The sequence below is a fragment of the Triticum urartu genome, chromosome 4A (assembly GCF_056163025.1).
Source record: "Triticum urartu cultivar PI428250 chromosome 4A, HENAU_Tu73, whole genome shotgun sequence".
Classification (NCBI taxonomy): Eukaryota; Viridiplantae; Streptophyta; class Magnoliopsida; order Poales; family Poaceae; genus Triticum; species Triticum urartu.
In genome coordinates, this window is record NC_141876.1 from 202,797,326 (window position 1) to 202,869,414 (window position 72,089).

The 72,089-nt window shown below is 46.9% G+C and overlaps 1 protein-coding gene across 1 annotated transcript; it reads right to left on the bottom strand.

Moving 5' to 3' along the window:
* Positions 1 to 19,996: 19,996 nt before the first annotated feature.
* On the bottom strand, positions 19,997 to 60,198 carry LOC125551648 (transcription initiation factor TFIID subunit 4b). Its single transcript, XM_048714919.2, has 14 exons — positions 60,012 to 60,198; positions 59,774 to 59,906; positions 57,325 to 57,770; positions 57,105 to 57,200; positions 56,216 to 56,929; positions 45,561 to 45,679; positions 45,392 to 45,479; positions 45,143 to 45,278; positions 45,006 to 45,061; positions 44,880 to 44,936; positions 44,649 to 44,795; positions 38,366 to 38,437; positions 38,018 to 38,276; positions 19,997 to 20,478 (listed from the first exon to the last, which is right to left on the bottom strand). Exons 1-14 carry the CDS (start codon positions 60,048 to 60,050, stop codon positions 20,327 to 20,329), a joined length of 2,514 nt encoding a protein of 837 aa, XP_048570876.1. The 5' UTR covers positions 60,051 to 60,198; the 3' UTR covers positions 19,997 to 20,326.
* Between the last annotated feature and the right edge of the window lie 11,891 nt (positions 60,199 to 72,089).

The window sequence follows — 72,089 nt, forward strand, 5'->3', positions numbered from 1 at the left end:
CGTGGAGTTGGAGGCGTTGAGGACGACGGGGACGCGTGCGTGGATGTTGATGTCGCGGATTTCAGCAGGGTCGACGGCGAAGGGGTTGGAGTAGGTGGAGGCGTTGGACGACATGGCGGCGAAGCGGTGGTGAAGGGGGCGGCGCGGCGGGGTTGGGAAGGCGCGGCGGGGAGGAGAGGGGCGGCGCGGCAGGAGGGAGGCGCGGCGAGGGGGGCGTGGCGGGGTGGGGAGGGCGGCGCGGCGAGGAGATGGGTGGCAGCGGCGGCAGATTGCGGCGGCGGGCGGCGGCTAAGGCTAGGGTTAGCGGAAGCTGGAGGGTCGACTTGCGATAGATACCATGTAGAGAATGATTTGGTGCATCGATGATTGATTGATCGTGCACTAGGCACACACACACACACACACACATATATATATATATATATATATATATATATATATATATATACATACAAGGGGTACGACCGGTGTCTTGTCTCCCAAGATACAAGTAAATACAAAGGGAGAACAACACTACAGATGCGGCATACAAAACATAAACCTACGTATATGTACACATGTTCAACGGCATCCAATCTCCTGATGAATTGGTTCAGCCAGAGCTACGAAAATGGTTAGTTGAACGTTCCATGATGCAACCGGTGATTTTTCAACAGTTGTTGCCCGCTCAGCAGTGCATGAGTAAATTCGCCGTACATCACTGATCTGAGCATACCTTCGAGGTGGGTGAAAAAGTGTTCTTGCGACTGCAACCATTCATCAAGACATCGCTTGCTCAATGATCATCACAGAAGCCGTGTTTCCGTTTATTTGGACCATTTGAAGTGCTTTGGCGGGTCGGCGTTGTTGCATACAAGCTCAAACTGCCAGCGGGCAGCCAAGTCCACTTCTTCCATGTTTAACAAATGAAGAAAGCTCTTCCTCTAACGACCTAGGTGAGCACTTACTTATCTGCTTTTGCTCTTCTTGAGTGGACAGCCATACCAGACTGGTTGGTCACCACACGTCTAGTGCAACGAGGAAAGAAGATGGCACGCAAGTGTACGTCCAGTGGAGCAGGATGCCTGACAACTTCCGCACTTGGGAGGAGTTACATGCGATCCATCGACAGCACTTTTTTGCGGGGTCCATCGACAATGTCAGCGTGCAGGAGACACGCGAAGATGGTGTTCAAGCTACGGGCCGGCCCAAGCGGCAGCCTCGTCTACCCGCTCAGCTAGCTGGGCCGGAATGGGCCAAGTAGAGACGCAATACATATATGCGTAGAGTGTGTGGGTGGAGGACAGGAAGGGAGATACGGCTAGGTGTGGCGTGTGTTGCGTGTGTGTTCTTCTCCCTGAGGAAAGGCGACTCTCTCCTCCCTATGTAATCCTCTATTGTAGCTCGAGATTTGAATTCAATGGCAAATTCCAAACCCTAGCCCTCACAATCTAGTATCAGAGCCTCAAATCCTGGAGCTCCCCACCCACTCTCACCATACTCGCCTAGCCGTTTGTCGTCGAGCGGAAGCCATGGACAAAATTCCGGCCGAAACTCGCGTGATCTACGATCTCCTTCGCGCGGATTTTGACGCCGCCCTCGCCAAGTCCTTGTCAGATCGCAACGAGGAATTAGTCACTGCCTTCACCAAGTTGGACAGCAAGTTGGATCAGCTGTCGGGGCGCATCGACGACGTCAAGCTCGCCATCGGCGTCGATCTTGACGAGCTTCGGGGGGAGATTGGGGCCAATTCGTCTTCTCCATCGGCTCCGGTGTCCCCGAGAGAGCCGCAACCAGGGTTCCAATCAGCAGCGACCAGCGTGGGTCTGAATGGGGCGGATGGATTCCGGCCAGATTTGGAGCAGAGAAATTCGGGCCCGAGGTATGCCCCACCCCCAGCCAGAGGTACACCGTTAGAGGCAGTTCAATCGAGGCAATTGGTTCCGGCTCCTGAAAATTTTCGCTCCCTACTGCCTGATACTCTGAATTTTGGCCCCCGTATGGAGTTACCACATTTTGATGGCTCTAATCCCAAGCTGTGGCAATCACGCTGTGAAGATTATTTCAAATTGTGGGGTATTCCATCGAGTCAGTGGATATCATTTGCTTCTGCTCAATTTGAGGGTCCTACAGCTCGCTGGCTTGAGTCTGTCCAACGCCGTGCTCCTAATGTCAATTGGTCTGACTTCTGTTCATTGCTTCAGTCTCGTTTTGGGCGAAACAAGCATCAGAACTTAGTTCATCAGATGTTTCACATTCGGCAAACTAGCTCTGTTGAGGATTATGTTGAGCGCTTCTCTGAATTATATGATCAGTTGACAGCCTATGAACCGAATCCTAGTGTTGTTCATTATGTTACACGGTTTATGGAAGGGTTGGTACCATCAGTTCGCTTATTGGTTGGGATTCAGCAACCCACTGACTTGGATTCAGCATATGCCCTTGCACTTTTATCTGAAGAATTGGGTGACTCTTCTCTGATTCAGCATTCTGTTCCTGCTAACACCAAACGTTTTGTGGCACCGATTCCCTCTCGTGTGCCTCATACTAGTTTTGGTTCTCAAACATCTGTTGACAAGAAAAGTACTGATGTGGTTCGATCAACTGCTCCTGTTGATGATCGTTGGGCAGCATTACGCGCTTACAGGAAATCCAAGGGGCTTTGTTTCATTTGTGGTGAACGTTGGGTTCGGGAACATAAGTGCAAATAGGAAGTGCAATTGCATGTCGTGCAAGAAATGATGGATTATGTTCAGACTATGCCATCTGAGTTCAGTGATACTGAAGAGGAAATCGATGGTGAAGCTAATGCTATCTGTTTGTCAGCTGCAGCAATGGGAGACACATCAGTTCCTGCAACTTGTACGATGAAATTGAAAGTTAAGATGCAGGGCCTGTCTTTGGTTTTCTTAGTTGACTCTGGAAGTACTCACTCTTTCGTTGACTGTACTGTTGCTTCCAAACTCCAAGGAATTTCTCAAATCCCAGTTCGTATGGTTAAGGTGGCTAATGGTGGTTTGATTCCTTGTACACAACAGTTACAACAAGGCTGCTGGAGCTATGCTGAACACACTTTCATGACCAATTTTAAGGTTTTTCCTTTGGGATCTTATGATGGCATTTTAGGACTTGATTGGTTAGCTGCTCACAGTTCTATGCAAGTTGATTGGGCAGAACATTGGATATCTTTCCAGTTGAATGATACTTTGGTCACCTTGTTGGGACAGGATGCTGCTTCTCCATATTGTGCTATCATAGAAGTCTCTGCATTATCAGTTTCTGAAAATCACAGAACAGCCTGACCTTCCTGTTGAGATTAAAGACTTATTGATTCAGTTTGCTCCTGTCTTTGAAGCTCCAAAAGGATTGCCCCCAAGAAGGAAATATGACCACACCATACCTCTCATTCCTGGTGCTCAACCAGTATCCATTCTTCCATACAGACTTGCACCAGCTTTGAAGGACGAAATGGAGAAACAAGTATCTGAAATGTTGCAGTCTGGTATTATAAGACACAGCAATAGTGCCTTTTCCTCGCCCATGCTTTTAGTTCAGAAGAAAGATAAAACATGGAGACCAGTATTTGATTACAGGCACTTGAATGCAATCACTGTTAAAAGAAAGTTCCCTATCCCAGTTATTGATGAACTTTTGGATGAACTTGCAGGTTCTGGGTGGTTTTCTAAACTTGATTTGAGATCAGGATATCATCAGATTAGGTTAGCCCCTGGAGAAGAACATAAAACTGCATTCCAGACTCATTTTGGGCACTTTGAGTTTCTGGTCCTTTCCCAAGGATTGACTGGTGGACGTAACACTTTCATGTTTGCTATGAATGATACCTTATCACCCTGTTTGAGGAAAAATGCAGTTGTTTTCTTTGATGACATCTTGGTCTTCAGTGCATCTTATGCTTTGCATCTGCAACACTTGGCAGAAGTGTTGAAACTATTAATGCAACACCAATGGCATGTCAAATTGTCTAAATGCTCTTTTGCTCAGACACAAATTTCTTACTTGGGACACGTCATTAGTAAGCAAGGGGTTTCTACTGAAACAGCAAAAATTTCTGCTATCCAGGATTGGCCTGTTCCTGAAACTGCTAAAGAAGTTAGAGGTTTTCTGGGTTTGGCTGGCTACTATAGGAAATTTATTCGTCACTATGGCATTGTGAGCAAACCTTTAACCAATCTGTTGAAAAAAGGGGTGCCATTTCATTGGACAACAAATGAACAACAGGCTTTTCTAGTGCTTAAGCAGGCTTTAGTGTCAGCTCCTGTTTTGGCCCTACCTGACTTTTCATCCACCTTTGTGATCGAGACAGATGCGCTTACGCGCACACATGCAGTTTTAATTAATTAAATGAGCAGGCAACAAAGGCAATTACAAATCTTGGGGCAGGAGGTAGTGAGAGCAACTCAAATATACACTACTAGAGGGATCGTCAAGATGTAGGGGATGGAGGTGTCTCACTTGGTTTCAAAATAAGATGCACACAAGACAACCACATAAATATAGCAGTGCATAGTACTGACGAAATAGGACATCTTTTTGCCAACATGTATAATTCAGAGCAGCAATAGCGAGCAAAGGAAGATGAGAGGGAGATGGAGAAGCTTAGTGATACGCTTCTCATACGGAGCAAACCCAGCGACCTCCCTGATCAAGTTCCTGATGAAATGCACCCTCTTGGTACCTTTCTACAAACCAAAATGGTAACCAGTCAGAACGATGAGAATGAAAAACTTAAACAGGAGTAAACATCACAATAATATGAATTCTTACTACCACAAAGGATCTATTGCACTTGAGAATGAAGGAATTGTCACATATTCAACAAATTCAGAATCTAAACTGAATTTCATCTACAAAATAAACTAGAATGCCTCAAATCCAGTCTGCTAAGAGTATTTATTTATCTACACTACATAGTCAAAGAAATTTCAAAAGAAAGCCCATGTTGTGAAATCCAGGCAGCTATATGAAATATGTTGTTGGCACACAAGATTGACAATATCTACTTCAGAGTTCTGCAGAAACTCTAAAGCCGACATACTCAAGTCGAAAATAGTCTGGAAGTGCAGACAGAGATGTCAAATGTGAATCAAATCAAATCAGCCTTCCATACAGTAAAACAAACAAACAGCTCTGTATTGTGATCTACTAGTATTAACAAATAGTGAAAATCTCACATCAATGATCTTAGAGGTGTATGTGATACAGTAAAACAAACAAACAAACAACTCTGTGTTGTGATGTACTACTAGAAATATACTTGAAGCAAATAAAACTGACTTGTAACTAAGGATATTCCATGGATAGGAGAGATGCACCGAGTTAACATGATGGGAATGTAGTGAAATTTTGGACAAGAATGACAGTAGGTCAAAAGTGATATAGCAGAAATGTTTGTGGATGGATATATTTTTCTCATATCCGTATTGAGCAAGTGTAGGAGGTAGGAATTAAGCCAATGTACATAAATTGACACAATTTGCCAACATCTAGCAGTATAAGAACATCAACATATTTTGGAGCATGACCATTATTCTTTTTGAGGATTACTGCAGCATTATAGAAACGGGATTACCTGGTGATAGATGGCATTGTTGCCAGAAGCAGAGCACATGCATAAATTATTGGAATTAAAGTCCTAGGTTTGTTCTTCCTCAGCCACATCAAGGATCCTAACGCAGCAAGGGAGAGGGTCATCACCTGCAGAAGTACAAAAGTAAGTCTTCTAAAATTAGGATAATATAAACAAGGAACCTGACATTATATTTTTCACACTATATAGTAGCATTACAAGATTGGCATTTGCTTCAAGTCCTTGGAATATGTACTCCCAAGTAAAGCCCTCGTGCCCCGATCGAGAGAGGTGTCAGCCGATGCAGGACTGAATCAGCAAAAGCCCAGCCTGAAACCCCAAACATGTCCAATAGATCAATGGTAGTCAATATAAGGTTAAATTGCAGCTGGAAATAAATCGAAGTATTGCATCCGTGACAAGAATAACAAACAGGCTAAGCTGACAATATCAGGATGACAAGCTTCAACTTGTACTGTGATTTTTGGACAAACAGAACTGCATAACAGGGAAGATAACTAGTACAAACCATGAAAATTTGAGATGCCATTTACAACCTTTCAATAACTCATGGAATTTCGAAGACAAAAAAATCCTGCTGAATGGCATACAACCCTCGGCAACCAGTTTGCTCTCAAAACTGGTACATGGATTTTAGATAAAGTAAAAAGACTAGTTGAGTGGTCACTCCAAAGAACATATGAATTGTATAAGTCAAGTAGTTGGCAAGAGCACATTGATCAAACAACTAAAAAGTTTCTCAAGCAATGACAGACCAATGAATGGTGGATTGTTTGGGCATGTCAATCATGGTGCTAATAATCCACGACTAGTTACTCACCTTTACAAGTGCTGCTCCCAGATGAACAACAGCTGCTTTTACACTAGTGCCAATCGTGTCATACTCTGACCTGCAAAAGGTAGTATGGGAAACTTATTACTGCTTGTACACCAGTGTTTAATGCAGCAGATCAATACCTCATTTATGGTTCTTATTTCGACGTGTCGCACACGATAGTATGTGAAAGTTATTAGTGGACTACACCCCTTAAACATTGGTACTTATCTTTTAACAATCACACACTAACAACTTTCAGTTCTCTAATCTTGTGTGTTGTGAAATTTTCTTCCAATGTGCATCAGTGATATCAATTTTGATAAGTCGTGAACCAAACAGTTCAGAATCCTTTGACGAACATGGACTACATTGTGAGATTTTGTTGCAATGTGCATCGGTTGAAGATCAAACCTGGACGTCTCCAAGGCTGGTGCCGACGGCGAGGTAGGAGCCCTCGCGTGTCCAGTGCACGGCACAGACGCTGTCCCTCGGCCCCAGATCGCACAGCTTGGTGACCTGGACGACGGTGCCATTAGCAATCTGACCTGAGCGTGATCCATGGATGCAACAAGAAGATGCAAGAAAGAAAGAAAGAAAGAAACGCACCTTGCTACTGGATGCGGACCAGAGGTAGACATAGGTGCCGAGGCCGGCGGCGAGCATGTTCTGCGAGGACCAGTCGACGAGGTTCAGGTAGAAGTCGTCCTGCAGGGACGGCGCGTCCAGCACCTGCACGCCGGCGATGACCACACACCAGTTAGTAGTAGATCAGAGATCGGAGAATTCGGTGCGCGCGAGGTGTTTGCGGGAATGGGCGGGCGGGCGGATCGAACCTTGTGGGGCATCTTGGGGACCTTGCAGGGCGCCTTCTTGGGGGTGGGGGAGCCGGCACCGCCGGCGCAGTCCAGCTTCTCGGCGAAGGGGGAGAAGGGCGCGGAGGAGCGATCCGTCTTGAAGCGGAAGAGGTTGTGGGAGCCTGCCTGTCGCCGCCGGGGGAGGCGTCGCCCCCGAAGAGCTCCGCGTGGAGGAGGCGTGAGTAGGCGCTGCCGTCGTCCCTGGAGCCAGAGCCAGGGGAGGGGCGGTCGCCGAGCGCGAAGTTCATGGAAGCTTCACGAAGGTAGGGTTTGGGGAAAGGGCGATGAGGATTGGTGCGACCGCGCTCTGGAAGGTAGGAGGTGGCAGCTGCGATCTGGAAGGGACGAGCGCGGATCCGACCGCGGCCGTGGGAAAGAAGGGGAGGGGACGGGTTGTCGGCGATCGGGGTTGGGGGAGAGGTCGGAGGACGGCGGCGGCTGGGTGGTTGGGGATCGAAAGATTGAGATGGAGGAGGAGCGAGGGTGGCGGCTGTGGGACGAGAGAGGGAGAGTGGATCAGGGAAGTTAGGGTTTGGTGAGAGGGTGACGGGGTGAGGGCTGCCATTGGATCAAGAAGCATCCGACGGTGGTTGATGCATGATCCGCGTGATATGCCTATGGACCAATCAGAGCGCACCAAATAATTTGAAGATTTTTTTTACCATATAAATTGGTCATGACTGATTACATACAAATTTTTCATTTCATTTTTCAATGCTCAAAATGTGTTCTTTTGTGAAAGACCTATCAAATATTTGTTCAAATGATGTCATATTTTGCACAATTTTACATCTTAGATTAGCAAACAACACTGACAAAGGGAGTTTTTATTTCTTTTGCATGAAAAAACAATTTTTCATTTTTTGAGTGCCCAAAATAAGTTTTTTTGTGAAGGACTTGCCATATATATGTTGCAAAATTGTACCAAATCAATTTTCTAAAATACTAGGCCATATATAATGCACAATTGACCAAATGGTTAGGTGTCAAAAGTTTCGATGCACCTCTCATGAAAAAGACAAATTTCCGCTGATTCAGCTAGAAGCGGGTCAAATTTGAACTGCAGCTGCCTCATAGTTTGCTATTTATTTTTTCCAAAAATCATTTCTAGGTACATAAGTATCTACTTAATCAGAGAAATACCAAAAAAATTCCAAGATTCAACCACTGGCTAGGAACGGCCATTCCCGTCGTTTTGACCGCATTTTGAAACGGGCATAAAAAATTCAAAAAATCAAAAAATTGGGAAACCTTCATTGTGTCATTATATGTGGCCAAGTTCCTAGGAAAAATAACAAACTTGTAATACGACAATTATTTTAAAAAAGTGTTCTCAGAAACGAGCTATCACGTGTGGAGATCAATGGCTTTAAAACCAAATGATCAATCTTATGGCCACATTCATGGCATAGTTTGTTCAAATGATCTCATACTGCGCACAAGGGTGCATATTGGAATGGCAAACAATGTTGCCTAAGGAAGTTTTCATTTTCTTTGGACGAAAAAACCATTTTCATTTTCCGAGTGCCCAAAAGGAGGTTTTTTTGTGAAGGACCTCCCAAATAATTGTTGCAAAATTGGACCAAATCAATTTTTTAAAATACTAGGACATATTTAATGCACAATTGACAAAATGGTTGGGTGTAAAAAGTTTTGATCCACCTCTCGTGAAAAAGACAAATTTCCACCGGTTCAGGTGGAAGCGGGTCAAATTTGAACTCAACTGCCTCATAGTTTGCTATTTATTTTTTCCAGAAATCATTTCCAGGTACATAAGTATCTATTTAATCAGAGAAACACCAAAAAATTCCAAGATTCAACCACTAGCTAAGAACGGTCATTCCCGCCGTTTTGACCGCATTTTGAAACGGGCATAAAAAATTCAAAAAAATCAAAAAAATTGGGAAACCTTCGCATTTGTGTCATTATATGTGGCCAAGTTCCCAGGAAAAATAACAAACTTGTAATATGACAATTATTTTAAAAAAGTGTTCTCAGAAACGAGCTATCACGTGTGGAGATCAATGGCTTTCAAGCCAAATGATCAATCTTATGGCCACATTCATGGCATAGTTTGTTCAAATGATCTCATATTGTGCACAAGGGTGCATATTGGAATGGCAAACAATGTTGCCTAAGGAAGTTTTCATTTTCTTTGGATGAAAAATCAATTTTCCATTTTCCGAGTGCCCAAAAGGAGGTTTTTTTGTGAAGGACCTCCCAAATAATTGTTGCAAAATTTGACCAAATCAATTTCCTAAAATACTAGGCCATATATAATGCACAATTGACAAAATGGTTGGGTGTAAAAAGTTTTTATCTACCTCTCGTGAAAAAGACAAATTTCCGCCGATTTAGTTGGAAGCGGGTCAAATTTGAACTGCAGCTGCCTCATAGTTTGCTATTTATTTTTTCCAAAAATCAGTTCTAGTTACATAAGTACCTATTTAATCATAAATACATGGTTTGGTGGCAGTACGTCGAGGTTTGGGCGGTGGCTGAGGGCCCCAACTCTAGAGCGCGTAAACTCGCATGCCCGCCGCGTGGTCACTGCGTGACCGTGGCGTTGCCATGTGTTCTGGGCGGCCTAGGCATGTCTAGTGGGTTGGGCACTCCCCAGGTAGGTGCTTGGAAGAAAATTACAACATAAGATTCTCACGAGGAGACCGATCGAAGCTCAAACATGAATTAGCAGCCAAGTGTTTGATTAGCGGTAAGGGAAATGTACATGGCTAATGGGCGTGAGTTTTGGCTGAGGATGATCAGTTACTAACAAGACCGTCTTCACAAATTTTCAGCTCAAAAGGAGGAGCCTAGGTGGTACTTACTTTGCAAAGTACCACACTGGACATAAATATGAATGTTGAAGCTGGGCTCAAAATAATGAATGGATTGAGTTGGCATTCGGTGGAGGATGGTTATTTGGGCATAGGAAAGCACTGTAGAAAATGGATACTATTTGGACATGCCAAAGTGGTACTTCCTTCACAAAGTGCTACTCTGAACAGAATAGGAAAATGAATATTGTTGAATTATTTTTGAACTAGGCAAGGAAGGTTTTTGACATATTTGATGAAGATATGATCCAAACAATTTATGAGAATTTGTTGGGAATTTTTGGAATAACAGAAATATAGGTTGCTTCACAACCTAGGGCAAAAATTGACACATGGACATGACACATAGGAAAAACTGATGAGATGGCGCCTAGTCATCGCAACCCACCACAATTTACAAGGCTATGACCATCTATAATGGTCGTTAACAACTGGAAATAAGGCAGCGCACTAGCGCTGTTTGCTTTATGACCATTTCGTGTAAGGAAATTACGACCTTTCTGACCAAAATGGTCGCAATGGTTTAGGGTTTGGAGCCCCCCAAACAGCTTTTGACCAATTGATCTCAAATGGTCATAGATCTATGACCAATTCTTCCAGGGTCACTGACAGAAGGTCACTAGTTGGCATATTTCTTGTAGTGTCATCCGGACCTCATGGAGGACTTCGTGGAAAACCAAAACCCCATCCAGAATAAATCGGCCTTGTATGAAGGCGGATTGGTTCGGGTGGGTAATCGCGTCAGCAAGCAGGGTCACCCTATTGGCGTACCCTTTGGCCAGGATCCGGAATATCACATTAATCACTGTGATTGGCCGAAACTGGCGGATGTCGGAGGCGCCCGAGACCTTGGGGATGAGGGTCACAATGCCATAGTTGAGACGCTGAAGATCCATAGCGCCCGAGTAGAATTCCTCAAACAGGGCCATGACCTCCGACTTGATGGTCGTCCAGAACATCTTAAAGAACGTTACGGGCAAACCATCCGGTCCCGGAGCCGAGGAGGGGTTCATCCCTTTAACAGTCGCGAGAAGCTCGTCCTCGGAAAAGGGGGCCACTAAAGCAGCATTGGCCGCATCAGAGACCAATTGAGCACCCGACCAAATGTCGGGGGCGAGACTAGCCCCACCCCGAGGGGTGGGGTAAATAGGGCTTTATAGAAGCCATCTACATGGGCACGGATGGCCGAGGGGCGAACGAGAGGCGTATCTCCATCCCAAAGGCAGTGGATGGAGTTTCGGCGCCGGCGGCCGTTCGCCACCGCCTGGAAATAGGCGGTGTTGGCATCACCCGAAGTACCCACCGCTGGGTACCACGCAAACGCCAGTAGGCCTCTTCATCAGTGTAGATGGTTGAGAGCTGGTCTTCAAGGTCATATCGCAACATCCACTCATCTGGGGAGATTCCGGACGTGTCAGCACAGGCGTCCAGAGCTTGGATAGCCAGCAGGAGGGCCTTTTTTCGCTCTCGGAGATCCCGGCCAAGGTTGGCACCCCAACCCTTCATGAATTGGCGGGCGATCTTGGCACAGAAGTGCCACGAGTCAACCGCAGACATGGCGCGATGAGGGGAAGAGCGGGCAGAGATCCAGCGAGCTGCGAACGCCACCCGGAAGCCGGCCTGGTTGAGCCAGAAGAGCTTGAACCGAAAACGCGGCGGGGTGGGGGGGCGCTCGTCGACGGTGGAGAGGAGGAGGGGGACATGGTCAGACCCGATCCGGGTAATCGCCCGAAGCGCGGCCAGGGGGCAACATAATTCCCATTCCGGGGAAACTAGGACGCGATCCAAGACGGGTCATGTCAGGTCAGCCTGACGGTTTGTCCAAGTGAACCTGGCACCCGTCCGATCCAGCTCACAGAGACCTAGCTCCGCGATCCAGTCATTGAATAACTGCATCCGAGGGAGGTTAATCCGGTCATTATTCTTCTCATCCGGGGATCGGATGAGGTTAAAGTCTCCGCCCACAACAACTGGGAGGAGGGAGTTGGAGATCTTCAGATGAAGCTCCTCCAGGAAGGCCGGGGAGCGGCGATGGTCCGCTGGACCGTAGACAATCACGACCTGCCATTTGAAGTTGAGAGCCCGCTCGAAGATCTCCATACTAACGAAGAATTCACCCCGGTCCATGCCACCAACCTCAAAGGTGGCATCCTTTACCCCTAACAGGATGCCGCCGGAGTGGCCTGTGGTCCCACTAGAAGGGAGCCAATGCCAAGTGAAAAGGTGAGAACTAAGACACTCGAGCTCGTGGAGGGAGAACTCAGTGCGCATGGTTTCCTGGATGGCAATGATGTCGATGTGTTCGTCTCGCATGTATTTGAAGAGTTGGCGGTGGCGGCCATCATGGCCGAAGCCGTGGATGTTCCAGAAAAGGGCCCGCATCTAAGCCCCCATAGGGGGGCTGCTTGACCCCTGGACACGGGAGGCGCTTTACGCGCGGAGAGCAGCAGTGCGAGAGCGGATGCGGCTCTGAATCACTCTATCGGCCACCGGAGGGACCAGACCCGCGGGGGTCGCGGTCGAATCCTCGGTAGGCCGGAGCAAGCGCGCCCGAGTCTCAGCCAGCTCGCCATCTAAGATATCGCGAGCCCTAATGGCCGCGATCTGTTCTAAGGGGGGACCAACCTCCCCTCTGAAAACGATGGCCGAGTCAGTGGCCACCTTGGCGAGGTGGCCAAGAGGGACGGCCTCAAGCGCGGAAAAGGAACAACTGGAAGAACTGGGGGGGGGGGACAGGATCCACACCTGACTCGAGGTTCCGGACCGCCGCCCGAAGCTCCGCACGCTCAGCGATGGACAGAGCCGGGAGTCAGCCGGACGGGTCGCATCGAGGCGGGCGCTGCAGCAGGACACCGTCACCGGCGTCGATGTGGAGCGGGGCCACCTGGCATACGCCACCGTCGGTGGAGGGTGGGCGGAGGTCGGAGTGGTCACGACCACGACCACTGTCGCGGTCGGGGAGGTAGGCGGAGCGATGTGAGCGTCGGGGGCCACCGGCGAGGGGAGCGGGGCGACGAGCTCCAGGATGTCGCCAGCCGCAACGCCCGTGGGTGGGAGGGACGGAGCCGGCGCGCCGACGGGGGCGCACCCGCCGCCACCCGTGGGGACCGGGGAGGTCGAACCAGGGGGGCGGGGGGTCTGGGACCGACGGCGAGGCGCGGAGGGCGGAGTCGGCGGAGGGGGAGCGCGGCGACGAAGGCGGCATGACGAGCAGGCCCACACTGGAGATGTCACTGGCCGACGCGGACGGAGGCGAAGGGGGCGCGACCGGCGTGGAGGCCAGGTGGAGCGCCACCGCGAGGTCAGCAGCCGACACGTGGGTGCGCCCCGCCCCTAAGCCGCCACGGCCTGAAGGTGGGTTGACGGGCTCGCGGGATGGGGAGCGGGAGTGCTCAAACAAGTCCTCGTCATCCTCAGGGTCCTCGAGGCGTGAGTGGCGGGACCGGCGGTGGCGGGAGTCATCGGCGTCGGCTGGGCCGCCCCCCAAGTGGTTGTCGTCGATGAAGCGGGGGCGGCCGATGTGGTTCGGAGGCTCGGGGCGGATCTTGAGGTCGTAGTCGTCGTCGTTGAAGAAGACCCGAATCGTAGCGTGGAGCTTGGAGGAGTCCAGGCACTTCACCTTGACCCGGACCTCCTCCTCCTTGCGAATAGAGAGCTCATCGACCACCACCACCTTGCCCAGGATCTTGGACATGCTGCGAATGATTCGCTCAGACCGGGCCACGTCCGGCAGGCCTGCGATGAGGAGCCAAGCCGTGTCGAGGACCGCCATGGCCTTGGGATCCCACTTCAGCTCTGAAATGTTCACCACAATCCCGTTGAGGGCCAAGGTGATGTTGTCGCTGCGGGTATAGAAGCCCATGCTCACAGCGTCGGGGAAGATCACCGTGAAGGTGTTGGCAGCAGTGGAGGTCACCTGCCAATCCCACGTGCATCTGCACAAGTGGTTGAGCTCGGCCTCAATCAGCTCCGGGGTGGTGACGGCCTCGCCAACGACAGTCACGAGAGCCAAGAGCGAGGGGGGGGGAGGGGGAATCTCCGGGACTTTGATGTGGAAGAAGCCCATGTCCTCGATGACATGCCCGTACATCATGATCTCCTCCGTCACCGGGCGGTCCGTGTAGAGAATCGCGGGGTGTCCGGCGTCCTTGCAGAGGTAGCACATCGGAGGGTTGGGGCAGGCCACCTAGAAGTGCCCGGACAGGCCGTAGTTAAAGCACGACGGACCGTCCGAGGCGGGAGTGGAGCCCGGAGTTGGGGCTGCCGCGCCGGCGGAGGGAGCGGCTGCCGGGGGGTCCCTTCTTCTTCTTCTTCTTGGCGCCCCCAGTTCCCGTTTGCCCCATTGGGCGGCGGGTGGCCGGGGCGGCGGTGACGGCGGAGAGGGACTGCTGCCGGGGAGATGGAGACCGGTCCCGACGGCGAGACGGGAAGGGAGACCGCCGCCGGGAGGATTGCCGGGACCCCCTAGCCGGAGATCGGCCGCGCTCCCGCGAGTCAGCCCGAGGGGGCGAGCGGCGCGCCGGGGACCGGGAGCGGCGGTCGTCCCGGGCAGGGGACCGACGGGCGGAGCGGGGGGGGGGGGGCGGCGGGCGTCACGTGCCGGAGAGCGACGAGCTGGGCGGGAGTCAAGCTCCTGACGGAGGTCGGCTCCCTCCGGAGAGCATCCGGCGATGGACGAGGATGCGCACGGCGCTTGGGGCAGCCCGCCCCGTCACCCCACTCACGGGTCATGGTCGGTGAGGTAGGAGGGGAGGGCGAGTGGGAGCCGGCAGGGCCGACGAGCCGGGGATGGCGACGGGTAGGGCAGCGTCGGGAGGAACAGGGGGCGACGCGGGTGAGATTGGCTGGCGAGGAAACCCTAGAGGCAGCCAAATGGACCGTCTCATCGGGTCGAGGCCCACCCGGGGGCGAGGCTGGGCCGCGGGGGGGGGGGAGGAGGCCCAGAGGCCCGGGCCAGCACAAGTCCAGCGGCTTGCGAGACCCGCGGTGGCCCAGGAGCCGAAGCCCGTGGGGAAGCGCTGGGCAGGCGGCCCACAGGGCGTCCCACCACGAGCGCGGCCCGGTAGGACCAGCCAGGGGAAACCAAGCGAGGGGCGAGGATTTCCCCAGGCGCCGTCGCGGAGGTCGCCGGCGGGGCATGGCGGGGGCGGCGGGGCCAGGACGGGGCGGGCAGGGCGCCGGGACGCAGAGGCATGGCGGCGCCGAAGGCTGAGATGAACGGGCGAAAAGGAGACCACCTGTAGACCACCGACAAGAGCGCCATCGAGGGCGTCGCCGGGGCGCCGGCCGGAGCAGGGGAGGACGGAGCCGACACTGAGGATCTCCAGGAAGCGCGCGAGAGGCCGCGGTCAGCCCGACCGGCGACGCCCCACCCACCAGAGCGGCGACCCCGAGGGCGAGAGCCCGAGCCCAAGGACGTGCCTTTTGCACTCGCCGCCCGTAGGCTGGCGCCGGCGCCGGGCGTCCCCGCGGGCAGCCGGACTCCCACCCCTGGGAGTCGAGCCACCAGCAGGAACAGACAGAGGCGGCCGAGCCGGAGCCTTGGGGGGAGGGGGGGCGCGGTCGCGGCAGACGACGAGGCGCCCCACGGCGAGGTCGGCGGCTTCCGCGAGGTTGGCCCAGACCACGCGCGACGAGGCGGCGGGGGGAGTCGGCGGCGGAGCGGCCGGGGAGGGCGCCGGCGGGCGGATGGGGGCCGAGGAAGGGGATGGGAGCTGAGCCCGCGGCGGAGCCGCCGGGTCGCCCAGCGTGTCGCCAGAGCTCGAGGGATCCATCCCTAGGAGAGATTCGTCTTTAAGGCTGGTAAAGCACTAAGAGTGCACTGTTAAATAGCCATTGATGGAGATGTGTATGGTGTGTGATGCACACTGAATATTTCCCTCGCCTACCTTCTTGTTCTGACGCACCTACCTTTCGTCTTCTCACCGACAGACTGAATCTGGTGCATCTCGACGCGACATTTTTGAGCTCCAAATCTTGTATCTCCTTGTGTGGAGTGTCACAAGAACGTGAGTAACCAGAACAAAACGTCATCTGAATATTGGACCAGTCATCCATCGTTGTGAATCACAGTAAATGTGGGTGGGCTAGTTGTGGGCCACTAGATCATAGAAAAACAGGGAAATGTGCAAGATGAAATACAAAATCACAATTAGGGGTATTATTTGCAAAGGTCAGCCCCCACCTTTAGTGATGACCAACGCCACACTACATATACGACACTTGTCACATGATGAGATTTCTCCCCATATGGGTGAATTTGTGCTTTTTTCGTAAATTCATCTTTGGCACCAAATTGCAAAAAAACAAAGAGAGAAATATGCTGATAAAATACAAAATCACAATTAAGGAGTGACCTTTGCATCACCCCCACATCCTTTAGTGGTGACAAGTGATTCACTACCTATACGACAGTTGTCACATGGTTGGATTTATCCCCACATGGGTGGTTTGTGCTTTTTTTTCAGACAAAAATATCTTAAACTGAAAGTCGAAATTACAAATTGTTGTGTTCCTCATATTGAGATCTACGGAACTACTTCCTCTGTCCCATAATATAAGATCTTATTACATCCAACATATTGGACATAATAAGATTTATATTATGGGATAAAGAGAGTAAATAGGAGGTTAATAGATTCGAAAACTGTTTTTGCAAGCAAATTTGTGCTTCTAGCTAGGTCGTCCGCTCGGGCGACTCGAGGGTGAAACCCTAGCGCCGCCTCCAACCTCCTGTCCTCTCGCCCCCCGCCGGATTTGGCCCGCGCAGTGGTAGGCGGCGGCAGGGCTTCCCTGCGCGCCATCTGCTGGCTTCACCCCGTCACCCCAGCCCCCAAGGTCGCAGCTTTCGGTTCTTCCCCGACCCCTTCCCAGCAGCGACGCCCTCCCCTGCTGCTGGCCCGCCGCGGTGCCTACCATGGCCGTCGGAGCTGACCTGGGCCTGTCTGCTCCTCAACTGGCTCCTACTACTGCTCCACCCGCCAGATCTGGTGTTGGTGGAGGCCCCGGTGGCGGCGGGTTGTTCGATCCAGCCACCTCGCGTCGGGACAGGGATGTGACCCTGCTCCCGCTCACGTCGTAGCATCTGCCCCTGTGTCGCCGGATCCCTGGCGGGTGCTGGCCAATTTTCCGGCCGAATCTGCGTTGGGAGGCGATTGAGGCGCCTCCTCTTTCTCCATGGTGCTTGATGGTGGCTGCAGAAGTGCTCCTGGTGGTGGTGGCGGCGGTGGGTGTGGTGCCTAGCTGTGGATGGGATGTGCGTGGTGGGTGGATGTCGGGGCAGCTGCCCGAGACTTGGTGGACGGCGTCGACTTTGCGTCCAGCGGTGTCGGAGGGTGGTGTACTGTGACCTTGGCCACGCGGGCGGCGACGTTGTAGTGTTCGTGCGTCATGGTGTGCTTGGCTCCCCACGGCCCTGTGAACCGATGCATCAATGACCGCTGTCCTTTCTCAGTTCTGTGCCCTTCTCGTCAAATCCGGTCCCGTCGACCTCTTCGGCTTGAGAGTCGGGCGTTGCAGAGGGCGACCAAGGGAAACCCTTGGCTTGCGGCGGAGGGCACGATGTTGGCGACGCCTTTGGCGTCGGTTCCCTCCTTTCAGGCCTGGTCAAGGTCCCCTCCTACCTCCTACCCTCACACTCTGCTTTGGGTGAAAACTTTGTTCCCGTTGTGGACGATGACGTCATTGCTCGTCGCTACCCTTCTTGGAGGCGTCATCTTGGGGGACACAGGTGTGAGGTGGGCACTCTGCTACTGGGATTGGGACAGCTGATGGCGTTTCATGCTCTTCTTCGTCTTCGCTGGCTATACGATCTTCTACACCGGTCTTCGCCATACAGTGTCGCGTTTCTGCTTACGCTTGTGTGACCTGCAACGCTTCGATCCCCTTCTCGTGCCAACTCAATCATCGTCGTTCATCCAAGCTCATGGTGTGCGCTTTGCCTTCCGACGGTCCGACGCCCTTCGAGCCAGGGCGAGAGGGTAGTGGCCCTCTTCGGAGGCAGACAGATGGCATGTCGACCGTGCTTTGGTCTTATGTGGTGGGCTTTGAGGCTGCCCTCCGATGTTGGTGACTCCTTCAATTTTCTTGTGCTGCTTGCTTTGCTGTCTGGTTGTACCGAAAAAGGGTTTCCCCCCGCTTTATATTATAAAGCACCCACCGAGTCACAAGTTCAACGATACAAAAGAAAGGAAGAAAAAACCATAAACAGCAAAGATACAAGATACCAAAGGAGCCACTAACAAGACTCGAATGCACCAAGCACAAGCTTGAAGATCGAAGCCCTCGGCAAACAGGAGCCAACACACGCCGCGACTAAGCCGAGGTAGATCCCGCTGCAGGAGGATTGTTACGCTCCGTCATCCCCCTTGAGCCAAGCCATCCGGTCCGCCATCCGTCTCTACCTCCGAAGAGAGCCCCCTTCCCTCCAGTCCTGGATCGGAGGACACTACGCCGTCGACAGACAGAGTCACTCACCCCTAAGCTTGCATGACCAGGACCAACAGGTTGCCGGGAGGGGGCGACAAGCACGACTACTGCACCAAGCAGCCGCACCACCAAGCATCGCCAACGTCGCGCGCCGGCGCCAACTTCAACTGCAAGTGGCCGAGCACGGACACCACTGGCGATATCCGGCAGCCACCTCCCGTGCCAAAGCCTCGACCACCACTCCGCCGCTCCAAGGTGGTGTCTTCAAGAAGAAAAACGACGCCGGAGCACCGTCACCACCCAATCCAAAGATTTGGGGCTTTCACCCGGGACGAGGAAGGGAGGGCAAGGGGGTATTGCGAAGCCGCCTTCAAGAAGGGAAACGACGCCGGAGCGCCGCCGGCATTGTGGCCGCAGCGAACAGCCAAGGGGTTTCCCCCAATCCAACCCCCCGAGAGGAAGCACCATCGCCAGATCTGCACCAAGGGCAAACAGGGAAGCCCCAGGAGCCAGCCACACTCGCCGCCGATCCGCCGCCCACGCGGCCAGGAGCCGCGCTCCCCGCATCTGCATCAGCCACCCACCGAAGGGGGCCGACGCGCTCCACCAATGGCCGCCGCCACCACGCCAGGCGCAACCGCGTGGAACAGAACACCACCGAGCCCATCTCACTGCCGCCAGGCACCGGCCCCGCCACCGCCGCCGCGCCGTCACGCCCTCGGCCAGTGCCACGCCGCCGCCCGCTAACCCCGACCCGCGTCGGCCCTAGCAAGCAGGGGAAGGAAGGCCCCACGGCCGCCGAGGCTGACCGGGCTTCGCCCGTCAGCGCGAGCCAGCGGCGGCGAGGGAGGAGTCGAGGAGGAGGGGGGCCTGTGGCCGGCGGGGCTCAGCCTCCTGCCGGCTGCTATTGGTGCTTCTTGATCAGTTCACTTCCTGTCTGGTTGTAAGCTGCTCCAACACCATGTATCTTGCGCCGTTTTATTTTTTCTTAACTGCCCTTGTTAATTCAAAGTAAGACTAGGTTCGGGTCTACATACTACTAAACAGTGCTTCACAAACTACTCCCCGCGCGGTGGAGCACTAATTTGCTTTCACGGAATCACTAATGCACTTACGTGGAAGCACCAATTCACGCAGAAGCACACATGCGCTTCACGTGGAAGCACTACCGTTTTTCACGCCGTGCTTCATGCTCCTGACAGACCAAAAACCAAAGAAACAGCCCCGCAAAAAAAACATTTGTCAACAAGACTAATGATTCTGGTTAAGTAATGGAAGGTTTCGATTTGCCAAAAAAAAGAAACAGAAAAAAATAAAAAATAAACATAAACCCATAAAACCATAAAACCATGGGAAAAACCTTCAGGTGCAGAAAGCGCCCAACGTGGGACATGTCGCCAAGAAAGTACATGACGCAAATCTCAATGGATCTGGTCGGTTCAGATTCCAGGTGCAGGTAAGCTCGGCAGCCAAATTGAGTTTCCGCCAAGAAAACCACTTGCTATACCACGAGCAATCATGGGGAATTCCAAGCATGGTAGTTCCGAAGTTACCACACAATGAAGAGTATGACAAGATTATACAGACCTGAAGAAATAAGCGCAAGCACGCCTGCATACTGATCCTGTGAAAATTTTGTTGCTGAGCTATTGTTTCTAAATTGCCTGCAAAATTGATTATTGCTTGACAAATGGAACTCCCATATCAGCCATTCTACTCCCAGAGAAGATGCATCCCCAGTTGGCTAAGAGAACACATGAACATGCAACAATAACAAAACTGAACAATGCAATTTGGGCAACTACTATTTCGAAGCTGGTTCTGTCGGCTGGCTCCCGTGTAACCGGAATAGCAAAGACGATTTTGACATCTGATGCTCTCTCTCAAGTGCCGCAACCACATCCTTCACCATGATGCTACGCGCCACTTTCATGTGTGCTGACCTTCTAACGCCACCTAATGAAAAAACACAACATACTCAGGGTTAAACAAGTGTACATGGCAGATACTCTCAGTTAGGCCTAGTCATGGAATATTTATTTCCTTTATTCAACTCCCAGAGGGTTGCTTCCCTTTGAAAGAGATTGGCATTGCTCTTCTATTTCTTTTACAGAGAAAATCACCACAAACGATCAACTAATCAATCCCAGAAGAAACAGATAAAACTCTTCCTAATTTAACAAGAATGAATTTTCTAATGAGAACAGCTAGGATAAAATAGGCATCGTTTTTATTTACAAGAAACAGACAACCAACGAGTTGAATATATACTCAAACGTAGGTTGTAGCAGTCTAAACCCACATCCCAACTGAACTAAAAGTACGATTCCTCAACAAAACCATACCCTTCACAATTAGGAGTACTACTCATACATTCTTTGGTTTATGGTCCTGGTCCTTGCATTGCAGCTCATCATTGGTTTGTGCTTTGGTGGCAGCTCGTGGTATTAGGTGCCTCCTCGTATGCCCACGCCATACTCATGGGAAAATGCAGGTCCTGCGGATACCACAATTCAACATCGATGTGATCTACCAATCCTGCCATGAACAGCTGTGCTTGTTGCAACAATGTGAGCTTCCCTGCACGACAAAGCAGTGCCAAGATTTTTTTTTTTGGTGACTGTCCACGTCATGCTTAGAGTAATGAGCTCTCCCAGGTGGTTGCTGCACATTGGAGAGGCGAAAACAAGATGCAGGCACTCCTTGCAATACGGCCATGTCAGCACACCTCTTATCACGTTCCAGCCAGTAGTAGGTCGACAGTAGTCTGTTGCAGTTTGGGCCCCAGCTGACCGATCCTTCCACTCCCCTCCACTCGTTCCATGGCAAACGAACCTGCTGCCTCGGCCCAACATGCCATAGAGAAAGGAATTCTGGCCAATAAGTATAGTCCACAGCATCTCGAAGTTAGTTGCTTAGGAGTTGTCCCTCTGCCTCGCCCTGGTTTTGCCTGCCATCGTGTCGACCAATGAATGTGCTTCTATCAAATGGGGATCAATCCAGGACAACTTCATGTTGGTTCAAATGATGACCAAATCAATTCATGCTGCGAATCAACCAGTGGTGCTCCTAGAGTTGAAAGTTGGAAGTTGCCCATGCTTTTGTCTCGGTTTCCTTTTTTTCTTTTTCTTTTTTTTTTGCTTCAGCTATGTGTTGTGCTTTGCAGTGCGCTGGTGCAATATGATATGGACTCTTGTCTCCACGGCAAGCACTTGGGTGTTGGTGAATACCGTGCTGGGCGAACCCATCTCTCATCGCCACATGCTGCGGCAGGGCAGGGATACCCCTTGTCCCCCATGTTGTCCGTCACGGCCATGGAGGTGCCCCCCCCCTCCCGCCTTTCTATGTGGACGATGCCATTGTCTTCCTCAAGCCTGACAGTCCAGTAGTGCGAGAGCACCCCCATGGACACCACCCAGACGCACATGTGCCATTGAAACCAAGGTGAACTCGCTCCTCTTGAACTTCCTATGCATTGATATGAGACATGGCTACTACCTCAAACGGGGACCCTACGCATACCCAGGTACCAAGAATCGACCATGGAGAAGTGAGGAAAGAAGGCCAAGTCCTGGAGGAGGAGAAGCAAGAAGAACATGCCTGGAGCCCAGACTTCCGACCCCTAGAGGACGTGTCATGCCTGAAGAACATGCTAGCCGAAACCACGCCTGCGACAGCCGTCAGATGTCCGGCTAACAACCCGGACAGTCCGGCCTGAGCCTGGACGTCCAGACACCAACATGGACATCCGGCTTGCGTGCAGTTTGGCCAAAAGCCATGTATCCCTACCTCCCACCTACTCTATTTCGTCCCTAGACTATATAAACCAGCGCCCTCTCACTTTCTAGGGTTAGTAAAGCATATTAGAACTACTTGAGAGCTTTGCTCATCTACCCCTTCTCTTTGGAGATCAAGGCCTCCATTAGGAGAAGAATCTCAAGGGATAACCAAGACCTCCAAATCCATAGGATTGGGGAAGATCTATCTCTCAAGACCTCATTTCTCCTTAGAGATTTGGGAAAAACTTTACCTAGCTACTTGTTCATTTTGTTGATTGTGGATCTAGTAGTGTCTCTTTGCTTGGATGCTTGGATAGCACATGTGTGATGTGAATCTAATTCATATAGTGATTTCCTCTCGTGTTTCGTGAGTTATTTGAGTTCTTCCTCTTGCTCTTCTCCAAATTGTGAAGAATGGGCACAAATTGGGACTTGGTCCTGCATCGTTTGGTATCATGAGCTTTGGTTGGACAATTTGGAGCCTCTCCCCTCACCCTTCTAGCCTAATTTTGTTTTGTTCTTACCGAATTTGAGAATCCCCACAAAAAAAGCCTCTTCAATTTCTTGCAATTTATCGGTTCTTGTGAGATTTTGTTGGTTTTGGTCCATGGATTTGATGTGCTACTAGTAGTTCTAGCCTCCCTTCGCATTGCCTTAGCCAATTTCCCTGATGTCCCCCCAAAAAATTCCGTTCATCCTCCCCAATTCAAGATCCAATTCCGCCTGAAGAACACCCGAGTTGACCTGCCCGGTCATCTAGCCACCAACCCAGACATCCGACCAAAGCCCGGAATCTGGCTAGCTACTCGGACGTCCAACCTCCCTTTGAAAACTGTTGAATTTTTCCTGGTTTTGACTTGTGCGATTTGAGTTGTTCTTTCGTTTCGTTTCTCGTTACCAAGGTGATTTGGCTGCTCTAGGGACTATTTCACCATCTAAATCAACCATCATCTCCGCCGGCAACAATTGCGTAAATGACAACCACTACCCCCTTTGACAACACAACTGAAAGCAAGGTTGGTTCCCCTCCGACCTCGGGAAAGGTATCCATTCCGTCAACCATTATCTTCCCCTGCCATTGACTTGATAGCCCCACCAAATCTTTGTGACTACCTCATTACCTATCGAGACTAGCTATTTGTGCAAAACTTGTCTTGCGTATTTTGTCAAGGCTCAGGGAAATTGGTAAAAGAAGATATATGTCATGCCCAATATGTGATTCCATCCGAGAGGAACTCGAAGGTCCCACCAAGGATAGAATCGCATATTGGGCGTGACAAGTTCTTATCAGAGCCTCGACCGACCATAGGTGCCCCCTTGATTGATCATAGTTTGGCCGTTGTCGAGTCTAGACGAAAAACTATTTTCAAAGTCTAGTTATACCGAAGAGTAGGGATTCTTTTTACTTCTTATCCCCTTCGTCGCTCTGGTGAGGATTTGTGACATAGGTGTTTTAATTTTAGTCCTCTTCCCCTTCAAAATTTTCTTTAGGATCACGCAGGTATTTTCGCGATCGTTGCGTTGTCAATCCTTCTCAACCGGTGCACTTCTCTTCAAGTTATTCCATCCTCTTCATCTTTTGCAAGATCAATTCTCAGCTTTCTCTCCGACATCTTTTCCCCGTCCCATGTTGTTTTTCTTTTCCCACCCGCCCGCCCTTTTCTTCACAGAGTCTGAAGTCTCGTATGGAGCATCCATTTTATTCGTGATAAGCCTCTTCATTCTTTTCTCAATTGTATCAACCGATGAATTCTCGTCTAGTTCATCATTGTTTGCCTTGCTTTCTTTTCCAGTGGATTCAATTCAAGGTTCGATGTTGATCATATCCCTTTCACTTGTTAAACGCTTTATCATGTTGGAAGTTTTTATCCAAGGCTCTCTTATTATTCACCTCCCTCTATTTCTTCTCCGGGGTGCTTAAGATATCTCAGAAGATTCGTGTTTCCATCCTTAAGCCATTTAAATCTTCCCGGTGCATAATCTCTTTCGAAGCATTCGTTCCAACGGTATTTCTTTTGAGTGGGCCCAAACCCACAGGTTTTTTCCCAGGATCTTACTTGACTTCTAATTCTCCTGGTGTTATTCTCAAATTCTTTTCAGTCAGATGCCTTCTCCAAGATCGCTTTCAAATTATTTTCATCTTTGGCTCAACCTTTATATTCTTCATTCTTCCGGAGTATATCAAAATTCTTCAAGGTGTTTCTCATCGTCATTCTAAGCTTTGAAGACCGAAGAAAATTTTCTCCTAAATCTTGGTATGTTCTCCTGAAAAATCATAGTTCAAGCTTGATGCTATCCCCTCCAATTGTTCCAACCGTGCAGAATTCTTTTCATATCCATCCGAAGCATTTCAGGAGTGCTTTCGTTTTGACTCTAGAGGCCATCATTTCATTCTTCATTCATCTCTAAATTCTTCCAGTGCATTATTCTGATGCATTAGTCAGCTCGTGATCTCTTCGTTATCTTGTATTTAAATTCCCTCAAGTATTTTCATTCGTTTTCTAATTCTTACCGGTGATTCGTTCTCGTTTCTTCAATCGTTTTCAAATCTTACGATGGTTCGTCCAAGATTCCTCTTCCTTTGTTATCCTATCAATTCATTTCGTTCTTCCCAAAATCCTACCGGTGGCTCGTTGAAGACTCTCCCAAGTTGCGCTATATCTCTCTTAATCCATTCTACGAGAATAAGTGGTATGCCAAAATCCACTATTAGTCATCAATTTAAGTTGATGAAGGATAAGCATGACATAATTCTTATTCTTGTTTCATGGAGGTGATCCAATTCCTTATTCCGGACTTTGTTCATGATATCAATTTCTCGGTTCTAAGTTGTTCGTCTTTTCTTTTCCAGAGTTCCAACTTTTCTCGGTTATCACGTCACGAAGCCCAATATAATCATCGCAAGGTTTCATCTTGTTTTTTTCAACCTTCACTTCCTTCCTACCATTTCTTTTCTAACCGGAGATCTTCATGGAGGTCCTACATGGTGGTTCATCAAAGATTTATTTCATTCTTGAAGTGTTGTTGGAGGAGCTCAAGTATTCTTCTTCTTGCATTTCTAAGTGCAATTAATTCTCCATTGTCTTTGGAGGTGTTGTTTTGCATCTTTTACATCCTCTCAAGCAATCAAATTGTTTCTGTTAGTGGCCGGTTGTCACCTCATAATTTTGAGGTGTCTTCCATAAGCCCAGAACAAGCTTATTCTTTTCATTGTTGATTTTCCAACGAGTCCGTTCAAGCCTTCTTTGTAAGGATGCTTTCAAATCCACTTGTGGTAGAAGATGTTGGTTCTTCTCCGTTCATTCATTCCAGAGGCATCGTGTTGTTACACTTTTCCATGTTCTTTCCATCTCATCAAGTTTTGCTTCTCTTTTCAACCGGAGTGATGTTTGAATTTGTTTTCTCTCGTTCCTTGTTTATCTCGTTTCAACTGGAGTGATTGCATGTTCTTTCTTGTCCATTTGTAACCCCTTTCATATGCCTTCGCAACCGTCAAGGTTCTCATGGTGTTCCTTGTTCCTCTTTACTACCGGAGTGCTCTCAACTTCGTTCATCTCCGTTTTATTCTTTCTTTCAAGTTGTTCAACCTCTCAAAGTTCGTGGTTTCACTCGTTTGTCGAAGAAGCAACTTCGTTTACCTTTGCATCATCCTCTTTCTCTTCCATTTCATTCCTAAGATCTCGGGACGAGATCTTCTGTTAGTGGGGGAGTGTTGTGACGCCCCGAGACCGATGCTCCAGTTGCCTTCCATTTATTTTCGTTGTCGCCGTGTGTTTCAATTGTTTGTTGCATTCATCATCGCATCATTCGCATTGCATCGACACTTCGTGTCGTCATTCTTTTAAAAACTTGCATCTGCTCATAGTTCCCGGCTCTCCCCGTTCTCTCCGTTGACCATTCTGAGACCAACCACACTCGCACGCGCCCGCGGCACATCTGGAATATTATTTTATAAGTGGGATAAAAATGTTCTCGGAATGGGGTGAAAGTTGGCGTGCGGTCTTGTTATATTGTAGGTAGACCGCCTGCCAAATTTCATCGCATTCGAAGTATGTTTGATACCCCAACGGATAACTATAGCAGCACTATAGCTGGATAAAACGTCGAACGATTTTGGTGTTCCGAAATCCGTGCCAAGCTATCCTTCTTCACATCTCAGCACAAACCCTCTCTTTACCACAGTCACAACCCACCTAAGCTCATCTTACCCCTTCCACCGGAACCGTCCGATCGTCATCGAAGGGTCCAAAAACCCCCTCTAACCCCAAAACCTAGCCTTCCCTGCTATAAAAGGAAGGCCTACTCCTTCCCTAAATGGAACCCTACTCATCTGCCTCGAAATCTATGCCCCTCCAACCACTAGCCGCCACCCACAGCCTCTCTCCCTCCACCACGCCAAGCAAATCGAGGCCGCCTGAGCCCATCCGGGCCCGGGTCACCACCGCTGCTCCCCGCGCATGGCGCTTGAGCTCCTCCGCCACCTCGCCGCGCGGCCACGCGCCTCGCCCGCCCTCACAGCTCCCTGTCACCGCGACCTCGCCACCGCTCGCCTGACCCCGCCACCACTGCCTCAACTCCGCCAGCGCCTGCCTCCGCCGCGCTGCTCCCCGCCGCCCAGACATTAAGCCTCTGCCTGCGCCCGAGCTCGCATCGCCGCCTCACCTCGGCGCCACCGCCGGCTAGATCCGGGGCCAGGAGGCCGGATACGCCTCCCCAGCCTCCCTGCGCACCGCCTCGTCGCCGAGATCACGCGGCCGTCGGTGCCCCTGCATCGGTCACCTACTGCCCCTGGACCCGCCTGCCACCGCCGAGGACCGCCCAGTCTGCCCCGAGCCGGCCTGTCCACGCTGACCCGCCCGGCTCACTCCGGTCCGCCCCGAGCCACGTATAACTGCCCCATTTTTTCTCTGTTCCACCCCGAGCTGGCCCACGGGCCGCAAGGTGAGCACCTCGCCTAAATCACGCCTAGTGCGCGATTTAGCTATCCCGCGCTCGCAGTAGAAACGCCCAAGTCCCTGGGTTTTTTTTCAACATCATATATGCATTTTGTGATGACCATAACGTTGTGCGTGTTTGTCCGATTGAAATGATTTATATATGCAAGTTGTTCTACTCTTCATGCTCTACATGTTAAGGTTCATGTTCATGTCATAATATTCGCTGCAAAACTGCATCCTGATGTTAACTGCTGAAAACTGTTAAAACATTCAAACTTGCCATGATGGTTGCCACTAATCCCTTGCTCATATGCATGTGATTCCTTCATGTGATTTGGTCTATGTTATGTGTACTTTGATGCCATGCCCTTGGTTGCCGTGTAGGGTTGCTGTAGCATGTCTCTTTCTTGCTCTAAAGTTGCCATCATGATAAAACTATCAATCTGTTGACAGAATGTTCCATTTCGTAAAAATCATAGTAATTAATCTATGCATCATATGAATCTGTGCCTATGGAGTAATTTGTAGAATGCCATGTCTACTACATGCCCATGTCTTTTTCATATATTAAAATTGCTATGCTTGCTGTTATGTGCTTCCCAAGACAGCATCATAATGTTACTGTTTTGCATTCCCAGTTTTTCACCAAGTCCCAATATGTAACAGAACATTGCATTTTGCATGGAGCATTGTAAATTAACCATGATGCTTATGAACCTGAATCTTAAAGATGAATTCAAGTATCTTATCTCTACTTTAAGTGCATATCAAGTTTGTGGCCATCTTTTCCTGTAGCATCATATTCTGTTGCTTGCAATATGCCTGGTTGCTGTTTTGGCAGATTGTTGTTATAACTTGCCTTGTGTATATGTGTTGAACCGTTGCTCCGTTTTGATCATGTCATGTTGCAATCTTGATTTGAGTGTTTGTGGTTGATGTTTGCATGCATTTTTTGCATCAATGCCATGTTAACTTGTTTAGCTCATATCTTCTACTCCGTAGCTCCGAATTAAATGATCCACATATGTAACTTGACTAGAAAAACGTGTGTATCATCATGGTGCACTTTAACTTGTTGTTTAACAACTTTAACATTGTGTTTAATTCAGATCAGTAGCAAATTTAAAATTTGCATATGGGGATTTTCCGGAATTGTTATGTGTTGTTTCCGGACTCATTTAAACTTGATTTGATGTGGGGTTCTTTTATGCATCTGCCATGAGTAACAACATTTAACCTTGACATGCATCATACTTGGTTGTGCATCGTGCCATATTTATGCTTGTGTGTTTACCTTGTTGCTTGCTTCTTTCCGGTTGTGTTTCTTCTCGATAGTTCCCGGTTTCGTTACGATTGTGAGGATGCGTTCAACCATGTTGGCTCGTCTACTTCGTGGACTCAATCTTCTTCCGAGCGGCATTTCAGGCAAGATGACCATTACATTGGGTATCACTTTTATCTTTGCTTTGCTAGTTGTCTTGATGCTATCGCTATGTCGCGCTACCTAGCACTTCTTTGTCAAGCCTCCCAAATTGCCATGATAAGCCTCTAACCTTTCCTCCATCACAGCAAACCGTTGTTTGGCTATGTTACCGCTTTGCTCAGCCCCTCTTATAGTGTTGCTAGTTGCAGGTGCAGTGCAGGTTGTTCCATGTTGGGACATGGATATCATGGGACATCACAATATCTCTTATTTACTTAATGCATCTATATACTTGGTAAAGGGTGGAAGGCTCGGCCTTTTGCCTGGTGTTTTGTTCCACTCTTGCAGCCCTAGTTTCCGTCATACCAGTGTTATGTTCCTTGATGAGTGCTCCTAACACATGTGGGTATATGGGGACCCCCTGACCAATCGCTTAGGAAAGAACTCTTCCAGCAAGGCCCAACATTGGTTTTAAAATTTGCCAACATAATAATACTGAATTAATTAATTAACTCATAGGGCGTCATGAACTCGAGGATTCTTTGTTCCACATAATACAGGGGGGCAGTGCTGATGGTGCTTGTCCAAACTGAGCGATGTACGCCGCCCCCTGGGCAACCAGGATCTCAGCCAACCCAGCGTCTTGCCCGTCCAGTGTGCCCTGAGAACCCTGAGAACGAGATACGCGCGGCTCCTATCCGGATTTGTCGGTACACCGGGAGGTCTTGCTGGTTTAGTTTTACCTTTGACGAGAGGCATGTCCACCGCAATTCCTTATCATAAGCATCGTGTTCTCCATGGTGTGAGGATGTTCCATCGAATGCGCGTGGGAATTTATAATGGACCACTTGGAGCACCCCTGCAAGGTTAAATCTTTTCGAAAGCCGTGCCCACAGTTATGTGGCGACTTGGAAATTTATAATATCCGGTTGTAGAGAACTTGACACTAAACCCGAAATAAAATACACCAACCGCGTGTGTAACCGTGAACGTCTCTTTTCGAGGGAGTTCAGAAGAGAACACGGTGGGGTTATGATTGACTCGTAAGTAGTTCAGAATCACTTATTGATCATTACTAGTTTGCGACCGTTATGCATAGTTACTCTTCTTACTCTTGTACTCGTAAGTTAGCCACCATACAATGCTTAGTGCTTGCTGCAACCTCACCACTTAATCATTCCATACCCTTTAAGCTTTGCTAGTCTTGATATCCATGATAATGAGATTGCCGAGTCCTCGTGGCTCACAGATTACTACAACAACAGTTGCAGGTACAGGTAATGCGATGATCTAACGTGAGAGTGATGCTTGCTTGTTTTGGAGTTCTTCTTCTGCTTCTTCTTCGTCGATCTTGGGATAGGTCCTGGTCGGCAACCTGGGCTAGCAGGGTGTCATTCGTGTCTTTTTCGTTTGTTTTCATCTGTAGTCGGATGTTGCTCTTTTGTATGGTGTTTGCTATGATGTATCCATGTGGCAAGTGTATGTCTTGTATGTATCCCCATTTGTGTTGTACATGGTACGATGTAATGATATCCACCTTGCAAAGCGTCTTCGATGTGCGCATTTATCCTTGGTGGGACCTTCGAGTTCCTCTTGCATATTTCGTCAAGGCTCAGGGAAATTGGTAAAAGAAGATATAGCAAAAAAAGAGTGAAAGAAAAAGATACAAGCTTATAATCAAAGAGTTGAGCATCATACATATTTGTGACAAGCATACTTGGGATAGGAAAAAGATACGCTTGATCTTGTAGTTTGGTGCACAAGTGCGAATCTAGCCCACGAGAGCAATCAAACTAGCGCCTCTCCAAGTGTTGCACAACACGAGCTTAGTCATTGCTAGGCAAAACTTGAATGCTCATTCCTTGTTTGCACAAGACCTTGCTCTATCTATCCTCTTTGATCTACTTGTATCATATTTGCAATCTTGCTCAACATTTTCAACATCTTGATTCACATGATATTGTGTCACCATTGCACCTTCGGAGTCTCATTGGTGCAGTGCACCCAATGGTCATCCCCATGGATTCTACACCAACACGCACCAAGTGGACCGATGACAAGAGCCCGTGCACGTGCCATTGAAGATAAGGTTAAGTCACTCCTTGAACTACCATTTCCTACATGTGAGGCATGGCTACTACCTAAACGGAAGTCCTATGCCTATTCGGGTACCAAGGAAACAATCATGAAGAAGCTCAGAGCAAAGGCCAAGCTAGCACAGAATCAGAGCGGAAGAAGTACCAAGTGGAGCTGCTGAGAAACTACAGTGACCGGACATCCAATGAATCCACCAGACATCCGTACCACACAAAGAGGGTCGGCGAGGAGCATCCAAGGTCAGGACATGCTCCAGCGACCGAACATCCTGTGCATAACGGAAATCCGGCGAAGGAGCTACGGAAGCTGGGCCAACCTGACTGGACATCCGGTGCTACCTCGAGTGACCGGACATCAGGTAGCTGCCTACATGCAAAACGAGCCAAGTGGCCTTGTATCTCTCTCTCCCACCTACCCTATCTCACCTAGCACTATATATATTTATATCCTAACTCCTAGTTAGGGTTAGCAAAGCATATTAGACTAAATCAAGAGAGCTTTGCTCATTTACCCCCTCCCCATTGGAGAACAAGGCCTTCTTTGGAGAAGAATCCCAAATGATTATAAAGACCTCCCATCCTCTTGTGGATTGGAGAAGACTACCCCCATCAAGACCTCATCTCTTCTTGGATTTGGAATGAATTTACCATTGCTACTCTTTTCACTTTGTTGTTCATGTACCTTTGTGGATCGCTTGTGTGTTTGCCTTGATAGTGGATGTGTAATTGGATCTTGATTGAGTGATTCCCCCTTGTGTTCTTGAGTGTCCTCTTGATCCACTCTAACAGACATCCGGTCCACTACCGGGCATCCAGCACTTCAACAAAAAATCCACCAAATCTTCCACAATTCCGTTTCCATTTCGTTTGTGGTTCTTTGAGCTTGCGGTTTTCGTTTCCTAAGGTGTTTCAGCTACATAAGGATGGCTACATTATCACCATCACCACCATTCTTCACCGCCAATGAATTCTTCAACGACAACGACCAATACACCCTTTGACACCTCAACCGGAAGCAAGGCCGGTTACCTCTCCGACCACGACGAAGGTATCCATTCCGTCACCACTTATCTTCCCTTGCCGTTGCATTGATAGCCCCGAGCCTTTTGCGTACCATACCCACTGAGACTAGGGATTTGAGTATTGTCAGGCCACATTACTTGTGCACTAAAGTGATACGCCATCTTCCATATCTTGGTATCTTCTTGTGTGTCATAAGTTACTCCCGTGCATATCTTACATACTTATCTTGCATATTGGCTCAAGCATCAAGCATAGTGGTAAAGGAAACATATAAAAAAACAAACTTCTAAGCAAAAGAGAAAGACACCGAGAGCTTATAAGCAATAATAGCTTTTAGCATCTCACATACATTACCTTGTGTTATTATCTTGGTATTATACATACTTACAATGACATATTTGGGATAGAAAGACGACAAGTTTGCTCCTATATGTTCATGCACAAGTGCGTATCTAGCCCATTAGACCAATCGAGCTAGCGTCTCTCTTGCATTTGTGCAACACGAGCTTGGCCATGGAAAATCATTTTTGCTCATTCCTTGGTTGCACAAACCCATCTATCTATCCATGTGTGTGTTCTGTGTTCAACACCTACTATTGATCTATTTGCATCACATTTGAAATTTGTGAATCTTCTTCAACATTTTCAATATCTTGCTAACCATTGCATGATTTTGTGCCACTTATCCTCACCAAGCCACTAAGCTTTATTGGGTATGAGTATTAAGATATGGTACCAATTTCACTATCTTCACATTTCACATTGAGCGATATGAGATACATTCTCAACTTTGGGAAGAGATAACTTTGGTATTGCCTTCTCATTTTCTTACACTTGCTCAAGTCTTGTGATGGATAGGCAAGGTACTTCATCTCCGGTCTTTGATGACCAAGACACGAACGACTACGTCACTGAGCTACACCACTTTGGATTTCAACGCGTTATGAATGATGCAAATGACGCCTTGAATGCTCGCATCGAGAACCTCGCCAACAACCTCCGACAATCCAAAGCTTGGAACAGGGACTATCTCAACGCCAAGATGGCTACGCAAATGGATGAACTTCGAACAATGATAGCCAGCCGCAAGTCTTCATCATCTTCGACTTCATAAAGGAGAAGACGCTCAAGTAGCCATTCTTCGAACCTTTCATCCGACGCAAGTACACTACGACACTGTCCCATCTTCAGAGGCGACCGCCAAGAGCCTCAAGCGTCAATACCTATCCAAGGCAATGGATTGCGAGACCGCATTCTCGAGCATGAACGACGTCATCGTGAAGAGGAAGATCGCCTTCAAGCGCCAAATACATCAGGATGACGAACGATCTCAAGTACAATAAGACCGACATTGACAACTTGATGAACAAGATGTCTGGCAAGAAGAAGAACGCCGCGTGGAGCAAGCAAATGGAGCGCACCGAGCTCTCCTTGAAGCTCAATATAACCTCCAATAGCGCAATAGAAGGGTAAGAGAAGAGGGACAAGAAGAAGCTCGACGTGAGGAAGGACATGAATTGAGGCACATGGCTATTCCACCTCGTCGTCCTCATGACGCAAATCTTGGAGAGCATGAAAACATTCGACATCCTCCACGTCACAAGCAACGCCAACCTTGCAACAATCTTGGACATGAACATCGCTTTGGCAAGCTAAAGTTTTACAATGCCAAAGTTCTCTGGAGGCACCGACCCTGAAGAATACCTCACATGGGCACTCAAAGTGGACAAAATCTTCCACCTACACAACTATGATGAAGCATAGAAGATCGCAATGCCCTCTAATGAGTTCAATGAATACGTCCTCATTTGGTGGGAGCAAGTCATTGACCAAAGAAGAGAACAAGGCGAACCCGCTATCACCACTTGGGATGCCATGAAGCAAGTTATGAGAGCAAGATTTGTGCCTACACACTATACTCGGGATATCTTTAAAAAAACTCCAAATTCTCAAACAAGGCATAAAATCCGTGGAATAATACTATAAGGAGATGGAGACTGCAATGATGAGAGCAAATGTCAAGAAAGTCGAGGAGCAAACAATTGCAAGATTCTTGAATGGCCTCAATCACTCAACAAGTACCGACTTTCAACCATACTCCAACCTCCTCAAGCTAGTACACCAAGCTACAAAAGCGGAGCGCCAAGTGCAAGATGATATCAAGTACTCCAAGTACTAGTCATACACTTCCAGACCCTTCGACTCCTACCCAAGCATCTCCAAGTGCGGCGCCTTACACTCAAGATACACCCACTAGTGGTGGTCTTTCAAGCTCCAAGTCGCCGACGATATCATGAAGTCGTCCTCCTACTGAAAGCACCTACAAGCCACACGCTTCTACATCTACAACTCCTCCAACGGACCCCAACACCAAGACAAGTCAAATTCAATGTTTCACTTGCAAAGGACGAGGCCACAAGACCTTTGAATGTCCTACAAGAAGAACCATGATCATGACCGTGGATGGCGAGTATGACTCCATTAGTGAAGAGGAGTTTGAAGCATTGAAACATCTGGCTATGCACCGCCAAGTGAATGAAGCGAAAGATGCTCAAGTTTATTGTGACAATGATACGAGCGTGGCTTTCGTTGTCTCCAAGATTTTAACACTTGAACAACAAAATGATGTCGGCCAACGTTGTCACATTTTCCACACCAAAGCGGGCATTCAAGGACAATCCATCAAAGTAGATGGAGGAAGTTGCCACAACTTGGCAAGCGAAGAGCTTCGTTTCGAGTTACACCTCATCAAGAAAAAGCACCCTCACCCATAAAAGTCCAATGGTTGAGCGACTCAGGGACTATCCCAGTGGAACACACCGTGGAAGTCCCGTTCAAGATAGACGCCTATGAAGACACATTGGAGTGTGACGTTGTCCCCATATCCGTGTCACCTTCTCTTGGGTCGTCCTTGGCAATATGACCGCGGAGTGATACATAGTGGACGCACGAACCATTATAGCTTCAAGTGGAAGGGCAAGGAGTACATGCTTCATCCTATGTCGCCAAGCCAAGTCATCGCCGACAAACAACAAGCTTTGAACCATCATTGATTATCTAGTGAGGAAGAGAGCCACCATAAAGTGAGTTAGCGCCACAAGCCAGATAAGAGTGCCCCCATGATGACTGATCAAAAAGACTTGGTGCTATTAGCCACGAAAAGAGATTTGAGGGATGCGGGTGAAAACCCATCAAATGTTCTTCACTTTGTACTCTAGTACAAAGATGAGATCATTCAAACTAATACTTCAATATCTTCCTCTTGCTTTAACCCATGTTTTGCAGCAATTTGAGGACGCCTTTCCATTCGAGTTACCACCAAGACTATCTCCTCTACGAGGTATCGAACACCGCATTGACCTCATCCCCGGCGCCCCTACCGAACCGACCTCCTTACCACGTCAACCCCGAGGAGACCAAAGAAATCGAACGACAAGTTCAACACCTCTTCATGAATGGGTATGTACACAAGAGCCTTGGTCCTTGTGCGGTTTCGTGATAATTATGCCTAAGAAGAATGGAACTTGGCAAATGTGTTCTGATTGTCGCCCATAAACACCGTTAGATCTCGACACCCTATACCACGTCTTGATGATCTGCTACATGAATTGAGTGGTGCTACTATATTCTCTAAAATTGATCTTAAAAGTGGCCATCACCAATTTCGTATGCACATAGGAGATGAATGGAAAACCGCTTTCAAAATCAAATTTGGTCTATATGAGTGATTAGTCATGCCTTTTGGCTTATCCAATGCTCCTAGTAGCTTTATGCGATTGATGAATCGTGTGCATAGAAAATTCATAGGTACGGTGTTGTTGTACAACTTCTTGACGAACTAGTCAACGTCGCATTCTTCTCCAAGCTTGATTTGCGAGTCGGCTACCATAGTGTGAGACCGAAGGATGAAGAGAAGATGGTATTCAAGAACACAGTGTCCGTTTCCACTTTCTGAGTGATGACATATGGCCTCACCAATGCGCCGACCACTTTTCAATGCCTCATGAACACAATCTGCACTGCTTACATCTGTAAGTTTGTCATCATCTTCCTCGGCAATATTTTAGTTTACAGTGCTAACATCCAGGATCACGAGAAGCACCTTACGCATCGTTCTCGAGCTCCTGAGGCGTCGTCAACTTTTCGCCAAGATGAGCAAGTGCTCTTTTGCGCAACCTCGCATCAAGTATCTCGGGCATGTAATTTCCAAGGACGACGTGGCGACTGACACAAGCAAGACGAGCGCGATGAAGGCTTGGTTGGTGCCCAAGATCTCCATTAGACTACACGGGTTCCATGGCCTCACCAGCTACTACAGGAAATCTGTGCCGCACTACAGCATCATCGCTAAGCCATTGACGCGGCTGCTCACAGAGTGCTTCCCTTGGAACGACAATGCGCGGGCAACTTTCAACCTCTTGAAGATGGCGATGATCACCGGACAATGCTATGAGTGCAACTCACACGGTGTTGGCCAAATCGTGTTGTTTATTTGTAGCTTAGGTTTTCAGCCTTCCTATTGTGACATCCCGACTTAATAGGAATGACAGACTACTCATGTCAATAAGGTGCACCTTCCATCCGAAAGGAACCTCAAAGTTAAGCGTGCTTAGCTTGGAGTAATTTGAGGATGGGTGACCGACTGGGAAGTTGATCACAGGTGCGCACGAGTGAGGACAATGATCTGTGGGGTCAGTCTAGATCCCAGGCGCAACAGCCAGGAACTGGTGGGTGAACCGATGGGTTTGGCCAGGGCGTTACAATTGGTATTAGAGTCAACCCTCACGGTAACACCGGCGTGTGCGGGTCAGTGATGCGTATATGGGGCACATGTCGATGTTGGTGCGTATATGGGGCACATGTGGATGTTGGCACTGGCGCGCACAGACATGCCAAGAGAGAACGGGTCTGCTGAGCCGACGAGGACATCGGTTCCTTTGAGGGGGGTGTATGTGATATCCTAGCTTAATAGGAATCATAGACTACTCAGATCAATAAGGTGCACCTTATTTTTTGAGAGCCCATCCGAAAGGAACCTCAAAGTTAAGCATGCTTGGCTTGGAGCAATTTGAGGATGGGTAACTGACCGGGAAGTTACATACCGGATGCTCACGAATGAGGACAAAGCGCGCAAGAAAGACTAGTGTTGGACTTTAGGACCAGACTAAATTCCAGACGCAACGGCCGCGAACTGGTGGGTGAACCGGTGGGTTTGGCTGGGGTGTTGCTCCTATGTAGTTCTTTCCTCTTCTCTTATTTATTTTTAGTATCTTCTCTTGTTTGTTTTTGCTTGGTCTGTTGGCTGGTTCTAATCGTTTGCTTACATTGACATTTCTTCTAATATGAAATGATGCATGTCTCGCGAGTGTTCGAGAAAAATAATGCGGTATGATGCCAGCCAAACCTTCTCTTCCTCCAGGGGGCGTTGAAGAAAAAAGAATTGTTCGCAACAACCTAGCCACATTAGAGGCACACTCATAACCATGGCGCTATCATGGGAAATAACCACTGATGGCAGTGACCTGTTTGACTAGACCGTCCAGTTGGTCAGTAACCACATTTATGTGAATGGTCAAAGTCTACATCTACTCCCCAAGCTGTGCCATGGTCATATTGTTTGTGCCATCAGAAGCCATGACACGTCCTGGTAAGGTAGAGACGTTTCATTGGGGGAGACAAAAAAAGTGGGTGGGGCTGCTGGCAATAGAGGTTAATAGGAGATATAGGGTCAGGACAGGGTAGGGGGTAGGTATACAGAACGAAGGAGAAGGAGATTGTGCAGGAGACAATCAGGAAAGGCAGGAGCATACCAGAGAATAGGGTGCGGATAAGGTTGATTGATCGACTGCTTACATTTGGAAAAGAATGACATCCCTCTTTTATAGACGAATCAACTAACCTAATCCTATAAGATAACAACTCTAATAGATAAGATAGACACTTCCTAATTTAACCAATAGGTCCTTACTAATATAGTATACCTAATAACAGTTAGGTACTCTCTCCATCCGGAAATACTTGTCATCAAAATGAATAGAAGGGAATGTATCTAGATGTATATTAGTTCTAGATACATCCCTTTTTATCCATTTTGATGACAAGTATTTTCGAACGGAGGGAGTACCTGATAGGACTCGGGACTAGTAATACCACTAGCAAGACTTCTCAATTAGAACTGACTCACTAGCAAACACCAGGACCAAGCATTGAAAAATAGCCAAAGGATCACGAGCTTACCAGGACCAAGCATTGAAAAATAGCCTCGCTTTTCAATTTCCTGCTGTTCTCTTGAGCCCTTTCCAGCTTTTGGTGAAAGCTTGTGAGGCGACATGGTACCTGGCAGTGAGTCAGAAGAACCATCGCCTCCTTCACCTCTCAGTTTATTTTTTTCAGCTAGCAATTGCCACTTTGAAAGCATGTCATCTCCCCCTGCTGCAACTCGCACAGCAGCATTTGCAGCTGTTGTTCTCATTTTATCATCTTCCTCCTTGTAAGTCTAAAATGCATGTAAGATCATACACATCTCAAGTACATAATATCTATGTACAGAATAATCATCCGAGACCTGAAAGTGGAAGAACTAACCTTAGCATGCTTTGATGTTCCACGGCTCTCAGCCTTGTCCTTTTCTGAAGAAACAACTGAATTGTCATCTCCCTGCAGTTACGAATTTGGTCAAACAACACCTTAACAGTCCCATACTATCAGAAATTATACAATGGATGCCTGATTCTTTCCATGTAACGACTTATTGATTAATTAAACTGAAAGTCTGCAGTGCACACACAAATTGTACTGCCATATTTCTGTATAACTGCTACAGATGTCCCACGTTAACTGATGCAACAAACATTGGATAGATCTGACATTGATGAGGAACAATAGATGAGAGAAAAACACATGCCAGATCTGTTTGGGTACTTCTAGACACTTCCACTCTAGTGTAGTATTTCTTTTCTTTTCTATCCTACCTACTGTTTTCTAGAGTCTTCTAGTTGTGAGTAGCTATGAGTAGAATGGTGAAACTTAAATAATGTTTTCTAGAGTATTCCAGCGATAAGTAGAAGTATGTGAAGGCTTCCCAAAGCCCTATAAATAGAGGTCCTCACCTCTACTTTGAACGGAGACTATGTACCCACTACCTATAATAGAACTTGTTGATCTCATCTAAGATCTTGGAGTAGATCTTGTGCTCTGGGAGTTCTGGATTGAACTCTTGCTGCCATATCGGCCTACATTCGCCTCTAGAGAGATATCTAGCGCAGCACGTTGAAGTTGTTCCTTCAACACTTGTGTTGTACAAATTGTAGCAGCAAGGTGGAGTTGCTCCTCCACAACCTTTGTGCTGCTTCAGGTGGCATCAGAACCTCATTGACCCATACTAGTTCTTGCTGTCCTCTTCGAGAGCAGCCTGCAGCAAGCAATGGAGCAATTGGAGAAGAGCAACAAATCAAAGAGCTGCGTGAAAATCTTAATCGGAGATTTGACCAGCTGGTTGAGATGATAAGAAAGGATGTCCCCCCTGCTACCAATGAAGGAGATTCATCTAAAGAAGAAGAAGATGCTCATCAAAGAAGAAGGAGAGGTAATCTTGGAGCAAGACCACCACAACAATATGTTGTTCAACGTGCTTCAAGAAGGCCAATTTTATGTTGAAGCTTCTAAAGGTGAAGAATATGATGATGCCCTTGAAGAACCAGATCTCTACGCATATCGGAGAGTACCCAACCCTACATATGCTAGAGATACATACAAGGTGAAAGCTGAGATCCCAACTTTTAATGGAAATGTTGATATTGAAGGGTCATGGAGGTTATGAAGTGGAGACTTTCTTTGAGGTCATGGAGGTTCCGGAAGACCGTAGAGTTCCTTTGGTCACATACAAGCTGAAAGGAGGAGCCGGTGCATGGTGGCATCGCGTTCAAGAAGAGCGCAGGCTGAGAGGAGAACCTCGCGTGAGAACTTGGCGGCAAATGAAAAGTCTCTTGAAAGGGAGATTTTTGCCCGCTAATTATGACCAGATCCTATTTATCCAATTTCAAAATTGTGCTCAAGGAAATAGGACTGTTTCAGATTACACGGAGGAGTTTCTAAGGCTACAAGTGAGGTGCAACCTTGCTGAAACTGAAGATCAACAAGTTGCAAGGTACATCAATGGTCTCAACGATGCTATTCAAGATCGATTGATGATGCAACAAATCTGGTCCATTGATCAAGCACAAGCTCTAGCCTTAAAGGCCGAGAGGTCTGTGAGGACAAGAAAGGCAACTAAGGCTCCATATCATCCATATCCTCATGCCGAAGGCTCGTCTAGGAGTCAGCATAATAGTGGAAGAAAAGATCGCTCCACCGACGACCCATCCAGAAGCAAACTAGAGGCAAGGGTAAGTCCAATGAAGGCCCAAAATGCTATAAATGTGGTGAAGAGGGACACATATCCAGCGGTTGCCCACTAAGGAAATTTGTTAACACAACTATACATGATGGTGAAGGCGATGAGGAAGAATACGAATCTGAAGATGCAGAGGGATAAGAGGTTTGACAAGAAGAAAGTGAAGAGGTGGTATGTGTGATTCAGCGTCTCCTATGTTCCACCCCCCAACCTGACAACACACAACGGAAGAAAATATTTGAGAGCAAATGCACGGTGAATGGCAATGTATGCAAATTAGTGATTGATAGTTGCAGTTGCTACTTGGAAGGTTTGTTTTAAATTGTCAACGAACAAATAAATTTTTTACGGGATTTTATTATGCGTTAGTAAATAGTAAGATGAAGAAAAATGCGATATACTAGCTACAATAGCGCCTAAGGGCCCAAAAATTTCTCAAATAGGAATTCTAGGATTCCGTTCTTTTATCACATTGGGATGTTTTGAATTCTTGAATAAACCAATTCAAGAACAATTGGATGCCGACAAAATCATCAAAGAGTGGCATTCTTTATTTCGATTCAACAGTGCCAATAGCTTCTGGATGTTGGCTACTTATCTCCCAGAAGTTGGTGGACCATTTAAAGCTTCATACTCATGATCATCCAAACCCCTACACTATTGGGTGGATCAAGAAAGGAGTGAATATGAGGATCACCAAACAATGCAACCTGCCACTTTCTTTGGGCAAGCATTGTCGCTCAAATGTGTTGTGTGATGTGGTTGACATGGATGCTAGCCATTTTCTTCTTGGGAGACCTTGGCAATTTGATGTGGATACTACACACAAGGGCAAGGAAAATTCTTACTCTTTCATTAGGAACAAGAGAAAGATCATTATTCTACCAAACAAAATTGACGGTAATATCTCTAAGGACGAGGGGAAAAGTATGCTAACTATCTTCCACACCTCTAATGAGTTTATGGAAGACTTGAAGGAGGCAGATTTGTGTGCTGCACGTACTGTAAAAGGAGAAGAGCACCCGGCTGTTGAAATTCCAGCAAAGGTACGTGGCTTATTAGCAGAATTTCATAACATACTTGGGGAGCACAAGACCTACCGCCGATGAGAGGGATTCAACATAGAATCGACTTAATTCCGGGAGCAAGTCTTCCTAATCTTCCACACTATCGAATGAGCCCAAAAGAGCATGATATATTGAAGGAGAAAGTGGAGGAATTGCTGAAGAGGGGGCACATTCGAGAAAGTATTAGCCCATGTGCTGTACCAGCCCTACTCGCGCCAAAGAAAGATGGGTCTTGGCGCATGTGTACGGATAGTAGAGCCATTAACAAGATCACCGTAAGGTATAGATTCCCTATTTCCCGTCTGGATGATATGTTAGATCAGCTTAGTGGAGCAAGAGTGTTCACAAAGCTGGATTGTGGATATCATCAAATCCGTATCAGACCCGAGGATGAATGGAAAACACCCTTCAAGACAAAAGAAGGGTCGTTTGAATGGCTAGTCATTCCATTTGGGCTCTCAAATGCACCAAGTACCTTTATGCACTTGATGAATCAAGTCCTTCGACCCTTCTTATCCCACTTTGTTGTGGTCTATTTCGATGACATCTTGATCTATAGCAAAGATGAGGATCAACACTTTGATCACATTCAAAAGGTGCTAGAAGTACTAAGGGAAAATGAGCTCTACGTCAACTTAAAGAAATGTGTTTTCCTGCAAACACAAATTCTTTTCCTAGGACTCATCATAGCATGTGACGGTATTCGTGTTGATGATTCTAAGATTGAAGCAATCCAAGAATGGCCAACTTTGAAGACCATTTCTGAGGTAAGAAGTTTTCATGGCCTTGCAACTTTCTATAGGCGATTTGTGAAGAATTTCAGCACTATCATGGCACCAATTACTGAATGCCTGAAGAAAGGAAGGTTTCAATGGATAGAAGCGGCTGAAGCTAGTTTCGATGAGATTAAGCAAAAACACAAACTCCTGTCTTGGTGCTACCTGATTTCAACAAGACTTTTGAGCTGGAGTGTGATGCAAGTGGAGTAGGTGTTGGAGCTGTCCTATCTCAAGAAAGGAAGCCCATTGCTTTCTTTAGTGAGAAGTTAAGTGAAGCTAGGCAGAAATGGAGTACCTATCAGCAAGAATTGTATGCCGTTTTCAAAGCGTCAAAAACTTGGGAAGTCTATTTGCTGCCTAAAGAGTTCATTGTTTATAGTGACCATCAATCTTTGAAGCATTTCAGAAATCAAAAGCATGTTGACCGCATGCTAGCAAGATGGGCAGCATATCTGGAGAGGTTTAACTATCTCATCATGCATAAATCTGGAACAACTAACCGAGTGGCCGATGCTTTGAGTCACTGTGCAAGCCTCTTGACTTCTTTTGAGGCTGAACTTCCAGGCATGGATCAAATACAGGAGTTGTATGAGGATGACAAAGACTTTGGCCATGTTTGGGTAAAGCACACAAGGGGCCAACCATTAGGTGATGACTATTTGGTGCAGGATGGCTATCTCTTCAAAAATGATTGTTTGTGCATCCCAAGGAGTTCTCAGCATGATAAACTAATTAGAGAACTCCATTCAAGTGATCTTAGTGGCCATGTTGGACGGGGCAAGACTATCGCTAACCTGGAAGCTCGCTACTTTTGGCCACAACTAAAGATAGATGCTGGAAAGTTTGTTCAGCGATGCCCCATATGTCAAACCTGCAAAGGCCAAGTCGAGAACACGGGGTTATACATGCCTTTGCCTGTTCCTATTGCTCCATGGGAGGACATCTCTATGGACTTCGTCTTGGGCTTGCCAAGAACAAGACGAGGAAGTGATGTTGTATTTGTGGTCGTGGATAGATTCTCTAAGATGGCTCATTTCATCCCATGCCGCAAGACAACGGATGCTCATCATGTCGGAAACCTATTCTTTCAAGAAGTGGTCAAACTTCATGGAGTTCCAAGGTCCATTATCTCAGACCGTGTTAGCAAGTTTCTTGCTGCATTTTGGCTCACTTTGTGGAAACAATTCAACACTGAATTAAAATTTTCTAGCACTGCTCATCCACAAACAGAAGTGGTGAACAAGTTTTTGGATAATCTAATTCGTTGCATTTGTGGAGAAAGAAAGGGGCAATGCGATTTGGCTTTATCTCTTGCAGAGTTCTCCTACAATAACTCAAAGCATAGATCCACAGGAAGGAGTCCTTTTTCCATTGTCTACACTAAAGTTCCAAAGTTATTTGAAGAGATTTGTGGTGCTTTGGAAGCACAAAATCAGAAATATAAACAACTTGCTGATTGCAAAAGGAGGCCAAAATCATTCCAAGTTGGTGATAAGGTGATGGTCTACCTCCAAAAAGAGTCTGCCTATAGGTGTTAAGGGGAAGCTTAGGCAGCGAAGGTATGGGCCCTTCTCTATCATGAGGAAGATAAATAATAATGCTTATGTGATAGATCTTCCAAGCGACACAGGCATATCCAACACTTTCAATGTTGCGGACTTGACTATCTACCATCCAGAAGAAGCGCTCTATGACGATAACTCGAGGGCGAGTTCCAAACAACCAGGGGAGAATGATGAGGAACAATAGATGAGAGAAAAGGAAGAAGAGAGAAAAACATATGCCAAATCTGTTTGGGTACTTCTAGATACTTCCACTCTAGTGTAGTATTTCTTTTCTTTTCTTTTCTATCCTACCTACTGTTTTCTAGAGCCTTCTAGTTGCGAGTAGCTATGAGTAGAATGGTGAAACTTAAATAATGTTTCTAGAGTATTCGAGCTATAAGTAGAAGTATGTGAAGGCTTCCCAAAGCCCTATAAATAGAGGTCCTCACCTCTACCTTGAACGGAGACTATGTACCCACTACCTATAATAGAACTTTTTGTTCTTATCTAAGATCTTGGAGTAGATCTTGTGCTCTAGGAGTTCTGGATTGAACTCTTGCTGCCATATCGGCCTACATTCGCTTCTAGAGAGATATCTAGCGCAGCACGTTGAAGTTGTTCCTTCAACACTTGTGCTGTACACTTTGTAGCAGCAAGGTGGAGTTGCTCCTCCACAACCTTTGTGCTGCTTCAGACATCTAACTCACTGATGTTCCTATCTAATAAAAAACTAATAATAACTGAGATTGAATTGGTGAACCAGTCACACATGCACTCTCAAACCTAACACGTGCCTTTTTTCAGATAGTCCATATTAGTTCCAAATTTGATTTTCTATCGAGCTTCGCAAACATTCAACATTACCAACATCTAAAGTATGTGCTATAAACAAGATATAACATATATGATATTGGCAATTAATGTGTTAATAAGCATGTAAGACAATTGTTAAAGATCACAAATAAATTCCATGCAGAAAATACTAAAATCCACTTCATAAAAAATCCTTCATACAAAAGCATACTTCTATGAATGTATACGTAAATATAAAATTAAATGCAAGCAGAAACATCTTGCAGAACTAACATCACTCTGTTTCCTGATTCTGTTGGCATCTGCCGCCAGCTTCCTGTCCCACTGTTCTCTAGCTTCCCGGTTCACCCTCAGTATATGACTCCGAACATCCGAAGATAAAGGATAATAATGATGTCTTGATTTTTCAACATCAACCCTCTTCAAAAATAAATAAATAAATAAATACACAGATTACATTTTCCGTATGAAATGTCAATGAGACCACAGACCAGCAAATTGAACCTGTTTTGAAAGCCTTATTGTATTGCTTATGAATCCTCGTAACCGCTCCTCGACGCACTGGAGAAAGCTTAAGTTAGATTAGGCATAAGCAAAATCTGGGAAGGGCCTTGCTATATAATCTCTCACCATCGATAGACAACGCTCTACGTCACATCCTATGCTCTTCAGATTATATTTTCTCACTGCAAAAACAATAACATTAGAGAATAGAACACGGAGTTCCTCTATCAATTTAACAACACTTGAATGATAAAGGTATTAACTGATCTCTGCTAATTTCTTTGTCAGAGGCCCCTTCTGTAGAATGAGCCTTTCTTCTTCTAGTTGTACAACTTTACGAGCAGCTTCTGAAACTCGACTCTCTTCCTTAGGAGCAGAGAAAAGTTGCTCCTCCTCTTCCTGGCAAAAGTAACAGTTACAGCATTAAAATTCATTTGATAATGGGTACTAGAAGGTATGCACAAAGCAACACAAAAGAACAAAAGCACATTAAAGAATGTTAGTATGTATACCCTCAGATTAACACCACTAACTGCAGTAACATCATTCAGCTGGTCAATGCTTTGATCATGGAAGCCTCCAGATCCCTTCTGCTTTTTGCTGGCACAATATAAAAAGGCCTCAGGAACCAAGAGCGAGTACATTAAATTGAGTAATAATGGGAATTGAAAAAACAATTACCCAGATGGTGGAGGAGATGAGCCAATTGCTTCCAAAGGTTTCTTCTGCCCAGCAGATGGCTTCTTTTGAGGTGTTTTGGAAGCTGCTCCAGAAGGAGGTGCTTGAGTACTAGGTTGAATCTAATCAAGCAGCAATAATCGTACCATTTCAGCAAAGTGCAAGAATTAGTCAAATTGCTAAGAAATAAACAGAAAACAGACAGCAATGCGTTCATTTTGTGTGCATGCAAATAAAGGAAAATTACACTTCTGCAACCGGATCTCACAGGGTGTTATCTGTTAGGAATATGCAACTCGGTATTCCCATGAGGCCATAGGCCAGTACATATATGCACATACAGGCGTGCTAAAATATGCAGAAAACCCCGTATATAACGGGGATATCAGGGTGTTATTTGTTAGGAATATGCAACTTGGTATTCCCATGAGGCCATAGGCCAGTATATATATGCACATACAGGCATGGTGAAATATGCAGAAAACCCCAGATATAACGGGAATATTAACCCCCCCCCCCCCCCCTCACCGCTCAAACTCATGGTGGATCTATAACACTGAGTTTGGAGATTTGGAGATGTAAAAACGATGCTGTGTTCTAATCTTGACCTGAAAGAAAAAACTGTTAGCTGTAGATCGGAAGGCACATATACTGTAGAGCAATCACCTGATCCTCCACACATAACCACATGAAAGAAGCATCAACACCAATATGCTTGGTGAGCTCATGCTTCATATGGTCACAGGATACTAATAGCACCTGTACTATCGGACATAAAAAGTTGTTGGCGTAGTGACAGAAACAAAAAAATCCACAAGCAACCATCGTAGCCAAGTCACCTTTGATGTCAAAAGGACCATACCTCGCAACTCAACCTCTGCACACGAACAGGAAACTGCAGTTGGTTTCTTTGTCTTCTAGGCAATGAGAGAACCAAGAAGAACATAGTAAGCACAAAGTGACTGGCGATCCGCAGGATCACTAGCCGAAGTAGCATCCGAACAGGCATGAAGCTGTAACGAACTTGAGCGTGGAAGTACAGCAGATATGGTCCCATGAAGATATCTAGAACCTAAAGTGGATGACTATAGTGAACGGAGGTGGGAGCAGAGACGAACCAACGCAGGATATAAGGGATATCCAAATGAGTGATAGCTGGATAGACAAACCCAACAAGATGACGATAGCGCACTGGATCAGGCAAAGACTCACATCACCATCAGAAGCTCGGAGGTGGACAGTGAGCTTGATCAGAGTCTCAACTCAACGGTATGCTCATCAGTAAGAGCAGCACGAGCAAGAAGATCCTGAATGTACTTCTCTTGCGATAGAAAGAACCCATCTCAGATAAAAGAAATCTCAATCCCAAGGAAGTAGCGAAGATGACCAACATCAGACATAAGAAACTGCTCACTAAGACGAGCCTTCACAAAGAAAATGTACTCAGAATCATCTCCAGTGATGATTATGTTATCTACACATAGAAGTGTTTGACCGCGTGACTGAAGGTGGGCCAAGAACACGGGATCATGATCACTTTACCAAAAAAACAGCAATAGTGACCACTTAGGAGAGGCACCCAAACCAAGCACAAGAGGCTTTGCCATATAGAGCGCGACGAAGACAGCATACCATGCCATCAGGAACAGAATACCCAAGTGATGTCTGCATGTAGATTGTTAGTTATATTCTACCATGTATATTTACCACCTGTATGAGGTGTTTTCCTGCATATTTTACCACCTGTACATGTGTGTGTCTATATATATATTGGCCATTGGCCCCCAGGAAATACAAGTTGCATATTCCTAACATGGTATTAGAACCTTCGGGTATTTTTTCGCAGACGCAAGTCGTGCTCTCGATCCAATCTCTCGCGCCACCATCATCCTCTCGACCAGTTGTTGATTCCCCTCGATCTCTATTTCCGTCGGATCCCGTCGATCTAAAGGTTGCAGCTGCCCTAGTCAACACAGCCCTCGTGCGGATCAACTCAGCCGCCAGCTTCTGCTCTCCGCTTCCGGAAGTAGACCCACCATCGAGCCACCCTGCCTCTGATTTCCTGCCGTCGGCCCTTGGATCCTGCTCCGACTTGATTCAGCAACCTCCCATCCAGATTGGGTGCCCGCGTTGCTGCTGGAGCTGCCCTGCCTCTGATTTCCTGCCGTCGGCCCTTGGATCCTGCTTCGACTTGATTCAGCAACCTCCCATCCAGATTGGGTGCCCGCGTTGCTGCTGGAGCCGCACTGCCTTCAATCTCCTACTTCCGGCCGGTTCACCTCCAGATCGAGCCTCCATCTGCTGCCTGACCAAGCCTGCCCGCAACAACGGTGGCCCTCGCCAGCTGCCTAGACGAAGCCACCCGCCCCGCTTTGGCCTCCTGCATCCATTCATGACAAGCCGGCCAACGCATGCCTGCCTCCTGTGATGATTCTCGCAGACCACTGTTCGTACACTTGTTGTGGCCTCTGTTCACCACTGGTTTGTATCTCAGCTTGATGTTAAGAATGCCTTTCTTAATGGTGAGCCGCATGAGGAGGTATACATGCAGCCACCACCTGGGTATACTGTTCCTGGTGGCATGGTCTGTCGTCTTCGTCGCTCTCTCTATGGCCTTAAGCAAGCCCCTCACGCCTGGTTTGAGCGTTTTGCCTCTATGGTGACTGCCGCTGGTTTTTCAGCGAGTGATCATGTCCGGCGTTGTTTGTCCACCTTTCAGCTTGTGGTCGGACTCTTCTCTATGTCGATGACATGATCATCACTGGCGACGATCCCGAGTATAATGCCTTTGTGAAGGCCCGTCTTAGTTAGCAGTTTCTTATGTCTGATCTTGGCCCTCTATGCTACTTTCTTAGGATCAAGGTCTCTTCTACCTCTGATGGCTTTTTTATTTCCAAGGAAAAGTATATCCAGGATCTTCTTACTCGTGCTACTCTTACTGATGAGCGCATTGTTGAGACTCCCATGGAGCTCAATGTTCACCTAAGTGATACCGTTGGTGACCCCTTGTATGATCCGACGCGTTATCTTCATCTTGTTGGGAGTCTTGTCTATCTAGTTGTCACTCGTCCGGATATTTCTTATCTGGTCCATATTCCGAGTCAGTTTGTCTCTGTTCCCACTTTGGTTCACTATAGTCACCTCCTTTGTATTCTCTAATATCTTCGGGGCTTGATCTCTCACCGTCTATTCTTTCCTCGCTCCAGTTCCTTACAGCTTCAAGCATATTTGGATGCTACGTGGGCTAGTGATCCCTCAAATCGCCATTCACTTCCTGCTTATTGTGTTTTTCTTGGTGGTTCTCTCATTGCCTGGAAGATGAAGAAACAAACTACAGTTTCTCGTTCAAGTGCAAAGGCTGAGTTGCGGGCTATGGCTCTTTTGACGATAGAGGTGACTTGGTTACGGTGGTTACTTCAGGACTTTGGTGTTTCTGCCATTACACCTACTCTACTATTGTCTGACAGTACATGTGCATTGCACGTGACCGTATGAAGCATGAGCTCACCAAGCATATTGGTGTTGATGCTTTCTATGTGCGCGCTGGCATGCAGGATCAGGTTGTTGCTCTTCTATGTGCCTTCCGAGTTACAGTTGGCAGATTTCTTTACGAAGGCTCAGACTAGAGCGCGACATGGCTTCTATCTCTCCAAACTCAGTGTTGTTTATCCACCGGGAGTTTGAGGGGGGTGTTAGAGTTATATTCTAGCCTGTATATTTACCCCGTTGTATTGGAGGTTTTCCTGCATATTTTACCACATGTACATGTATATGTATATTGGCCATTGGCCCTTAGGGAATGCAAGTTGCATATTCCTAACATAGACCTCCTCACACAACTCACCATTAAGAAAAGCACTAACTTGTTTGTGCTACACTGCAAAAGCACAAAAGACGATGTGTGGTATGGTTCACTCCAGTTATACACTACATTTCTTAGGTTCTGGATTGAAGATGAATATCATAGCTAGAGGCCTATAACTCTTATTGTCTGCAAGGTGCATCATCAAGGTCTATAGACCGGCCAAACCCTGGTAGGCTAAGAATATTTAAGTGGAAAAGGTTTGCCCAAGCTCTTACACGACTTAAATGAATTTTGGCACAAATGGAGGTCAACAAACACACAGGTAACAAATGAGCAACCGATTTCTTTTATGGCTATGACATATACACTCAAGGGCACAACAAGTACTAAATCTGGACTTCATTGCAAAAATGGTGTGTGGGAGGGGGGCAATTGACCTGATAACTGGTATGGCCTGTCTCTCTTTGCTCATGACATAATGAGAAAAAAAAAAGTCCTTTCTATTTGTTGTCTTGAGGGGAAATTTCTGGAATACTCACTCACTTGCTAGATGCAGCCTACAGGTACAAATAGATGTACACAAGGGTGGGCTATTGGGCCTTTGAAGATGGGAGATAGATATCTATCATTCCCATCTTGTTACAGGATAAATTACATTCCTTAACTCCTAAACCCTTCGATTAGACAATCTTCTACTTGCTTCCCTGAACTTACATGATTTAATTCTATTATACCCTCATCTAACTTCTCTTTAGTAATGATGAAGCACCAATCTCCACATGCTTCGTTCTATCATGTTGGACTGGGTTGTTGGCTATGTTGATAGCCGATTGACATGGCCAAGTACTCTGCTTCGGCTATCGATCTAGACACAACAGATTGCTTCTTGCTCCTCCATGCCACAAGGTTCCCTCCAATAAAAACATAATATAAAAATTGCAGTGGGGTTTTTGTTAGGAAGAATTAGTATTGGTCTAGGAGTCCTTATTAGACTATGTTTACTTTCCTTGCACCTCAAGTCTTGTGTAATATATGCCCCTTGGGCCTTGGAATAGAGATAAATTGATTCCTAACATGGTATTAGAGCTATAGGTTATTTTTTTAGCACGGGCAACTCATGTTGATCCAATTTTGCGCCACCACCAATCTCCTCTCGGCCGGACGTTGCACCCCCCACGATGTCGCCGTCTTCCTCTGGCCGGCTCGCGCTGCCTTCCCTCCCCCTTCACGCGCCCTATCCAGATCGGGAGATTGGGCCGCCCCGGTCAAACGTTGCGTCAAGATCGGGCTGCTTCGGCACCCTCCAGAGATCAGGCCGACTCGGTCAACGCCGTCGCGCTAGATACCATCGCCCTGAAGATTGACACCGCCCCGGTCAACGTCACACTGCTGAATCCCGTGCAGGTTTCCAGAGCTCGCCCGTGCTCCCACGGGCTGATCTCCAAGTCTGCCTCTCCAAGAGGGTTCTGCTCCATGTGCAAGCCTGCCCGTACAGCTTTAGCAGCATGCATGTTGCTCCTTGCATGCAGCTAGAGGTTTGGGGTGCCTCCTGCCGCCCGCATGTGCTTCTCCAATCGGCTCGTGGCTGCTCATGTTTCTAGTATGCATGCTCCGTGCTAGCTGGATCGCATCTGGGTCAACGCCGCTGCTCTGTTCCTGCCCGTCCGTGTGCGCGCTACTGCGTGCAGGCTGCTGTGCTAGCTACTGCTTTGCTACTGCGTTCGCTCCTGCCTGCTAGCTGCTGTCTTACGCTTCATGCACTTTTCTTTAGGTGTCGCGTGCTCTTTCGCTAGTTTTCTTTTCTTCCGCTGCGTCCACCAAATCTGTTGATATTGTGTGTTTCTTATGCCATGCGAGCCCAACATATCTTTGTCCGTCAACCTTTTTCTGGTCATTGTCCTCTCAATAGAATTTTCATGGCCTTTCTTAGCATTGTTGGTTCTAAGCCCATTCTCTTGCCGCCGAGCTTCTTTCGACATCAGTTTTCATGGGCCATGATTCTTTAAGCAATGCTTCATTCTCTTGATGCGCCATCTTCTTTTGACAACCCATCTTCTCTTGATACTTCTCTTGTATCTTCTATTGATGCGGTGTCTTCCTCTGATGTGCCATCTCTTTGTTATCCCCTTTGGCGACTCGACAGGTTTTGAAGACTCTTCATGCTACGACGACACTCGCAAGATCCGGATTTGGATTATCATTTTTTTACACTTCTTCAAATGCAATGCTATTGCATACGCTTTGCATTTGAGGGGGGTGTTAGGAAGAATTAGTATTGGTCTAGGAGTCCTTATTAGACTGTTTACTTTCCTTGCACCTCAAGTCTTGTGTGTGTGTGTGTGTGTGTATATACTAATATACTAATAAAAGACTCAGTTGGTGATGATGGTGTGTCTGCCATCCGTCATTTCTGACCATTAGATCTGCATCTAACGGCTGTGAGGTAAGTTATGGCATTTTTGCAACAATAGCCCACTTCTCTGCTCCAATTTGCAGAAAACCCCGTATTATCTTGAAAGCAACCACATCCCTCCCTCACCTTATCAAAACAGCCGGAGAAATATATTTTGAGTGAAATGTAATATATTCTTAGTGGTATATGTATATCAAAACAAGAGTATTTTCTTCCAAGTTTGTGAACAAGTACTATTCTACTTTGGATCCGTTGCATCGCACGGGCACATTGCTAATGTGTGTGTGTGTATACATATGCCCCTTGGGCCTTGGAATAGAGACAAGTTGCTTTCCTAACAGTTTTCACCATACTGTTTGCTACTACACAGTATCCAGAAGTTGGATTTTCTATCAAGGCAATTAGCCCAATCAGCATCACAATATCCCTCTACATTCAAATGTCCATTGCTTGAACCATAGACCTCTTCCAGGACTCCCTTCTAGATAGCACAAAATTCTATGTGTTGCCTCTAAATGCCCACTTCTTCGGTCATGCATGTAGCATCTCACCACACACAACATAAGATATGTCAGGTATCGTGTGGAACAAATAGATGAGTCGACCAACAAGCCGCCGGTAGCTCCCTCTATCAACCGGATCTCCTGAGTGAGCACACAGCTGGTGGTTTTACTCAATAGGGTTGAAGCAGCTCGATGCTCAAGCATACCAGTCTCACTGAGAAGATCCAATACATATTTCATTGCGAGAACTATTCCTTAGGAGATCTCGCAATCTGAATACCCAAAAAATACTTGAGTTGACCCAAATCCTTAACCTTAAATTCTTTGCTCAACAGCACCTTCAGTCGACTTGTCTCCACACTATCATCTCATGTGGTAGCAATAGCATCCACATAAACTGCAAGGATGGTAATATAACTCTTGAAATGCCTATAAAACATTGTATGATCTCCATTACATTGTTTGTAACCACAAACTTGGTGACTGCTTGAGACCATATAACCACAAACGTCGGACATGCACATGTACAGCCACCTGGATCCCATGGACACCATCTGGACAAAAGGAATGCATGTGTATGGCCACCTGGAAGTGGTCGCAAGAGCGACCAGCAAAGGCGCCCTCGCGGCGGCCGGCGGAATGCAGTGGTGCTATGCGATGTGCCCCTGTCGGTGACACCCTGCCTTCTTCCCACCAGACGGCTGTTGGTCTGCACCGCACAGAGAAGAGTGGAGGGCTTGCGATGGAGAATGACGAGGAGGGGTGCGCCCCCCCAACCGCCGATGTCGCAGACTTTGAGGTCGCTATCCGCGAGGAAAACAGCATGCCCAAGATCCCTGACGCAGCGAATGAGATCGAGGTCCTTTGCACAGCGAAGCGCAGCTGGGAGGAGCGTCAACTGCAGACAACGCATCTCCCGCACACGCCGAAGCGCTAGGAGGCCGTGCGCAGCAGCCTGCAACCTCACTGCCGCCGACGCGTGGCGGGTAGTGATCCAAGCCGGAAGCGGTGACGGCGACGGCGGGAACTTGATCTGCTGGACGGGGACGCCCTGGGGAAGCGGTAATGGCGACGGCGGAAACTTGATCTGGTGGATCGGGACTCCCGCCGGCGCGGTCGATGCAGGGCCGGAGCTGACCGGCGATGGCTGCTGCAGCGGAGCGCCGAGCGCGACGGAGGCCGCCAAGAACGGCGGCTGCCACTGTAGCCAGGGCGTGGCGGTGGATGGCAGCTGCAGCGGCCCGGCGAGCGCGGCGGGGACGCCCTAGGGCAGCGGCGGCGGCTGCTGCGGCAGAGGCCGCCAGGAGCGGCGGCTGCCACTGCAGCCAGGGTGGGGCGGTGGATGGCAGCGGCTGCGGCTGCTGCAGCGGCTGCGGCTGCTGCAGCGGCCCGGCGAGCGCGGCGGAGGCCGCCTGATGCAGCGGCTGCCACGGCAGCCACAGCGGCGCGGTGGCGGCGATGGGCGGCGCAGCCGGGTGCGGCCCATAGGACCTGGCCAAGAACAGGCGGATCTCCTGGACCGCCTGGGTTAGGTCCCGCAGCGCCCCGGACACCTCCTCTGGGGTGAGGACGGCGGGGGCGGGCGCGATGGAGGATCCCGGCAGCGGAAGAGACGGGTTGGGCGGCGGTGAAGAAATGATCGAACCGAAGCTAGCTGATACCAAATTGTTATGGTCCTGCTAGAAGGAGGGCGCGAGAGGACCGGCCGGGGGCCTTTTGCCCACGGTCGGGCAAGATGGAAGGGATTTCCTTCTTAATTCTTGCTTGATTAGATTGATACATCTCCTTCCCTTATATATAGAGGTTTACTTGACTCCCAAGCAAGCGACCCTTATCTCTAATTAACCCTAAGACTAATGGGCTATACCGCCAGCCCAGGCCCATTAGGCCCATTACATACTCTAACAGGACGGATCCGGCAACGGCAATAGACGCGAAACAGTGGAAATGTTCAGTTCTTCAGTTCAGATAGGGTTCGAGCCTGACACGTACCTTTCTGGAGGCTTCCTGGCCTAGCTCATGGTTTTTTCCTCAAGGCTATAGGAAAATTAGTTCAATCATCTACCGACACATGGCTCACTCCCAGATGAGTCAAACTTCAATAGGCACTGAAGTTCGTTATTGTTGAAACTGCTGCCCTTGCAATAGGACTTCGCCAACTGCTGGAGCATGTTGTTCATGTTGCAATTGTCTCCATGTATGCACTCTTAAATTTTCTTCCTCGTTAGGCTTTCTCCATCTCTTCTCACTCATAGGTTATCTCTTCGTGTATACCATCAAATTTACATCTTTGGGCTTTCTCCATCTCACTTCACTCATAAGGCATGAAATTGAACTAACCACAACTCTCAATGGTTCATCTTCCTTAGTCCCAATGGTTAACTCTCCACCACTCGACTTAGCATCACCCGTGCTGGGAGAGTGAAAGTCAAACAACAAGCTGAGATCTGCCTTCTCTCCACAGAACGGCTCAGGCACCCTAAATGTCACATCCATGCTCACAAATGTTCGCCATTCACTGGGACTCTTCAATAATTGGTTGAACTAGATATTGCATGTCACTTCAAAATAAGGTTGTTTCATTTAGAATTCAGCAAGTTTCTTCAAGATGAGTATCCAATAAAGATACACTTCACAGCACGTGGGTCCAATTTTCCGACTGAAGGTCTCTGCTCTCTAACAAAGCAGGTGCATCCAAACACCTTTGGTGAAACAATGAACTCATTCTTGCCAAAAGTCATCCCGAGCAATATTTTGGTGGTGTTTGGTTGGGCTTACTTTTGGCTTTGGCATTTCCGCTTATAAAGCCAAAAAAACACCTATTTATGGGCTTTTTGCTTTGGCTTTTGGCTTGTGACTCAATATTGTTTATATGTGACGACCAATCACGCGCTCAGCCTCATAAGGTAACTTCATCATGTATTCACTTATTACGAAGTGGTTGAGACCATTTAAGTTATTCAATGGCACTACCCAGCCCCTCCATTTGTCAGGCATATAAGTCGGCATATTGATATAGAATGAGCATTAAGGTGACAGCAAGCTAGTGCACTAGAGATGATCGCAAAGCCTTTGTGCAACAGCTATGTTAGTATCACAGTACTATGAAGGATCATACTTTGTTTGACAGGATCGAATCTTGACTTCAACAAGCCAACATAGTTTATGTAGTAAAATATAAATTGCATACTCAAATATTTAAGTTTATAGTACAAACTGTAAATTTTGAACCAAATTTATGAGATTAGATGCGTTTATTCACAGTATTCAATTAAGTGGATATAGTGCAGCCTACTGCTATAATAAAATACATATATTTGTATCAAGTAATACCAAATTTTACATGCTGTTATAGTTTATCCTGAGAATCGTGGCCTACTGATTCTAAGAGATGGACCATGTACTGCCGTGATATTACATTCCAATCCATATTGCGGTCCATGACATCCAGCTCTGATAGTACAAAACTACAGCAATCATGATACTGACAATCTTGTACTACTACTGTAATAAAGTTTTTCTAGCTTCGTTGGTTGTTGGCTGATTTTGGTGTTCCATGTGATGCACACACATCTATTCTATGTGATAGCATTATTGCTATATACAGATTGCAAACAACCCACTCAAGCATGAATAACCAGCGTATTGGTATCGAGGCATCATTCCCAAGTTCCCACTGCCAGCAGGCAAGGATCAATCTTCAATATGTCCCATTGGAGCCTCAAGTTGCAAAATTCTTCACAAAGGCTCAAAGTAGGATCAACATAGGAAAGAAGGGGTATTAGTTGAATAAACCTGTTGTATAACTTGTATAGGCCCATATAACTTGGTGTATACCCCAATTCAATGCAATATATAAAATGATTGGCACTGTAACATTAAAGTGCAACAAGTACACAAAAAACATACATCCGAAGAACAATATACTGGTGCATACCTGCATGTTAAGTTCTGCTGGAGTTCCATAAGATGGATGAGGTTGACTTGAGCTTGTTGTTGTCAAAGATTTAGGAGTGGCCAACGTAGATGATTGATTTTCCAAAACACCACCAACCTTTGAAGATAGAAGGCCTGGGTTGACTTGTTTCGCATTCAAGGCGGCAAAAGAGCTCTGTGCAGATTCAGAGGGTTGGTTAGCATTGTCTTTGTTCATATGTACTGTTGGAGTGAAAGAATTAGTTTTCTGCTCCTTGTTTGGTTGTTGCTGTGAAGGTTGATTATTTTGCAATGCTGGCCGTGTGGCCACACTGCCAAGAACACTGGCAACACCTCTCTGGACTGATTGTCCTCTTTGACTGGAATCTGTCATCTGCGGTCTAAGTGGTGCAATTGGACCTCCAACTGACTGTGGAAATTGACGAGAATGAATATTATTTGCCCCTAAGGCTGGCAAAAATGTCTGTGGACGCTGCACATGATCCTGGGTTGCTTGCAGTGGGATTGAGTGGATATTAGGTGGACGGCTATGTAGCATCTGCAACCCTTTCCTATCTGACATGTTACCAGTTTCATTAGGCTTTTGTAAGTTGCCTTCTGAAGCTGCATAACCCATGTTATTCTGCATTTGGCCTGATGAGGACAGTCGAAATTGAGGCGGTCTTGGACTCTCATTTTGCTGACCTGGGACTTGATTCCGTTGTGCCTGAGCAGCCTGCAGCCAAACAAGATGAAAATAACTATCAAAGGAAAAAGAATATGTTTATAAGAGTAAGAATAACAATATAGGGACTGCTTAAAGATATATAGATTGACCTAACTTAAGCAAAATGAAGTGGAATCAGGTTATGTTTCAAATGGACCACGATAAAATGGAAAAGCTTTGTTACCTGCATTTGATATTGTGAAGCAGCTTGCTTGAGCAACTTATCACCAACAATAGTCCTAATAACCTTTAAAAAATGTTCCTTGCTGACCTCATTTTTCTATCAGAAACAAATTAAACTTCAATAAAGTAATAAAAATAATTAGGTAATCTGTTATGCAATGACAATAATTCTTGAACCAGTTGTTTATCTAATTCAAGATGACTGAGTAACAAATACCAACCCGTAACTTTGCAAAAATGGACTGAACTTGTATATCCCTGTCTTTGTCAAGGTAGCGTCTCAAAATCGGGATTAGCATATGAAATGTAACAACAGGAGGTTTTCCCACCATAGCTGGACTACTATTGGTTTGGTTTGTGCCTGGTGGTTGTTGACTCTTTATTTGTTGCATAGGCTGCTGCTGACCAACAGTGCTTTGTTGAGCATTGTTTCCTGGCTCTCGCTTAACCTTTAGCTGGAAACATTCAATTTGAGTATTAGAGTGAAGTTGTTTGTTATCAGCACCTATGGGAACTGCTTCAGGTCCGGACGACTGCTCTTTTTTGCAATATAAATGTTTTTCTTCCTGCTGTTGGCTCTCCTGGTTTCCACTGTCATTCTTTACTGAACCTTGCCACTGTCCATGACTGTTGTTTACTACTGGGTTGCTTTTCTGAGGTAATGTACCTGCAATTTTGCGTCAAATTAGTAAGCTTCTTCACTCCAGTTCAAATACAGTGACAGAGTAAAACTGTAAATACAGCTAAGTTATTGGACGCCAATTCAGTAAATTAAAATGGAAGTGCTTCTAGAGCACCACTGTTGATGCTGACTCTTGTTCAAGTTCTTCATAGCAAACATGAAAAATAAATACTCCAAGAAAAATACCACCATGCATTGTTATTAACTGAGTAACTCCTAACTGATTTTAAACTTCAAAAAATATTTGTTTGAAAACCTCACTGCTAGTAAAAGACCAGTGCATGGGCAGGCAACGACAATACTACATTATATCCAAGTTTTGTATCTAGCCTTCCATACGGAGAAAATGCTCCATTTTTGGCATTAAAATGATGCAAAAAGCTAGGGAACTGCCACTTCAGTCATATGTAGGGTGTATCTAAGAAACACCCAGAAAATTTTAAATTATGCAACTATATTTGCTCCAACTAGGATTATTCAGATAAAACTATGCACAAACTTATCAACCCATACCTAGTTTCTTAGTTTGCTCAAAAAGGTTATGTCTCATGCAAGATACAATTTTCTTCTCTCTCTTCACCCTCTCTCCACACTATTTCAAATCTTGGGTGGCATAGGTTTACATACAGCTGAAGTAACGCATTGTGGAGGCCCTAGATGTTGTACACTTGTTTAAATTCTATTACAGCGAAAGGACGACACAAAATACTATTAAAACTACCACCACGTCGCAATTCCTGAATTAAGTTGCAACTCATGTCCGTCCAAGAAACACATGCAGCTCAGTAAACATTATTGGCCAACATACCCCTATCTAGTGCTCCTTTGATTCATAGGATAGGAAAATTGGAGGATCGCTACGCCCTGCCCATTTGAATCCTATGGAATTGCAAAACAAAGGAAATGGCACAAGTGTGTGTTTGATGGAAGCATAGGGACTTCTCCAAGAGCTCAGACTTCATGCAAAACTCCCTACTCAATAGACTGGGAAAATTACATAGGAATGATTCCTAAGGATTGCATTCTACAAATCAAACAACACATATAGGAAAAATTCTAATCCTATGAAAATCCTGTAAAAATCCTATGAATCAAAGCAGCCCCTATTGTATTTGAATAATTATCGAGGAACATCGAATGGTACGTTGGTATCCTAATGCTCACTGAATACATTTCTCTCAATCCAGACCTAATTAGGAGAACACCATTCTAATTTGACAACATAGTAATTAATTGACTTGTAATATGCTAGAGTATATTCATGCACTAACATTAGTACATAACCATTTCTCTACAATACTCCCTACGTTCACAAATATAATATGTTGTAGCTTTTTTGTGAATCGGATGTATGTAGAACAATGTTAGTGTGTTTGTTCACTCATTTCAGTTCGTATGTAGTCCATATTAAAATATCTAAAACCTCTTATATTTGTGAAGGGAAGGAGTAACAAGGTAAGTTGTCAAATTGAATAACAACTCTTCATTAGTATATGCATGCAGTCAAGGAGACCTCATAACAGACCACCCATATCTCCAGTAATTCAAAATTTTACTTCGTAAGTTTTGTTTCCTCAATGGCATAGATAAGCTTCAAGTACAAACCCTAGTCTCAGCTCAATGCCGGTTCCTAAAAATAAGGCAGCCCTCCTGCCGGATCCTAAAAATAAGGCAGCGCTCCTGCCGGTTCCTCCATAAAAAGAGTCTCAGCTCAACAAAATTCGTCTTCTATTGATTCCAAACATTCCCTCGTAGAGGAGAGTCGGTCCATTGATGACTGGTTCATTTGTCCCAAAGCCACGTGTTGGGGTACTCTAAACCTAAAACTGCAAACCGGCAATAGCAACTTAGGAGCTGCATTCCGCATTATGTTTCTAGATTCCATTATTCATCAAAATTGTAATGCAAGAACCGCGTATTCTGATACCGGGTTCTTGGTTAATCGGGGCGGGCCCAAATTCGATTCTAGAACAGGGAATCGGACTTACCAGCGGCGTGATCCAGCGGCTGGAAGGAGAAGGCAGCGGCGGCACTGCTGCTGCTGCTGGCGCTGCCCTCCACCTCGCGGTTCAGCGCCGCCGTGAAGGCCTCGACGTCGGCGCCCGAGTGCATGCTCTCATCCTGCGCAACCCCAACAACAAGAAACCGCCATTGACCCTTCCTTTCCCCAAATAACTCGATAGAAATGGCAGGAAGGTGGGAGGAGTTCGGTGTTGGGCCAGGCACCTCTTCGTCGTCCTCGAGGAGCTTCATGATGGGATCCATGGCGAGCAGCTCGGACTGGTGAGCGAAGCCCGCCTCTCTCGTCGCCGCCTCGCCTCGCGGCCGTCCCTTGGCGGCCTCAATCTATATCTCTACTTGCAACTTATAATACTCCGTCCACCCTCAAAAAAATGTAATACTCCCTCCGTCTAAGAAAAATGTGGCAGCGATTTTTTTTTGCAAATTAGTCCCTACCTTTCTCCGGACATAATCCACTCCTTCCTTGCCGCCCTATCCTTCCTCGCTTTGTTCTTCCCAAATGGCAACGCCGCACGCCGACGACGGCCGCCTTCCTCCCTCCTCCGTCCCACGCCCCACGCCACCTTGCTCACCCCACCCACCCCCACCATCCCCCTCCCGCCGCCGATGCCTTGCTTCCCCACGTTACTGCCTCGTTTCCCCGTCGACCATCTGACGGTTGGATTTTTGTCGCCGCCTCGTTCTGCCTGCCCGTCGTCGACCACCTCCTGCCCGACCGGCCGTCGTCGACCTCCTCCCTTTCCATCGTTGCCCTGCCCCACCCCTCTCACATCATCTTCTGCACACTGTAATCGGCAGCCACATTTGCCGAGCTCCTACGCCATCAAGTCGACGCCACAGTCCACACCAAGAAATTGGTCTTGGCAAAAATTGGTCTTCTCCAAACGTGCGCCGGTGCTCGACTCCCACCACTTCGCCGACCACGCCTTCATCGTTGGCATCAGCGGCCCTGTTTGCGCGGGATAAATATGTACAGTTGCATCTTGGTTATGAATCTTGTGATGGCTTTTCATCCGGCGAGAATTTGCATCTGAATTAGATAAAGATAGAGAGACACTGAATATGAAATCTAAATTTGGAGGAAGGTGATGTCTGCATTTGACGAAGACGGAGAGGGACTGGATTTGCTTGTGTGTAGCGTCAGTGTATATTTTAGTTGTAGGCTCTGGGTTGGTCTAGGATGGTGTTGTTGATCTTTATCCTAAAATGTGTTCTTAGGCGGAGTAAAATAGTTTTTCATTTTAAATGGTCCTCGGATCCAGGTTACTTCCTTTATAGATTAACTGGAGCAAGGAAGTGTTAACCTAGTGGTACATGTTCCTTAGCCAATCATTCTTTGCTGATTTTCATCAGAAGAGCAACCCCCTTTATTAATTTTCTCAAAATAAGTAGGTTTCTTTGCTATTAATATGCACTTATCCCTTTCTCCAATTAACTACATGACATGCTTCAGTTAACACTTCCTTGCTTCAATTAACCTGATTATTTACTCTAGTCCAGATTTAGCTTCAGTTCAGTTTGGTTAACCAGGTTACTGAATCATGGAGTACATTGTGTACCCAATAGTTATGGAATGCAGAGAATTCGGCAATGCAATCCATTACCGCATTCTTAGCAATTGTCTGAGAGTGATTTGCCTCATTGTCATATCATCATAAGAAAAAGGGAAAACATATTCTTATGTTCTTGAATGAAACTTGACTAAATCTAGTGAACTCTGGTAGGTTTAGCTTGTTTTAGGAACTTTGGCAGGTTTGGTGGGTTTGACTGAATCTAGTGAACTTTGGTAGGTTTAGCTTTTCGAGGACCTAAATTTGTCTCAACATCATAACATAAGAATTTTGACAGGTTTGGCAAATTCTTATTTTTAATCACGCAATACTGTCAAAACTGAAAATGAATTGAATATTCCAGGATCATTTGACTGAATAATTCAGGAAGTTAGCACAATTCCGATTTAATTCAAATAAATCCAATTAATTCAAATAACATGAAATTATTATAATTAATTCAAATTAATCCAAATAATTCAAATAAATTCCAACGAGGAGTTGATATATAAGGATTAGATAAGGCATACATAAGGACATTATATAAGGTCCTCTTTGTCCCCTCTTGACACAAGACATATGCAAGGATTACACAATTCATATTCCAATATTCCTTCTCCTTCCAATTCTTTTCCACTCTATTGCCCTTCTTCTGTAATGGCCTTGGTCTCGGCAATTAGCTTAGTCGTGCAAGATACACCGATTATTTCCCTTCCATCATTCTGATGACGATCCTTGTGCAAATGTGGCATCATGTATTTGTTTTCTCCTGTCTTTCATAAACCATAGCCGATTGCAATGTGACAAAGTTAACAGCTTGTGGGCCACATAGTTATCAAACTCCTCTTCCACACCTTGTACCAATTCCTAGATATTTGTAGGTGATCTGCAGTTGGTTAGTGACTAGAGAGAGTTGTGGAATCAAAGGTCTATAACATTAAACTCGGGGTTGTTTAGCGGTTGCTATGGTAATTGAATGTCGAGATTTGTTTGTTTTACAGCTTCTATAAAAGTTGTGTCATTAGGAAGGACATGTGGTTTTGCATTATCCTGTTGGATGAAGATTGTTGTTCCCTCGTCATTGTCGGGCCATTTGTCTTGAATTGATGGGATAAATTTGTTGATGAGATAATCTCTGCACAAAGGTCTGGTTACTTTCACTTATTTCAGCTCTTTCGTTCCTCTTGCTCTGTTATGACTTGTTCGAACTGCCTCAGTCTCTTCAACAAATGCCCAAGTACCAATCTTTCCATCAAATATCAGCCCCCAATCGTCGTTTGTATTGAGACTTGGACACAACAGTTAAGAACATTACCTTCCCAATGTTATTAGTATTCTACACGGTGCGCTCGGGTTCTGGTTCTTGGGAAGCATAGTAGAAAACAAAAAAAACACGCCTACGATCACCCAAGATCAATATGAAGATGCATAGCGGGTTGGGATCACGACTGAAAGGATTGATATGGTTGACTAGAGGGGATGAATAGGCAACTGCCAATTTTTAGCTTTTCTTAACAAATTAGGGTTAGCAACAAATAGGTTGTCTAGATATGCAACTAGGGGGGCAACCTATATGATGCTAGCAACACAAGTAAGGCAAGCACAAAGTAAAGGTGAGAGATAACCACAAGTGGAGACGGTGGAGACGAGGATGTGTTACCGAAGTTCCTACCCTTTGAGAGGAAGTATGTCTCCGTTGGAGCGGTGTGGAGGTACAATGCTCCCCAAGAAGCCACTAGGGGCACCGTATTCTCCTCGCGCCATCACAAAATGCGAGATGTCGTGATTCCACTAGTGGTGCCCTTGAAGGTGGCAACCAGACCTTTACAAACAAGGTTGGGCTCTCTCCACAACATAATTGGAGGCTCCCAATAACACCATGAAGCTTCACCACAATGGGATGTGGCTCCGAGATGACCTCAACCGTCTAGGGTGCTCAAACACCCAAGAGTAGCAAGATCCGCACGGGATTAGTAGGGGAAACAAATTTTTCTTGGTGGAAGTGCATATCTAGGCCTTCTCAAGCAATCCCTAGAGAATCAAGAAGTTTGATTGGCTAGGGAGAAAGATCGGGCAAGAATGAGCTTGAGAGCAACAAAGGAGCTTGGGGCGGAAGAGGTAGTCAACTAAAAGAAAGATGACTCCCTTTTATAGTGGGAAGAAGGATCCAACCGTTATGCTCCCACAACCCGTGCATAAACGGTAGTACCGCTTGGATGAGCGGTACTTCCACTGGCACGAAAGTGCCGGTCACCTAGTTCAACTTGAGCAGATCAGGGGAATGCTAGTGCCGCCTGAGCGGTACTACCGCGCCCTCCAGCGGTACTACTGCGTGGAATTGAATAGCAACCGATACTCGCGGTAGTAGTGAAGGAAATATGCCCTAGAGGCAATAATAAATTTATTATTTATTTCCTTATATCATGATAAATGTTTATTATTCATGCTAGAATTGTATTAACCGGAAACATAATACTTGTGTGAATACATAGACAAACAGAGTGTCACTAGTATGCCTCTGTTGGGGAACGTAGCAGAATTTTAAAATTTTCTACGCATCACCAAGATCAATCTATGGAGTCATCTAGCAACGAGGGAGAGGGGAGTGCATCTACATACCCTTGTAGATCGCGAGCAGAAGCGTTCAAGAGAACGGGGTTGATGGAGTCGTACTCGTCATGATCCAAATCACCGATGACCGAGCGCCGAACGGACGGCACCTCAGCGTTCAACACACGTACGGTTGGGAAGACGTCTCCTCCTTCTTGATCCAGCAAGGGAAGGAGAGGGTGATGGAGATCCAGCAGCACGAAGGCGTGGTGATGGAAGCAGCGGTGATCTCGACAGGGCTTCGCCAAGCTCCAACGAGAGAGAGAGGTGTTACGAGGGGAGAGGGAGGCGCCAGGGACTTGGGTACAGCTGCCCTCCCTCCCCCCCCCCCACTATATATAGGGCCCCTAGGGGGGCGACGGTCAAGGGGAACTTGCCCCCCAAGCCAAGTGGGGCGCTCCCCACCCCTAGGGTTTCCAACCCTAGGCGCAGGGGAGGCCCATGGGGGGCTCACCAGCCCACCAGGGGCTGGTTCCCCTTCCACTTCAGCCCAATGGGGCCCTCCGGGATAGGTGGCCCCACCCGATGGACCCCCGGGACCCTTCCGGTGGTCCCGGTACAATACCGATTACCCCCGAAACTTTCCCGATGGCCGAAGCTGGACTTCCTATATATAAATATTCACCTCCGGACCATTCTGGAACTCCTCGTGACGTCCGAGATCTCATCCGGGACTCCGAACAACTTTCGGGTTACCGCATACTAATATCTCTACAACCCTAGCGTCACCGAACCTTAAGTGGGTAGACCCTACGGGTTCGGGAGACACACAGACATGACCGAGACGACTCTCCAGTCAATAACCAACAGCGGGATATGGATACCCATGTTGGCTCCCACATGTTCCACGATGATCTCATCGGATGAACCATGATGTCGAGGATTCAATCAATCCCGTATTCAATTCCTTTTGTTAATCGGTATGTTACTTGCCCGAGATTCGATCGTCGGTATCCCAATACCTCGTTCAATCTCGTTACCAGCAAGTCACTTTACTCGTCCGTAATGCATGATCCCGTGACCAAACACTTGGTCACATTGAGCTCATTATGATGATGCATTACCGAGTGGGCCCAGAGATACCTCTCCGTCATACGGAGTGACAAATCCCAGTCTCGATCCGTGTCAACCCAACAGATACTTTCGGGGATACCTGTAGTATACCTTTATAGTCACCCAGTTACGTTGTGACGTTTGGTACACCCAAATCACTCCTACAGCATCCGGAAGTTACACGATCTCATGGTCTAAGGAAATGATACTTGACATTGGAAAAGCTCTAGCAAACGAACTACACGATCTTGTGCTATGCTTAGGATTAGGTCTTGTCCATCACATCATTCTCCTAATGATGTGATCCCGTTATCAATGACATCCAATGTCCATAGTCAGGAAACCATGACTATCTATTGATCAACGAGCTAGTTAACTAGAGGCTCACTAGGGACATGTTGTGGTCTATGTATTCACACATGTATTACGATTTCTGGATAACACAATTATAGCATGAACAATAGACAATTACCATGAACAAGGAAATATAATAATAACCATTTTATTATTGCCTCTAGGGCATATTTCCAACAGTCTCCCACTTGCACTAGAGTCAATAATCTAGTTACATTGTGATGAATCGAACACCCATAGAGTTCTGGTGTTGATCATGTTTTGCTCGCGGAAGAGATTTAGTCAATGGATCTGCGACATTCAGATCCGTATGTACTTTGCAAATATCTATGTCTCCATCTTGAACATTTTCACGAATGGAGTTGAAGCGACGCTTGATGTGCCTGGTCTTCTTGTGAAACCTGGGCTCCTTGGCAAGGGCAATAGCTCCAGTGTTGTCACAGAAGAGAATGATCGGCCCCGACGCATTGGGTATGACTCCTAGGTCGGTGATGAACTCCTTCATCCAGATTGCTTCATGCGCTGCCTCTGAGGCTGCCATGTACTCCCCTTCACATGTGGATCCCGCCACGACGCTTTGCTTGCAACTGCACCAGCTAACTGCCCCACCATTCAAAATATACACGTATCCGGTTTGTGACTTAGAGTCATCCAGATCTGTGTCGAAGCTAGCGTCGATGTAACCCTTTACGACGAGCTCCTCGTCACCTCCATATACGAGAAACATATCCTTAGTCCTTTTCAGGTACTTCAGGATGTTCTTGACTGCTGTCCAGTGTTCCATGCCGGGATTACTTTGGTACCTTCCTACCAAACTTACGGCAAGGTTTACATCAGGTCTGGTACACAGCATGGCATACATGATAGACCCTATAGCTGAGGCATAGGGGACGACACTCATCTTTTCTCTATCTTCTGCTGTGGTTGGACATTGAGCTGAGCTCAATTTCACAAGCAAGAACCCCTTCTTGGACTGATCCATATTGAACTTCTTCAATATCTTATCAAGGTATGTGCTTTGTGAAAGACCTATGAGGCGTCTCGATCTATCTCTATAGATCTTGATGCCTAATATGTAAGCAGCTTCTCCAAGGTCCTTCATCGAAAAACACTTATTCAAGTAGGCCTTAATATTGTCCAAAAGTTATATATCATTTCCCATCAAAAGTATGTCATCCACATATAATATGAGAAATGCTACAGAGCTCCCACTCACTTTCTTGTAAACGCAGGCTTCTCCATAAGTCTGCATAAACCCAAACGCTTTGATCATTTCATTAAAGCGAATGTTCCAACTCCGAGATGCTTGCACCAGCCCATAGATGGAGCGCTGGAGCTTGCATACCTTTTTAACATTCTTAGGATCGACAAAACCTTCCGGCTGCATCATATACAATTCTTCCTTAAGAAAGCCGCTAAGGAATGCCGTTTTGACGTCCATTTGCCATATCTCATAATCATAGTATGCGGCAATTGCTAACATGATTCGGACGGACTTCAGCTTCGCTACGGGTGAGAAGGTCTCATCGTAGTCAACCCCTTGAACTTGTCGATAACCCTTAGCGACAAGTCGAGCCTTATAGATGGTAACATTACCATCCGCGTCCGTATTCTTCTTAAAGATCCATTTATTCTCTATAGCTCGTCGATCATCGGGCAAGTCTGTCAAAGTCCATACTTTGTTTTCATACATGGATCCTATCTCGGATTGCATGGCTTCAAGCCATTTGTTGGAATCTGGGCCCGCCATTGCTTCTTCATAGTTCGAAGGTTCACCGTTGTCTAACAACATGATTTCCAGGACAGGGTTGCCATACCATTCTGGTGTGGAACGTGTCCTTGTGGACCTTCGAAGTTCAGTAGCAACTTGATCCGAAGTACCTTGATCATTATCATTAACTTCCTCTCTAGTCGGTGCAGGCACTATAGGAACATCTTCCTGAGCTGCGCTACTTTCTGGTTCAAGAGGCAGTACTTCATCGAGTTCTACTTTCCTCCCACTTACTTCTCTCGAGAGAAACTCTTTCTCCAGAAAGGACCCGTTCTTTGCAACAAAGATCTTGCCTTCGGATCTGAGGTAGAAGGTATACCCAATGGTTTCCTTAGGGTATCCTATGAAGACGCATTTTTCTGACTTGGGTTCGAGCTTTTCAGGTTGAAGTTTCTTGACATAAGCATCGCATCCCCAAACTTTTAGAAACGATAGCTTAGGTTTCTTCCCAAACCATAATTCATACGGTGTCGTCTCAACGGATTTAGACGGTGCCCTATTTAAAGTGAATGTAGCTGTCTCTAGAGCGTATCCCCAAAATGATAGCGGTAAATCAGTGAGTGACATCATAGATCGCACCATATCCAATAGAGTGCGATTACGACGTTCGGACACACCGTTACGCTGAGCTGTTCCAGGCGGCGTGAGTTGTGAAACGATTCCACATGTCCTTAAGTGTGTACCAAATTCGTGACTTAAATATTCTCCTCCACGATCTGATCGTAAGAATTTTATCTTTCGGTCACGTTGATTCTCTACCTCATTCTGAAATTCCTTGAACTTTTCAAAGGTCTCAGACTTGTATTTCATTAAATAGACATACCCATATCTACTTAAGTCATCAGTGAGAGTGAGAACATAACGATAGCCACCGCGAGCCTCAACGCTCATTGGACCGCACACATCAGTATGTATAATTTCCAATAAGTTGGTTGCTCGCTCCATTGTTCCGGAGAACGGAGTCTTGGTCATTTTACCCATGAGGCATGGTTCGCACGTGTCAAATGATTCGAAATCAAGAGACTCCAAAAGTCCATCTGTATGGAGCTTCTTCATGCGTTTGACACCGATGTGACCAAGGCGGCAGTGCCACAGATATGTGGGACTATCATTATCAATCTTACATCTTTTGGTATTCACACTATGAATATGTGTAACATCACGTTCGAGATTCATTAAGAATAAACCATTGACCAGCGGAGCATGACCATAAAACATATCTCTCATATAAATAGAACAACCATTATTCTCGGATTTAAATGAGTAGCCATATCGTATTAAACGAGATCCAGATACAATGTTCATGATCAAAGTTGGCACTAAATAACAATTATTGAGGTTTAAAACTAATCCCGTAGGTAAATGTAGAGGTAGCATGCCGACGGCGATCACATCGACCTTGGAACCATTCCCGACGCGCATTGTCACCTCGTCCTTCACCAGTCTCCGCTTATTCCGCAGCTCCTGTTTTGAGTTACAAATGTGAGCAACCGCACCGGTATCAAATACCCAGGAGCTACTACGAGTACTGGTAAGGTACACATCAATTACATGTATATCACATATACCTTTAGTGTTGTCGGCCTTCTTGTCCGCTAAGTATTTGGGGCAATTCCGCTTCCAGTGTCCCTTTCCCTTGCAATAAAAACACTCAGTCTCATGTTTGGGTCCATTCTTTGACTTATTCCCGGCAACTGGTTTACCGGGCGCGGCAACTCCCTTGCCGTCCTTCTTGAAGTTCTTCTTACCCTTGCCTTTCTTGAAACTAGTGGTTTTATTGACCATCAACACTTGATGTTCCTTTTTGATTTCCACCTCCGCTGATTTCAGCATTGAAAATACTTCAGGAATAGTTTTCACCATCCCCTGCATATTGTAGTTCATCACAAAGCTCTTGTAGCTAGGTGGGAGCGACTGAAGGATTCTGTCAATGACTGCCTTGTCCGGGAGGTTAATGTCCAGCTAGGACAAGCGATTGTGCAACCCAGATATTTTGAGTATGTGCTCACTGACAGAACTATTTTTCTCCATCTTACAACTGTAGAACTTGTCGGAGACTTCATATCTCTCGACCCGGGCATGAGCTTGGAAAACCATTTTCAGCTCTTCGAACATCTCATATGCTCCGTGTCACTCAAAACGCTTTTGGAGCCCTGGTTCTAAGCTGTAAAGCATGCCGCACTGAACGAGGGAGTAATCATCAGCACGTGACTGCCAAGCGTTCATAACGTCTTGGTTCTCTGGGGTGGGTGCATCACCTAGCGGTGCTTCTAGGACATATGCTTTCCTGACAGCTATGAGGATGATCCTCAGGTTCCAGACCCAGTCCGTATAGTTGCTGCCATCATCGTTCAGCTTGGTTTTCTCTAGGAACGCGTTGAAGTTGAGGTTGACATGAGCATTGTCCATTTGATCTACAAGACATTTTGCAAAGGTTTTTAGACTAAGTTCATCTAATCAAATTATTTAATGAACTCCCACTCATACAGACATCCCTCTAGTCATCTAAGTGATACATGATCCGAGTCAACTAGGTCGTGTCCGATCATCACGTGAGACGGACTAGTCATCATCGGTGAACATCTTCATGTTGATCGTATATTCTATACGACTCATGTTCGACCTTTCGGTCTTCCGTGTTCCGAGGCCATGTCTGTACATGCTAGGCTCGTCAAGTCAACCTAAGTGTTCTGCATGTGTAAATCTGGCTTACACCCATTGTATGTGAACGTTAGAATCTATCACACCCGATCATCACGTGGTGCTTCGAGACAATGAACTTTCGCAACGGCGCACAGTTAGGGGGAACACTTTCTTGAAATTATGTGAGGGATCATCTTATTTACTACCGTTGTTCTAAGCAAATAAGAAGCAGAAAAACATGATAAACATCACATGCAATCAAATAGTGACATGATATGGCCAATATCATTTGCTCCTCTTGATATCCATCTTCGGGGCGCCATGATCATCATCGTCACCGGCATGACACCATGATCTCCATCATCGTGTCTTCATGAAGTTGTCTCGTCATCTATTACTTCTACTACTATGGCTAACGGTTTAGCAATAAAGTAAAGTAATTACATGACGTTTATGTTGACACGCAGGTCATAAATAAATTAAGACAACTCCTATGGCTCCTGCCGATTGTCATACTCATCGACATGCAAGTCGTGATTCCTATTACAAGAACATGATCAATCTCATACATCACATATATCATTCATCACATCCTTTTGGCCATATCACATCACATGGCACATGCTGCAAAAACAAGTTAGACGTCCTCTAATTGTTGTTGCAAGTTTTTACGTGGCTGCTATAGGTTTCTAGCAAGAACGTTTCTTACCTACGCCAAAACCACAACGTGATATGCCAATTTCTATTTACCCTTCATAAGGACCCTTTTCATCGAATCCGATCCGACTAAAGTGGGAGAGACAGACACCCGCCAGCCACCTTATGCAACTAGTGCATGTCAGTCGGTGGAACCAGTCTCACGTAAGCGTACGTGTAAGGTCGGTCCGGGCCGCTTCATCCCACGATGCCGCCGAATCAAGATAAGACTAGTAACGACAAGTAAATTGACAAAATCAACGCCCACAACAACTTGTGTTCTACTCGTGCATAGAAACTACGCATAGACCTAGCTCATGATGCCACTGTTGGGGAACATAGCAGAATTTTAAAATTTTCTACGCATCACCAAGATCAATCTATGGAGTCATCTAGCAACGAGGGAGAGGGGAGTGCATCTACATACCCTTGTAGATCACGAGCGGAAGCGTTCAAGAGAACGGGGTTGATGGACTCGTACTCGTCGTGATCCAAATCACCGATGACCGAGCGCCGAACGGACGGCACCTCCGTGTTCAACACACGTACGGTTGGGAAGACGTCTCCTCCTTCTTGATCCAGCAAGGGAAGGAGAGGTTGATGGAGATCTAGCAGCACGACGATGTGGTGATGGAAGCAGCGGTGATCTCGACAAGGCTTTGCCAAGCTCCAACGAGAGAGAGAGAGGTGTTACGAGGGGAGAGGGAGGCGCCAGGGACTTGGGTACGGCTGCCCTCCCTCCCCCACTATATATAGGGCCCCTAAGGGGGGCGCCGGCCCTAGGAGATGGGATCTCCAAGGGGGGGCGGCGGCCAAGGGGAACTTGCCCCCCAAGCCAAGTGGGGCGCCCCCCACCCCTAGGGTTTCCAACCCTAGGCGCAGGGGGAGGCCCATGGGGGTGCACCAGCCCACTAGGGGCTGGTTTCCCTCCCACTTCAGCCCATGGGGCCCTCCGGGATAGGTGGCCCCACCCGGTGGACCCCCAGGACCCTTCCGGTGGTCCTGGTACAATACCGATTACCCCTGAAACTTTCCCGATGGCCGAAACTGGACTTCCTATATATAAATCTTCACCTCCGGACCATTCCGAAACTCCTCGTGACGTCCGGGATCTCATCCGGGACTCCGAACAACTTTTGGGTTACCGCATACTAATATCTCTACAACCCTAGCGTCACCGAACCTTAAGTGTGTAGACCCTACGGGTTCGGGAGACACGCAGACATGACCGAGACGACTCTCCGGTCAATAACCAACAGCGGGATCTGGATACCCATGTTGGCTCCCACATGTTTCACGATGATCTCATCGGATGAACCACGATGTCGAGGATTCAATCAATCCCGTATTCAATCCCCTTTGTCAATCGGTACGTTACTTGCCCGAGATTCGATCGTCGGTATCCCAATACCTCGTTCAATCTCGTTACCGGCAAGTCACTTTACTCGTACCGTAATGCATGATCCCGTGACCAAACACTTGGTCACATTGAGCTCATTATGATGATGCATCACCGAGTGGGCCCAGAGATACCTCTCCGTCATACGGAGTGACAAATCCCAGTCTCGATCCGTGTCAACCCAACAGATACTTTCGGGGATACCT

Excerpts from the sequence above, each read along its gene's own strand:
- LOC125551648 (XM_048714919.2), bottom strand. The coding sequence starts at position 60,050 with ATGGATCCCATCATGAAGCTCCTCGAGGACGACGAAGAG. Across the intron at positions 57,771-59,773 it reads GCCGCTGGATCACGCCGCTG|GTACATTACCTCAGAAAAGC; the intron begins GTAAGTCCGATT and ends GCAAAATTGCAG. Across the intron at positions 45,480-45,560 it reads TCATCTCCTCCACCATCTGG|CAAAAAGCAGAAGGGATCTG; the intron begins GTAATTGTTTTT and ends ATATTGTGCCAG.